At 39.1% G+C, this 72,089-nt stretch overlaps 3 protein-coding genes across 4 annotated transcripts; 1 reads left to right on the top strand and 2 right to left on the bottom strand.

The window, feature by feature from the left end:
* Positions 1 to 22,997: 22,997 nt before the first annotated feature.
* On the top strand, positions 22,998 to 25,262 carry LOC135619362 (transcription factor bHLH94-like). Of its 2 annotated transcripts, XM_065121295.1 has the most exons (4): positions 22,998 to 23,557; positions 23,686 to 24,126; positions 24,307 to 24,417; positions 24,805 to 25,262. In XM_065121295.1, exons 1-3 carry the CDS (start codon positions 23,108 to 23,110, stop codon positions 24,403 to 24,405), a joined length of 990 nt encoding a protein of 329 aa, XP_064977367.1. In that variant the 5' UTR covers positions 22,998 to 23,107; the 3' UTR covers positions 24,406 to 24,417; positions 24,805 to 25,262. The 2 variants fall into 2 exon arrangements, with proteins under 2 accessions (XP_064977367.1, XP_064977366.1); XM_065121294.1 differs by lacking the exon at positions 24,805 to 25,262 and having other exon boundaries at positions 24,307 to 24,700.
* A 144-nt stretch (positions 25,263 to 25,406) lies between these two features.
* LOC103994858 (ATP-dependent RNA helicase DEAH11, chloroplastic) lies at positions 25,407 to 40,164 on the bottom strand. Its single transcript, XM_009415301.3, has 3 exons — positions 39,180 to 40,164; positions 30,556 to 33,682; positions 25,407 to 26,820 (listed from the first exon to the last, which is right to left on the bottom strand). Exons 1-3 carry the CDS (start codon positions 39,999 to 40,001, stop codon positions 25,607 to 25,609), a joined length of 5,163 nt encoding a protein of 1,720 aa, XP_009413576.2. The 5' UTR covers positions 40,002 to 40,164; the 3' UTR covers positions 25,407 to 25,606.
* Positions 40,165 to 42,681: 2,517 nt separating this feature from the next.
* On the bottom strand, positions 42,682 to 48,040 carry LOC135619363 (cytochrome c oxidase subunit 6b-1-like). The gene is made up of 5 exons (XM_065121296.1): positions 47,882 to 48,040; positions 44,435 to 44,701; positions 44,235 to 44,317; positions 44,069 to 44,150; positions 42,682 to 42,986 (listed from the first exon to the last, which is right to left on the bottom strand). Exons 1-5 carry the CDS (start codon positions 47,921 to 47,923, stop codon positions 42,933 to 42,935), a joined length of 528 nt encoding a protein of 175 aa, XP_064977368.1. The 5' UTR covers positions 47,924 to 48,040; the 3' UTR covers positions 42,682 to 42,932.
* Positions 48,041 to 72,089: the final 24,049 nt, after the last annotated feature.

Raw genomic sequence — 72,089 nt, forward strand, 5'->3', positions numbered from 1 at the left:
TTCTCCATCAACCTTGCCGCCTACTCCACTGAGTAGTAAAGGTACAGCACCACGTACTGCCTGCTTCGTTCCTTGGTTATGCACTCTTGCATGACCCGAAGTCCTTCACTTTCGGCTATCTTGATGAGAAGCTCATTGACACTGATCTTACAAAGTTCCTTGTCCTCTGCCATTCAGCCTTGTCTCGGTACTTGGAGTTTGCCTCTACATGCTCCACCTTCTCGGCCCCTTTCATGACCAAGCGCTTTCCCTCCATGAGAGCAAGGGATCAATAACTTTCATGGAAGTCCAGCCTCTACGGTACTATAGCGTTGTCATGCCCATGGCAATACTATCCGTCGCCTTGCATTTGCATCTTTTTTCTTCACAATTAGTAGATATGCCCCTGTGGCACTCCTCCGAGTCCACCTCCATTATAATTGATACATGATTTTGGGTAGTTAGGTCCCTTTGGACTCGTCGTCGCTTCCTCGCCCCTTTCGACTCCCTACTTCAACACCTCTGTATTCTCCAAGCAGCTCCCTTTGGTCGATAGAAAGACAGACTGCAACTCCCATGCATGGCCTCTGCCATCACATTGTAGGGTTTGCACCGATTTTGTTCTCCTTAGCTTCCTTGGTAGCAACGTTCGTTTACTCGACCTTGTCCTCTGACTTGCTGGGCTCCCTTAAGCGAATATGAGCTCTGGAGTAGTCCAACTCTCCAGATGCTTCGATCATACCTCTGCATTGTCAAGTCCCTCCCATGGGACTCACTAGTACTTGCATTCAAACTTTTCCCTTGGTGGAACACAGCCCCCATATGCTGATGACCAAGGTTTTCATCCGATGTAAAATTTGATGCATGCACGGAAGTCCCGCCTCTGCGATACCATGGCCTTCACTCCTTGAATACATAGACCTTCTTGCTATCGTGTTGTTCACCGAAGTGGAGCTTCCAGTAGCTCACGATCATACCTCCGTCTGATCTAGTCCCTCACGGGACTATGTCTTATGTATCGCATTTGCCACAAACTATTCCACCATGATCCGCTACACCATGTCGCCTCCTGGTAAAGTCTCTATTGCATTCTGATCCTTGTGGGATAAACTCGAATTGTGATCCCTCCAGGTGTGGCCTCTGCCAATACATCATAGGGTCTCTTCCACCTTCGATTTTATTCGCTCCTTTGGCAATCGACCTTCATCCACCCACTCTTGGGTCACACCTAGATGAAGCACTGCTCTAGGACAATCCGTTGCCTAGTAGCTCCTAAAGTCCACTGACTTTGCTGTAATTAGTGCACCATTGTCTGGATCCTGGGCCTCTGCCCCTACCAGCATAATCTCCGTTATGCACCACTTCCTTCATGGCAACTTGAATGGCAACACTGTGGCATATTCTTCAAGAGTACCCGCCTCTGAGTCCTCTTGCCCCGTGCTAAGGCCTTCTGAACCCAACTTCGCCTCCGCAAATTGAGTCACCTTAGTTCCTCCATCAAATGCTCCTCCGAGATAAGGTGCATGTACCCAGAAGCTCCCTTCGTCTTTGGCACTATTCGAGATGAGTCTGCTCCATCAGAATGAATGACCCATGGAACAACATGATCCTGCTCTTGCCTCTATAATAGTTCATGTCCTTGACCTTTGTCCATGGAAAGCACTATACCTCCCCTCCATGTTCCATCTTCTATGATGGCTCCCTTCATGGGGCTTGGGTCCTTCGCCAAGTTACACCCAAGTTGCTCTGCTCCTCGTTTTTGCATTGAGTTGATGGTGGCCCTCGTGCCCACCATTCCACGGGTTAGCCCTCCCTTGAGTCCGATCTTCATATTGACTCTAAGTGTGCCTTCATTTATATTGCTTTGGGTCGCTCCCCCACTTGATCTCCCAATGAATCCACCAATGCATTCTCTCGAGTGAGATCATGCGATGACTCCTCGCCGCTTGCTCAGTCCATTGAGCTTTGTGGAGTTGTTATTTGTTGAGGTACTCCTCCTCAACTTGTGAGGTTTGTCCCAGATGATTCTCTCTCTGGAGAGCCGGGACTTATCCCTCTTGGATAACTGTCCCTTTGGAGCAACATCTCTCTTCGTTTCGGAGACCACCATCCCCTCGGACTACTCCGATCTGCTGAACAAACTGTGTATTGTTCTGCCTCCTATAAACACTTGCTAGATTGTGACTCCACGTCAATACAGCCCCCCGCTGCACCACTCAAGGCCTAGCAATATGCTGAACTCATTGCACACTTCAGCCTCCTACGGACGTATCCTTCACATGCTGAAGAGAAAGTTTCAATGCTCCATGGCGCCGAGTTTCGGTCGCCTTGGGATGTCCACGAACATTCCATCGTCAGCATACAAGCCCATGCATGAGTACCAAATTCTTCGAGCTAGCAATTCCCCTCACCTCTATGAGCTTTGCATAACTCTTTTGGTCGTTGAGCAACTCATTCCACCTTGCATAGTCTCATCCTTTACCAAGCTCCACGCTTGCCTTGAGCACCATCAAGTATAGTTGTCAACGTTGAGCCGTAGCTCAAACTTAGCCATCCCAACCTTTGTGCGCTCCGCATTCTTCCAAGCTTGCCTATTCTCGTAGTGCCTCTTGCGCGAAGGGTTGGTCATTCCTCTGAATGCCAATGTTAGATGCCCGCTCCTCCGAGCGACTCCTTTTCCCTACATCTCCATGCCTGTTTTCCCCCCAAACGATCGCGTGTGTATTGATTGCCCTCAACGCAGCCCGGCTAGGTCCCCCACATTTGCATGCTAAGTGTTTCTACGAGTGCTTGTCCCGCTCTGATACCATCTGTCACGGACTTAGCTGGTTTTGCCTAAGTCGTGCAGTACCCTTGCGTGTCCGTCCGCAAAGGTTAGCCTCCCCGAAGCTTCCCATGTCCATTAGGACCCACAAACGAGGGAACGAGTTAGAGAAAATGCCTCATTCAGGATCCATAAGCAAACATTTCCGAAAACACTTCATAGACAAAGCAAATTACAAACAGACTTTACAAACTCTGAATAATTGCACAACAAAAGGTAAAATGGTCTATTATAAACCGAAAATCTCTCACACGTGTCCATATGACACAACCTTTATTTACAAGCCTAAAGAGGCCACCAACCTAACTAAAATGGGACTATTAAGCCTTCGATCGTCCCTCTACATGCTGTACAAGGCATAAACATACCAAAAGACACAAACATACATAAGTATTACACCAAACATCCTGTTTAGAAGTTTGTCCGTGACAACTAGGCTGCGCCTCACATGCACTATGCTAGGGTTTGATCTGGGTTATGTTGGGGCTTGACGAGGACGTCAAGCCTTTAAGTGGGGGTGATTGTAACACCCCTGATTAGTCCCACATCGAAAGTGGGCAAGATTAAGATTGACTTATAAGGGTATGATGAGTGTACTATTATTAACTTCAGCTTAAGCATTTTGGTCAATGGTTTAGACCAAACGAAGTTGATAGGCCAGTTAGCCCATCAGGCTCGGGTCATAACATTTAAGAAAGGTAGGAAACCTATCTCTTGTTTTTATATTGATAAAACACTTACCTAAGTTTCAATTTTTATAAACTACGGCAAGAAAAAATCAATTGACAGAATTAGTTTAGTTCCAATTGAAAATTCTGGATTAAGGGAAATTTATTTTAATTTTTGTATTTATTTAATATAAATTATTTTTATTTAATATACTAACAAATATGATATCATCATATTTGGAATACTTATTAGTTATTTCTTTAATTCATATCAACAAACAAGGAAGTAGATTAAGATTTTCTTTAAAAAAAAATCAATTCCTAACTTAAATATTTGATGTGATTACATCTTGGTACGTGATCCAAGATGTTATTTTACTAGGATGTGACATCTTTTATGTTATCATATTATTTTATTATGTATCATATTATGTATAAAATATCAAACTTGTAAACTTGGTGGGCCCATAACCCATATGGTATTATATTACCATATTATATAGATTTACATCATAAATCTATATAATATTTATACATAATACATAATATAACATCATATAATACATAATATCATATTATGTGTTACTAGGATGTGCCATCGGGTAGGTATATCAAAGTTCCTTAATCAAAATTCTGATACCAATAAAATATGATAATATAAAAGATGTCATATCTTGGATTTTTTTTTTTATATCTTTCCATACATTTAGGCCAAATAGATAAACATCACTTTATTCATCATTCATAAATATTTATTATAATTCATTTATTACAATCCATTTATTCATCGAATCATAAATAAAAAAGTAAACATAGTGATGTTAACTTCAAGAATCATCCAAGTGGCTCTACCTAACGGTAGAGGAAGGTCCGCTCTCTACTGGAATCCGATTTAGTACAAGAGGGAGGTTGCTCTGAAAATCAAAAGCAAAGAAAATTCAGCAACGCTGAGTAGGAACCCCAAAAGTCAACTCAAAATGTATACATGATCAAAATTCAATCAATCATCCCATTGGCGTATATCAAATACCCGAAGGAGCACTCCCCCAATAGCGGATGGAGAGGCTTTATCCTACGGGATGAGTTTGTGTTCTCCCAATAGCGGATAGAGGCAAACTCATATCGCACTCCCAACAGCAAATAGAGTGGTGTCCCACACCTGCCAAAATGGGGACACGTTCCTCCCAACAGCGGATGAAGGAACCGTCTAGCCGCCACGTCTGACGGCCCGCTAATCCCCGAAGGGAATCGCTCTACCTGCTCTAGGTAGGAAATTAATATAATCTCATACTTGTCATGTCCATTTCGGGATGAAATAACATATTTAAAACTTCTCTTTCAAATATCATCAATATCAAATAATATAAATTAGCCTTCAATTGACTTGAACTCTAGTTTAATCGATTCAATTGAACTCAATTTACTAGAGTTTAACTGAACCGATCTCTAATTCTTATTTAACTAGTCTGGAACCACCCTAGACTAGTATAATTTAGACTAGATTAAGTTCAATTTATGTTAAACTAACTTGAATAAGTCAATCAATTCGGAATCACCCTGAATTGATCTAGACTAATCAAGTCTAGTTTAGTTTAATCAATATTTGAGCTCAAGTTCAACAATAATATTGGGCTAGATTAAGCCAGTCCATCTACTGACCATGTGCATTATACATGATTGAGCATGCATTACACAAAACTAGCCCAGCCCTAGCCCATAGACTAGTCATGTGCGTCGCATGTGACTGCCCATAATGGTTGGGTTGGGTAGCCTACGGGCCAAGGCCTGACCCGTGGGTTGGGCATGGCCTGTGAGTAATTTCATTCCAATTAATATCCAATTTCATATCATAGCATATACCCATTAACAATATAAATAAAAACATAATAATGCATTAAAAGATAGATGAGGAGAAAAGCTTTAATACAAAGAAATAACAGTCTAAATTTGACTAGAAATCATAAGACATTAAAAGAGGGACCGGGAGATAAGTTTTAATACAAGGAAATAGCCTTCTAAATTCAAATAAAAATCATGTTTTTAACACATATAAAATTTCAACATATTCTAGTCATATTTTAAATCATTCAGAATAATATATTTTAAATTTCAGATCAAAGAATATCAAAAAGGATTTTAGATAACATATTCTAATCTAACAAGATTTTAATCCAGATAAAATTAAAGATAAACTGTAATACAGGAAATATCATATAAAACAAATATATTTTTAACATATTTAACTCTATAATAAAAACCTTAATCATGGGTCAATATTATGAAAACTTTAACTAATTACTTTAATGTAAAAATTTTGACATTTAAAGAATTGATACATATTTTTCAAACTATAAAACTTTCAACATTTAAATAATCAAAATAAAAGCTAAAACTTTTAAATTTAAGAAAGGTAGGGAAACCTACCTCTTGTCAACAAGGTGTAACTCCTCGTTCCTCCCGCTGCTAGGCTCGACTAGGTGAGGAATGAAAGAGAGAAATCCCTCCCTTTAAATAGGAGGAGGTGAGCCTCTATTAAGGGAAATTCATTTTAATTTTTATATTTATTTAATATAAATTATTTTTCATTTAATATACTAACAAATATGATATCATTGTATTTGGAATACTTAATAGTTATTTCCTTAATTCATATCAACAAACAAGGAAGTAGATTAAGATTTCCTTAAATTATAATAACAAGTAAGGAAAGAAAATCAATTCTTAACTTAAATATTTGATGTGATTACATTTCTCCCCTCCTATACGAAATTTGGTCCCCAAATTTAGCTTTCCTTAATAGAATAGATGAGGATACTACTCTTGCATATCTTCTTCTCTTTCCCACGTTGCCTCTTGGTCTGAATGGTGTTGCCAACAAATATTTACCAAATGTATAATTTTGTACCTTAGAACATGTTCTTTTCTTTCCAAGATCTGGGTTGGTTATTCTCTAAAAATGGCATCATCTCGTAGTTATAGAGGTTGGTAAGATATGACATGTGATGGGTCCCTGATATATCTTCGAAGCATTGACACGTAGAATACATCATGGATGCTAGCCAAAGCCGGGGGTAATGCCAATCTATATGCCACAGGCCCAACCTTTTGTAAGATCTCAAATGGGCCAATAAATCTTGGGGCTAACTTCCCCCTTTGACCAAACCTTATAACTCCCTTAGTTGGCGACACTTTTAAGAAAACGTGCTCACCAACTTCGAACTCTAGATCTCTTCGCCTTTGATCTGCATAACTTTTTTGACGACTTTGAGCTGTTAATAATCTTTGACGTATAATTTGAATATTATCAGTATCTTTTTGAATTAATTGAGGTCCCAATAGCTTTCGTTCTCCTACCTCATCCCAATATACAGGTGATCTGTACTTTCTTCCATAAAGAGCTTCAAATGGAGTCATCTGTATACTAGAGTGGTAACTATTATTATAAGAAAACTCAATTACATATAAGTGCATATCCTAACTCTCACCAAAGTCCAAAGCACATACTCTTAAGAGATCTTCAAGAGTTTGTATTGTCCTTTCATATTGACCATCAGTTTGGGGGTGAAAGGCTGTACTAAACTTTAACTGCATGCCCAAAGACTTTTGTAGACTTCCCCAAAATTTAGAGGTGAATCTTGGATCTCTATCTGAGATAATGCTAACTGGCACCCCATGATATCGAATAATTTTCTTAATATATAAGCTTGCTAGTTTATCCAATGAATACTTCTTGTTAATAGGAAGGAAGTGAGCAGATTTAGTAAGTTTGCCTACTATTACCCAAATTCCGTCATATCCTTTCATAGTCTTAGGTAATCTTGTCACAAAATCCATAGTAACTTGCTCCCACTTCCATTCAGGAATAGAAATCCTTTGCAACTTTCCCGCAGGTACTCGATGTTCTATCTTCACCAATTGACATATCAGACATTTAGAAACAAACTCTGCTAAATCTCTCTTCATACCAAGCCACCAATAGTTTTGGCGTAAATCTCGATACATCTTAGTAGTCCCGAGATGGATGTTAAATTTTGATCTATGTGCCTCCTCCAATAATTGCATCTTTACTGGATGGCTTTTAGGAACACAAAGTCGATCATGGAATGTAATAGAACCATCTTCGGCTTGGAGGAATTCAGGTCTTGAACCTTGAGCTATTTCCTTAACTATCGTTTGAAGATATATATCTTCCTTCTGACCTTCTTTAACCTTTTCTACCAAAAATGATTGTGCCATTAAACACACAAGAAAATCTTTATTTGTCTCCGATAAAAGTTTAAGTTTTAAGTTTGCTAACTCTATCATCATAGAATTCCTTTGAATATTCATATAGGCTACAAGACTGTAGGTATTTCTGCTTAAGGCATCAGCAACTACATTAGCTTTCCCAGGATGATAGTTGATATTAAAATCATAATCCTTTAGAAAGTCCAACCACCTTCTTTGTCTCATATTTAAATCTTTTTGTGTGAAAATATATTTGAGACTCTTATGATCTGTGCAGATTTTGAAAGTTTGTCCATAGAGATAATGCCTCAAAATTTTCAGTACAAAAATGATAGCTACTAGCCTAGATGGTTAAGCAACTACCCTCTCGTTTTGCATTAGAACGCAACCAAGCCCTTGTAGTGAGGCATCACTATACACTACAAAAACTTCTCCCCCTAAAGGAATCACCAAGATAGGAGCACTAGTTAATTTCTTCTTCAATTCTTGAAAACTTTGTTGACATTTATCATCCCACATAAATTTTATGTTCTTTTGTGTCAACTTGGTCAATGGTGCTGCTATTTTTGAAAAACCTTCTACGAATCTTCTATAGTATCCAGCCAAACCCAAGAAGCTTCTAATCTCTGAAACATTAGAATGCTGCTTCCATTTTATCACAGCTTCAATCTTGTGAGGGTCAACAGATATACCAGCGCTTGAAATTACATGACCGAGAAACATAATTTCATTGAGCCAGAAGTTGCACTTGCTTAACTTGGCATATAGTTTCTCTTGCCTTAGGACTTCCAGAACTATCTTAAGATGGTGTTCATGCTCTACTATGCTTTTAGAGTAGATCAGGATATCATCAATGAACACAATTACAAATTTATCAAAATAAGGGTGGAACACCCTATTCATGAGGTCCATGAAGGCAGCTGGTGCATTTGTGAGTCCAAAAGGCATTACTAAGAATTCATAATGACCATATGTTGTTCTAAAGGCAGTTTTCTGTATATCTCCTTCCCTTATCTTCAGTTGATGATACCCGGATGTCAAATCAATCTTTGAGTATACCTAAGTACCTTGAAGTTGATCAAACAAGTCATCTATTCGGGGAAGAGGATATTTATTCTTTATAGTCACTTGGTTGAGCTGTCTATAATCGATGCATAATCGCATATATCTATCTTTCTTCTTCACAAATAGGACAGGGGCACCCCAAGGTGATACACTAGGTCGAATAAAACCCTTGTCCAAAAGCTCTTGGATCTGTTTCTTTAACTCCTCAACTCAATTGGTGCCATTCTATATGGAGGTTTAGAAATAGGTGCAGTACTAAGTAAAAGATCAATTGTAAATTCAATCTGTCTATTTGGTGGCAGTGCAAGTAGATCTTCAGGAAAAACATCTAGAAAATCCCACACAATAGGGATGTCCTTTAATACTGGCTTCTTAGATTCTTCTCCAGAAATGAAGGCCAAGTATCCCTGACATCCCTTCAGTAATAGTTGGGTAGCACTCAAGGCTAAAATAATAGAAGAAACTTTTCTTGAATCCCAATGAACTTGAAAGGTGGTTGATCTAGAGGTGAGAAAGTAACAGTCTTCCGAAAATAATCGACACTTGCATGGTATGGTGAAAGCCAGTCCATACCCAAGATAGCGTCAAAATCTTGAAATTCTAGTAGAATAAGATATACTAGCAAATCGTGACTTTCAATAGTAATAACACAGTTTCTATATATCTGATCAACTATCAAAGAGTTTCCAACTAGTGTTACTACCATTAATGCATTATTCATTGTCTCACGATTCTTATGAAGTTTCATAGCAAAATAGGATGATATAAAAGAATGCGTAGAACCATAATCAATAAGCACAGATGCTGGCATACCACAAAGTGTGATGATACCTTTAATAATAGATCCCGAGGTTTCAGCATCTTAATGAGTCAGTGCGAAGACTCTTGCATGTCCTTCCTCTCTGGGTCGTAGCTGTTGTTGTCCAATTGTTTGGGGTGGAGCTCGGCGTTGATGTTGCTTCCGTGGGCAATCCTTCGACATGTGCCCCGGTTGTTAACAATAAAAACATACGCGTTGTCCCATGGAGCATGAGGTGGAAACATGATCTGTCTTCCCACAAAAATAACATCTTATAACAACTTAATTTCTAGGAGCTCCTGCTTGTTGATGCCCGAACTGTTTGCCTTTTCCTTTCTTTGAGGGTCCAGAATGTGATCCCCCATACGTAAATGGTGTAATACTAAAAGGTCGCTTTCGATCTTTTGCTTGTTGTAATTCATTATCCAATTTCTCTACCACCAAAGCTCGATTTAACACTTGCAACGGACTTTCTAATTGATGATCGAAGTCCCCTCTCAAAATGATGAGCTTTTTGACTTTCATTAAAAGCAATGTCCCCTCTCAAAATGATGAGCTTTTTGACTTTCATTAAAAGCAATATGTCTTTTCCTCCTGACGCTCAAAGTTTCTTTTAGTAAACCAATAGTATTTCGATGTGGGACTAATTAGGGGTGTGACAATAAAATGTCACGACCTGAGTCTGATGAGTTAACTAGCCAATAACTCTCTTTTGGTCCTTCAATCGTGGACCATATAAGCCAATCATACACATTGCCCACTTCCGATGTGGGACTAATGGGATGTTACAATATCCCAGATCGAACCCTAATATAGTGCATCGTGGACCATATAAGCCAATCATACACATTGCCCACTCCATCCATGGGTAACCCTTTCCTACTAGAGCTTTCTCACCCTGCCCAAATGCTAAGTCAGCTTTGATACCAAATATCATGACCCAGGCCTGATGGGCTAATTGGCCTATCAACTTCGTTTGGTCTAAACCACTGACCAAAATGCTTAAGCTGAAGTTAATAATAGTACACTTATCAGACTCTTATAAGTCAATCTTAATCCTGCCCACTTTCGATGTGGGACTAATCAGGGGTGTTACAATTTAAATTTGTCACATCCCGAATTTATAAAAAAAATAATAAATCAATAATTTATTATCGATAATTTACATAATAAACTCCCTCCTTTTCTTTTCATTCGTCTTCAATTCAAATCATTGTCTTTACAGTAGTAAATATTCTATTAGCTAGAAAAATGACATCTTCTTCACAGGATCACAAGTCTCTTCCACCCAAGCTTCAGATCTATTACACAATAGTAGATTACTCTGAAAATAAATATAAAATAAAAACACATTAGTAACCACACATGTTGGTAGGAACCTCAGAAAAATTATAAAAATAATCTTCAATATTCATGAAATATAAATAAATATCAATAATTCAATATGAAAATATATCTATTCATCATAAAACTTATACATCAAAAAAATGATGATAATTTCTTACATAATGAACAAAATCATGCATCAGCTACATGTAACACATACAAAATAACAAAGGCGTACATCACCCAATGGTGCACTCTCCCAACAGCGGATGAAGAGGCATATTCCACAGGATGGATTCCTCCCAACAGCAGATGGAGATAATCCATATCGCACTCCCAACAGCGGATGGAGTAGTATCCCTCACCCACCTAAGTGGGGACACGTTCCTCCCAACAGCGGATGGAGGAACCGTCTAACCATCACGTCTAATGGCCCGCTAATCTCCGAAGGGAATCGCCATACCTGCCCTTGGCAGGGATACATAAACATCCATGATCATTCATTTATACTCATTCAATCACTCATGCATACATCAAGAAATCAATATGATTAAACATTATAAGAGATCATACTTGATGTAAATCTACTAGGCTATGTTCATTGGTGGCTCCGTACTATGATGGGCCCGTAGCTCCTTTCACTAATTGCACTCTCAATGTGAACTACTAGTCTAGTCACATCTACTATATGATACTTATCATATCAATATCATAAACATAGAAAACCAATAATTATTTTCAAACGATATCTTCAAATAAAACCATTAAATTCATCAAATCATAAAAGCATGAAACATCAATATCTCAATAGTCCTCAATCAATCGAAACCCTAATTGGAATAGCTCAATTGACTTAAACCAAACTCAATTCGATTATGATTTAACGGAACCAATATCAAATCATTATAGAATCGGTCTGGAATCACCCTAAACCAGTCTAATTTATATTTGATTGATCTCGATTAGGTCAAATAGGTTTGAACTAGTCAAGTTAGTTTGGAATAACCTAATTAATCAAACCTGTTTGATTTCGTCAATTAATGAGCTCAAACCAATAAAGAGAAAGGAGATTGGACTATGTCGTATAGTGCTAACCCAAACCGAACCAACCCACCTGAGTCTTGGATGGGTCACATACACTGCATATATGTATTCCACATACATTGCATACACCTGTTCCAAGTACTAGGTTGAGTTGAGGTACGATGGGCTATATAGAAAGAGCGACAATATGTCTAATGCCAATCGCATAGCTAGGCAAACTTAGCTTAATGAACTAGGCTAAGCCTTACTTATAAGTTGGGCTGAGCCTTACCATTTGAACTAGGTTTTACTTGGCTCGCGAGTTGGTCCTAGACGTATGAGTTGGGGTCGTATCTAACCACATGGAATGGGTTGTACCTAGCTACATGAGCTAGTCAATGTGTGACCATATAGTTATGTCATACCTTACCATATGAGTTGGGTCATACACGGCCACATATACTGGATCGTACCTACCCACATGAGCTGGCTCATGCCTAGCCACATGGTTGGGTCGTACCTTACCACATGGGCTGAGTCATATATGGCCACATGGACTAGATCGTACCTAGTCACATGGGTTGGGTCATGCCTGGCCACATGGGTTGGGTCGTACCTTCTCATATGGGTTGTCTCTTATCCGGCCACATAGGTTGGGTCATACCGAGTCATATGAGCTAGGTTGTACTTAGTCACATGTGCTAGGTTGTACATGACCACATGGGTTGAGTCAATTCAATCTAATCGATCAACTTGATTCAAGTCAGACCCCAATTAGACTCCTCTTATCAAATTAGATTTTAATATTTAAACTTATTAAAGAATGACTCAAATACATTAATTCAAACTTTAAATTCATGATCTAAAATTTAAAACTAATTACATTACAAAAATTCACACATAATTCTTGAAACATAGATGTATCTAATTAAATAAATTAGAACTATTATAATAATCCAAAAATAAGAATTTTAATAATTAAATCAATATTAAAATTTACTTTAGATTAAAAGTTCAATATAAATCAAATAATCAGTCTAACATCACAAATCAATTATTATTATTTATAAATCATAAAATTTCGAAATTAAAACATCATCATTCATTATAAAATTGTAACAATCTTAACATCCAGATTTTAAAACACAAATCAAAGCTAATTAAAAAGAAAGGATCCTACCTCTCTTCGATTATCTCTTCCTTGATATCATCTCCCCAAAAAATCATCTCCTCAATCATCCTATTGTTAGGCCTAGTAGAAAATGAGGGATGAATAGTCCCTTTATATAGGAGAAGATGAGATCTCCCCGAAAGGTAAGTAATAATTTAATATTTGCTTTCACACACAAAAAAAGTAATATACTATTTATTTCTTATAGTTCACATACAAAAATGGAATGTAAACTATTTACTTCCTAAATATCAAATCACTCATTAGGAAATAAATCAATTAATAATTTAATTGATTAGTAGAATTCCTAACTTATCCATATGATTAAGGAACTTATCCAATCATACATATTTTATATGGTATCAAAATCCAATATAAAGAAACTTTGATATACCCATATAAGCCAATCATACAAATTGCCCATTTTCGATATGGGACCAAAATGCTTAAGTTGAAGTTGATAGTAGTACACTCATCAGACCCTTATAAATCAATTTTAATCCTGCCCATTTTCGATGTGGGACTAATCAAGGGTGTTACAATATACCAAATATCATGATCCGGGCCTGATAGGCTAATTGGCCTATCAACTTCGTTTGGTCTAAACCACTGACCAAAATGCTTAAGCTAAAGTTGATAGTAATACACTCATCAGACCCTTATAAGTCAATCTTAATCCTGCCCACTTTCGATGTGGGACTAATCAGGGGTGTTACAGTTATGGTTTAGTTGAGTTGGATTTAGATTTTGTAAATCATTAAGTGATATGATGGTATGATTATAAATTGCATAGGTTTTATGAATTGTGGATTATGGAATATATGAAAATGACTTGAATGTTTTCTTAGTGTCGTCAAATGTATGTTTGGATTTTGGGGGCGTGATAGCCGGTACTCGGGAAACCCGGGATGAGACATTTTTAGGCTCCAAGTTTGAATCAACTTGAAGCCTATAAATACCCCTCTCATCCATTGTTAAGATACACAAGTATTGAGCGTAAAAAAGGAAAGAAACACTACTGCAATCTTATGTGAACTCCTCTCCTTCTTCTAAGTGTTAGAATAATTTGAGAGAGGAGTAAGTGGGGGTGTAAGTGTTATCTTCTAAACCTGATAAAAGGATAATCGAGTTATAAAAGGTGGTTGGTCTTCGCCTATTGAAGGAAGACCAATAGTAGATGCCGGTGGCCTCGACGGAAGAGGAATGGAGTGGATGTAGGTCACGATGACTGAACCACTATAAAAATCTGGTTTGCATTTTCTTCTTGCAACTTACTTTTATAGCAAACTGTCTTTCCTCCTTACTGTGTTTTTATTGTACAAAACACTTTTAGAACCGATGTAATTTTACCACTGCATTAATTCACCCACCCCTCTTAGTGCTGACTTGTTCCTAACACCTAAATCTCTATAGATCTGTAGGAGTGGATGAAGGAGGTCAAACGTCCTCCTCTCTAACGGTGATCCATACAATAGGGCTAAAACGACGCTCCTCAAATCTCCAGGCCTACTATTTAAGGAGGAGAAGGAGAGAGGAGAATATGAGGTGGCTATTAGGATGCCCCAGCCTATAGGTCTTTAGTTCGCTCCTATTTATAGAGGCCCCCCAGTTAACCTTAATAGATCCTACCCTATTGGGTATTGGATCTCCATCCATTTATCCAAGCATAATAAATTAGTAGGTCTCTACCCAATAATCTCTTGTTAGCTCTTATTGGATCTCATTCATGGGATCCAATAATTCAGGGACTTATTAAATATCTAATAAGATAGGGGCTCTAACGGACATCTCATATCTGAACCTATAGTCGTCTTAACACCTACCATATATGTGTGACCCTCTAGACCCAATATCAAGCTGGTCGTGAGTCATACCTGTTAGAACTCCTTTTGGCTTAGTGAATTATTATCTTTATAATAATTCAATTGATCATCGATTGTAGACATACTAGGCCACTACGTCGTAGTCCCCATACGATACAAGAGAATCCAATCCTTTGGACTTATCTATCCTCAGTTACCGTGTACCTATAGTCTCTCATCCATCTAATATCCCAGAGACCATATAGCGGGTATGGTACTATCAGGCTCATACGGTTTCTCCTCGAGTCTCGCTCTAATCAGATTCTCCCAGAGAACTCTTTCTTTCTCAATCTGAATGACCTTAGCCAAGGATTTATTTGAGCAAAAATACATGAGATATTCCTCTTATGATACCAAGAGCAGATGATTCTCTTTCGATACTCAATAGCCCTCGTAAGGTTGGTCGTCACTCCCAATAACACGTTGTACTAGATTTGAAACTTTCAAACCTATAAGTCTGGTATCAACTAGTAGAGTACTCATATAGGACATCCTTAGTGTCTCAAGTCTAAGGACCAGATACACTACTAGAACTACAGAATCGCCATCTGATAATCAGGCATCATCAACCATCTAGTATTCCGTGAGCGGATCAATCAGTGAACTCATTCTCCAATGAGCACTTGCATTATATCCCTAGTGTCTCTACATGAGCAGCTATGAGACCAGTTGCCTCAATCATTTGGCTGGGTATACAACACACTAGTTTATTCGGTTATCTTGATGTTCCTTTCGGGTAACCTATGACTAGAATTATTTATGATATGTGTTTCAAGGTAAATCGATCTTATTATCGTGATCTCATCATGATCCAATTCTCATTGCACAGATCCATGGACATCACAATATATATGCATATATGTAATATATAATATAAAGTGATAAAATGCCAAAATATAATAAGCAAAAAGAATGTGTATCATGTCACACGTGTCATCACTCACATGATTGGCTTGTAGGGCACTTATGACTAGTAGGTAGTGGCGGTGTAAAGGTTCTCTCCTGAGCCTATCAAAAGGAGAATAAATTTATAAGAAAGTGGTTGGTCTTCGCCTATTGAAGGAAGAACGTTAGTGGATGTCGGTGGCCTTGACGGAAAAGGAATCGGGAGTGGATGTAGGTCACGACGATCGAACCACTATAAAACTCAATTTGCATTTACTTTAAGCTCTTTACTTTCATTGTAAACTGATTTCTTACTTTTACTATACTTCCATACGCTTTCAAGGTTAAGCATTTCCGATATTGGTTTTTATCGAAACGAAGATTTTTCGAACCGACGTCATTTTTACCGAAAGCACTAATTCACCCCCCCCTCTTATTGTTGACTTGATCCTAACAGGAATAATGTCCGATCCTTTGGCCCGATGCCCGATTTCATGGTACAAAGCCTTTTATCGACACGTCGATCGATCCTTCGGCCTGATATCTAATCTTTTGACATGTTCAACTCTGGCCCAACATCCGATTCCTCCTGCTTTAATCAATTTGCCTCTCCTGATCGAAGCTGGTTCTGCATCACTCAAAACACAAATTAGATCATAACATTATCGATTAGTTTCATCATCAAAATTTGAGATTCAATAATCTCCACATTTTTAATGATGACAACCAATTGACGATCGGAGTTAACCTTAACTCCCCCTATCAATATGGCATAATTGAGATGAGCCTTGAATTCAAATTGAACTCAAGTCAAAGCAAATTTAATCATGAAGATTTCATCATTGCATGCATCATTATCATAAGTTGAAGTATCACATGCATAATACCAAATCATCATATATATTTTTAAAATATAAAATCATCATTACATGCATGATTCCAAATCATCATTCATAATTACATCATATCATGCATAATCATTATCATACATTCTCCCCCTTTGTCATCAACAAAAAGGAGAAGTGCAACTATCAATGTTTTAGAGGTATAAGCTTAGCAATTTAGCAAATTTCTCATCACTTTAGAACATGCAAGCTACTGATTTCTTTCTTCTCTTTTGAGAAGTGCAAGCTAGCAATTTTTTGCTTTCTTTGCAATGTTCGAGCTAGCAATTTTTGCTTCCTTTGCAAATTTCAAGCTAGTAAAATTTTACATCATTTTACAACATGTAAGCTAGCAACAATTTTGAGTTTTGTAAGTTTGTAATTTTGCTAGATGTGTAAGTTAGGATGTTTGCTTTTCTTTACGATGTTCAGTCTAGAAAGTTTTTGAAATAGAATACGAGATAGTAAATAGCAAGTTTAGAAGATGCAAGCTAGCAAGTTTTTCACATATGAAAGTTTGTAAAATTTTTGCATCTTTTAAGATGAGCAAGCTAGCAAGTTTTTCTTCCTTTTGCAATGTACAAGTTTTCAAATTTTGCATCTTGAGCTAGTAATTCTTTCTCCCCTTTGTCATTGTAAAAAAGAAGGAAAGGATACAATAGTGCAAAATATTTCAATCAGTACACGAGGCATACAAGCCATAAATGCAAAGGGGTAAACATTAAGAAGTCAAGTGACATATCATGGTGTATTTGGATAAGTCAAATAGTGGAAAGAAATAATTATAGTAAACGATCTTGATTCATAACAAAAATTCTTAAGTTATAATTTCGATAAATCAAGAGAAACCATGATTCATATCGATAATTCTCCTTTTTAGTAAATAGCAAAAAAAAATATAGAAGAATAAAATAGTAGAATATTTTGATTCATATATATGAAATCTCCTGATTTATATAGCAAAGCTCCTCTTAAAAAAATGAGAACACGTAATAAGAGATCTTGATTCATAAAAGATTTCAAGTTTCAAATATCAAGAAATCAAGATGATGATTGAGATAAAATTTATTCAAATTTAAATCACCAAATCATCAAAATTCCTTTCAAGAGATTTAGAATAACATAAATAGATTTATCAATTTCTTATTGAAAAATCGATAAGATAAAGATTGAGAAGTTTTCAAGAAAAATGCTTTCCTCGTTTTAGTTGTTTCAATTTAAGTGATTAGATTTCTTATAAGCATGCCCAAGTTTTTTTTTATGCCAAATCAAAACATACATTATCATTTAAAATGGAAAAATAAGATTTATCACAAAAATCATCAAGATCAAAAGTGTAACACAATTCCAAAACATAAGATTTCAAATCATCATTACTTTAAATTATCATGCATAGTATAAAATCATCAAGCATGGTATCAAACCTTTTAGCATTTTCATTACATCTTATATCATTATGTATCATTAAATCATCAAACATGATTTTATTAAACATAAAGTATTTTTAATCAAAATCAAATTCAAAAAGCAATACGGAAAACATCAAGATACACATTATTGCTTCTTAAACACATATATAGAATTAATCTTATTAGGTGTATAAGCATTAGATTTATATCTAATATTTTGTTCCTTTATCATAAAACATACAATTATCATGATCAATTTTTTAAAATTTTCAAAATCACTATAATGAAAAGCATGATCCCCTTTTTTTTTCTTTTTTGCATTTTGTATACTAATTTAAAAATAACTTATGAAATGCATCAATTAATTTCATAGTAAACTAAGAGGGTTTTGGTTACCTCATCGTCGAAAGTCATTAAGGCGTAGTTCGCTACCTTATCTTTGTTGGTTTGCTTCTCGTCTTCGGCTAAGCTCGATTCATCCCAACCCGCCTTGAATACTTTCTTCTTCTTTGGCAGCTTCTTCTTTTTAAGTTCATTTTTATTCTTTGATTCTTGTTTTAAAAACTTTTTAAGCTTTATTGTGAGAAATTCAAGGTCATTATCATCATCACTTGAGTTATCACTCTAAGTGGTATTCAATTGTTCGAAGTATTAAATCCTTCATGTTCTTTCGAACGTTATTCTCATGTTCATCAAGTTCGTCATGTGCCTTGCATGTCATTTCATAGGTCATTAATGACCCGATAAGTTTTTCAAGTGGAAACTTATTTAAGTCTTTTGTTTTTTATATTGTAGTCACTTTAGGATCCTAATTTTTAGGAAGAGAATGTAAAATTTTATTGACAAGTTTAAGATTTTAAAAACTTTTAAATTATTGAAGACATTTGTAAAACGGGTGTACATGTCAACAATAGTTTCACTTGGCTTCATACAAAACATTTTAAAATCATACATCGAAAGATTAATCTTTGAATCTTTAACTCTACTAGTGCCTTCGTATGTGATTTCAAGTGTATATTGTATCTCATAAGCTGTTTCGCAAATAGAAACTCGATTGAATTCATTTTTATCTAAAGCACAAAATAAAACATTCATAGCTTTGGTGTTCAAAATGAAAGTCTTCTTCTCCAAATCATTCCAATCATTCATTGGAAGAGAAGAGTTTTGAAATCCTTTTTCAATAATATTCCATAAATCAAGATTCAACGAAAGCAAGAAAACTCGCATCCGAGTTTTCCAATAAGTGTAGTTCATCCCATTGAATATAGGAGGATGAATGATAGAGTGACTCTTGTGAAAGTCGAAAAGAGCCATTTCTCTTAAGTGTTAAACCAAATAAGAAAAACGTGGCTCTGATACCAACTGTTATGATCAAGTCGGCACTAAAAGGGGGGGTGAAATTAGTGCGTACGTAAAAATCAAGTTGAGCCAAAAATCTTCATACGATAAAAATTGTTTTGATAATGTTTAACTTTAAAAATGTTTGTAAGAGTATGCAGCTAAAGTAATGAGGAAGTAAAACAGTTGCAAAGTAAGTAAATGTCAACAATAGAAATGCAAATTGAGTTTATAATGGTTCAGTCGTCGTGACCTATGTCCACTCCCTATTCCTCTTCCATCGAGGCCATGGGCATCCATTAATGGTCTTCCTTCAATAGACAAAGACCAACTACCCTTACAACTCTATTCTCCTTTTGATAGGCTTAGGATAGAACCTTTACAACCCCACTCACTCCTCTCTAAATAAAAATTACACTTAGACTAGAGGAGGAGAACTCTCATAAGATTATAATAGAATTTTTCTTGTTTTTGTTCTCAGTTCTTATGTTTGCTGAGCAAGAATGAGAGTGGTATTTATAGGCTTGAAATGTATATAAATTTGGAGCCTAAAAGTGTCTCATATCTGGTTTTCGGGGTACTAGCGGTACCACCACCTGTGTTGGGTGGTATCACCACTTGCAACACTAATACTGGGTGGTACCACTACCTGACATAGTCTGGGAGACTGTGTTTACGTGGTACCACCACCCAGTCTAGTGGTACTACTGCTTGACACTAGGCGATACCACCGTCCAATCTAGTGGTATTTCCGCCTAACATAGTCTTGGAGATTGTGTCTCAGAGATTGAGCCACTAGCGGTGCCACTGCCTAACCCAACTTTTAGGTCATTGAATGGATCTTTCTCTTGGCCCAAAATAGCCCTAATTCGAGCCCAATTGGTCCCTAATTGAGTTGGCTTAATTATATTCTAAACCAATCCAATTACGACCTAAACTAACTCAATCTAGATAAATTATTACAAAGCACGAATCATCTATTGTCCAGATGTCGTTGGTTCTTCTAGCGCTTCATCCGATCCTTCGACGCATCGTCCTCTCCTTCAGCGTATTGCCCAATCGACATATTGACACCCGCAACTTTCGATCTCCTTAGCGCAATGTCTGATCCTTAAGCCCGATGCCCAATTTCATGGCACGAAGCCTTCTGTCGATACGTCGACCGATCCTCCGACCCAACATCCATCTTTTGACATGTTCAACTCCAGCCCAACATCCAATTCCTCCTACTTTAATCAATTCGCCTTTCCAGATCAAAGCTAGTCTTACGTCACTCAAAACGTAGATTAGATCATAACATTATCAATTGGTTTCATCATCAAAATATGAGATTCAATAATGAGAGAAATATCTCATATGTTCTTGCTTAGACAAATCCCTAGCTAGAGTCATTCAGAATAAGAGAGAAAGAGTTCTCTGGGAGAATCCGATTAGAGAGAGACTCGAGGAGAAACCATATGGGCCTAATAGTACCATGCTCGGTATACGATCTCTAGGGTATTAGATGGATGAGAGACTATAGATACACGGTAACCGAAGATAAACAAGTCCAATAGATTATATTCCCTTATATTGTCTGGGTATTGCGGCATAGTGGCCTAGTACATCCGTAGTCGATGAGTTGAGTGAATTATTATGGAGATAATAATTCACTGAGCTAGAAGGAGTTTCGACAAGTATGACTCACGACCAGTTCGATATTGGGCATAGAGGGTCACACACATATGATAGGCATTGCGACAGTCGAAGTTCGAAAAAAAAATAAGATCATAAAATCTGTAACATTTATATTCAATTTCAAACCCTAAAGAAATAATATAATCATGATCGATGTTGCCACGTTTTTTATACTTAGGCTGAAGAAGAACAAACGAGCACACCCAAAAACTTGAGATCAAATAGTTGGGCACAATGAGTATAGTTAATGCAATTAAAAATTAATAAAAATGTGTTGAGAAATATTTAGTTGTGTTTGAGATATATCAGAAGAAAAAATCTTGAATATAAGCAGACGCAAGAGGCAAAGGATAAGTCGTCTTACAAATAGATGAAATAGAATTGATACTTGTTCATCATAGTTGATGGATTGGTGAGAGAGAGAGAGAGAGATGGGACTCAACTTTGAGCATTGTGTGAGTTTGATATCATGAAAAAGAAGGACGATAAAGGTGAAACTTTGTATTAGCTGTATGCATTACAACCCAATTTATAGAATAAAAAATAATTAGATTAATCTCATAAACACTAATCAAGGGATGTCAAATCCTTTTTATATGGTAAGATATAGAGAAAATCTAATCTTCTCATGATAGTCGTGATCAAGAAAAATATGAGATTAAAAAAAAAACGAGATATTCTAATATAGTAGCTTTTACAATTCAACCATCTCTCTTCCCTTGTGCATAATACTATACTGCCTCTGAGCTCCCATGTGCCATATCCACCGACACAGTATCTTGTTGAACAAAGTGCATAAAGGAGTTCTGATGACGAGACAGTGTAAAATTGCAACCTATGACTTGATTCCCTCCTGAAACTGAGGATGGTAGTGAGAGGTACTGTGAGGAACCAATACAATCTAGTAGTTTGCATCAGTAATCAATAATACAGGTATGTCAAGTAACAAAGGGGTATGTGATAAGATAAATCTTGAAGTACGTAACCATCAGCTTTTGTACTGTTTCCTTCAGTACACTTGGACAAAACAATTAATATGTCCAGATACGTTATGGATTCTGCAGTGTCTCACCCTCAATTAGCCACTCGAGAGGACTTGTCTTCCATTCTAATTGGCTTCTTCTATCCACTGCAGGTAGCATCGTCGCCGACCTCTTTTGGACCATCATCCTACATCACCTGTATCAATCGAAACATGTCGTACTTACGGCTGAATTATCAACACCGCACCAAGGAACAATTGTCGATGCAGCCACAGTGAGGGGCCACCGACAAGAGGAGCAGTAGGTTGATTAGAATCTTGTCTTCACCACCGAGTATGAAACAGCAGCTGCTAACTGTTGCTTGTTGCTATCTGAATACTTTTCTCAGTTCCACAGCTAGAATACAAGTTGCAAAGCTCTTTAATTCTAGACAATGGTATCCAAATCTTTCGCCAAATCGCGTGAGCGAGCATATAATTTGATAGCTTAACCTCGGGGACAAGTGGAATTTTCTTCACCACCCTCGAGGCTCATGGACTGTACTTGGTACACCTGCGGTGGAAGCACCATGGTGCAACTACGGTGGATTCAATGTATGCCAGGTCCTGCAGCAAGTGGGCGTTCGTCCCATTGTTTCTCCTGTCAATCCTGTTACACAGCATGGCCAAACACAGAATTACGCAGAGTATGGTCACATTCACACCTATAACTTCAATAGCCACTGGAATCTCTTACCCCTGTTCATTCTTGTCTGCTTCCTCTACATTTCTTGGGTGTCGATACCAACCTACCGTTTGCACATCACAAAGAGAAAAGGACCGGATTGCAGTGTCCCTGTGTTTTTGGTTAATATACTTTTTTTCAGCTTACTAGTAACACAAGAAACACACGATGTCTACATCTCATCCAGCTTCAACAGCTGTTCTCTTCTTCCTTTAAAAGCTCATCATCTCTTCCCTCCCCTCTGTGAAGAGGAAAGTTGAGTACATGTCTATCCGAAAGTTGGTAATGGCATTAGAAGCTGTTGTATTCTCTCAGGGACTGTTCGGTTACGCTTGCAAGGAGAGCTGCACCACTCCTGGCGGAGGGGCATGTAGCTATGACCTTGGAGATGTTAGCATGGAGGCGAAGAGTTCGATGCTTGATGGGGATATGGATGGAACTCGGTACCCATCTTGTTCCGACTTGGTGCAAGACTTGGAGGGCTGGCACGCGAACTATTCGACAGCGGAAGGTCAGGAGGAAGCGCCGGCCGAGGGCAAGGCCACCGAGGTGGTCAGAAGGAGGAAGCGGCCACGCACCAAGGGCATCAAGAACAAGGAGGAGGTGGAGAGCCAGAGGATGGTCCACATCGCTGTGGAGCGCAACCGACGTAAGCAAATGAACGAATACCTCGCCGTGCTCCGATCTCTGATGCCTCCCTCCTATGTCCCAAGGGTAATAATGCGCACTCTGCTTCCTCCTCTCATACCTTACGCTCGCTCCATCTTCATCGGTCTCTAAAACTCTGCAGCAAGCCACGTGAGGTAACACTGTAATATATATAATGTACCAAAACACTACAGGGTGATCAAGCATCGATCGTTGGGGGTGCAATCAATTACGTTAAGGAACTTGAGCAGCTCCTGCAATCGATTCAAGTGCAGAAGCAACTCGAGCAGCGAGCAGACACTGATGGGTTCGCTTCTCCTTTCGCCGACTTCTTCAACACCCCACAGTACTCGTCCTGCTCCTTTAATGGGGGTACCAGCAGCAGGAGCCAGAATGGTGTCGCCAACGTCGACAAGGACTACAGCGGTAACGAAGCTATGGTGGTGAAACGGTCAGCCATGGCGGACATTGAGGTGACGATCGTAGAGAGCCATGTCAACCTCAAGGTGCTCTCTAGGCGGCACCCCAAGCAGCTGTCGAAGCTGTTGACATGGCTGCAGAATCTGCGGCTCACGCCACTGCACCTGAATGTAACCACTGCCAATGAGAGGGTTCTCTACTCCTTCAGTCTCAAGGTACATAAGCCTCTAATTTACTCTCTCTCTCTCTCTCTCTCTCTCTCTCTCTCTCTCTCTCTCTCTCGCTGAGCCGCAATCTTACCGTTCATGTGCTGGTATACACTGTTATTTAGGCAACCTAATGGACTGTGTTCTCTTCAGTTCTCATGAACACTATACTGCACATTTGGTTGGCAGGTGGAGGATGACTGCTCATATGCTTCAGTGACTCAGATTGCAGCTGCTGTATGTGAAATGATAGGGAGGATTCGAGAAGAGAACATTGGACTGTCTTAATCCCTTCCACATGTAATTATATTCCATTGGCCTATCATTTATATATGAATTTCCATAAAGATGTATGATTTCATGCCTTCTCTTTTCTTTTTGTAGAATAATCTTATTTTAGTCTGAGTTTGTAGCGCATGTAACTTTTAATCTAAGGTGAAAATAAAATTTGTAGGCTATGATAATATCACATCCTTCGTGAGCCAAATTTGTAGATTTAAAATATCTTTCTTAGAGTTATAGAGTTTCTTATTTCTGTCTTCTGTTTATAAGAGTCTTGAAGGAACAGGTTGTGATGTAGGAAGCCTGGCATTGTAATTTTGCCATTTTTTAATTGTCTTCAGCTCACACACACACACAAAAAACACAACTTATAATTATTCTTTTTCCTCCTCTTCTTCCTTTCAGATATGCTCTTTTCTCATTTAGAGAAGAAAAGATTGTGCTGTTTTAAGGCTGCTATCTCTTTGTTCTAACAAAAAGACAACTTGGTCATCTAAAATCCAGAGCAATTTCATGACTGATCCATCTTTGCTCAAATAATGCTACGCTGTTTGGGCAAAAAGGCTTCAATTCAGACTCCCGTGTTGCAGATGGATACAGTGATTGATTCTGATCGCTGACTTGCAATGCTACTGTTGATCGCTCGAGGCTACTGTTCCTTTTTCCCTCCCTGGAGACTCACTCGCTCCGGAGAGAGTTGTACGAGTCAGATGAAGTTTCGGATGAAGAAAGAAGAGTGTTAATAGGAGCGAGTGAGTTGCTGTGTTTAATTTACTCTTTTTCTCTTTGGTGCCTCTGCTTGCCATTAAACATAAAAAGAGAGATGATTACCGAGTTAACAATATCAAATATGTTAGTATAATTCTTACATAGCTCCCACCATAACCTATAGAGTTTCTGAACACATTATTAAGGCGCTGATTGATGATGTACACATCAGATCTGCTAATGCAACAGATCCAGTTTCAAGGATGTGATCGCCGCTTGTGTCCGTCCATTCTGCCATGCAAAAATAATAACAACAATAACGAGGAACGCCCCAACTAAGTCTCCGTACATGAAGAATACACGAGTCCACAATCAACTTAGGCTACACTAATAAGTCTTCCTGACCACCACGTACAGATATATATATATATATATATATATATATAGACATATATAGACATATGTAATATGGACATGTATACATCTAGAGTGCATCCAATCAGTAGGATTGGTGGACAGACCTGAGGTGTGAATAGCACTCATCGCTACTTCTGAAGGAACTTATGCATACCCAGCAGATGTGCCTTCCGCACCTGCACTCCACATGGTTGCAACCTTCAGTCTTCTCGATGGTAAGCCCACAGCTAGGGCAGTTGTTCACGTTTTCCTTCCCCCTACACCATTCTGCCAGCGAGAGGTCCGGGTCTTCCTTGTACTCCATGTACCTCTCACAAGATACAAAGGGATGGTACTCGAGATGACACTTCCTGCATGTCTCCGCTAAGCAAGCCCCGCAGATGAAAGGCCCAACCTCCTCTTCCAGGGGCGCAACACGGTATAAGTTGGGGCAGTCAGGTGTCGGACAAAACCGATAGGTCCCATCGCTGGATGCCACGAATGCACTCAACGAACCTCTGAAGAGCTCTTCCAGCTTCTCGAATGATAACAGAGATCTGAGATCTATGAGCAGGATTAGCTTCTGGCACCCCACCTTAGTGCAACAAAGGGGGAAACCATCACGTGATCTTATGGTCGATTCAAGTTGATTTTCCAAGCAAGCTCGACAAAATGTATGCCCACAAGCTTCGAGTTTGTAAGGATCCTCCAGCTCGCATAAGCATATGGGGCAACAGGATTCTGGTGGCCTCTCAATTACCCTATTTTGATTGATGGATAGCGCCACCTCAGAGATCAGGTCTTCGACCCTTTGCTTTAGTTCTCTGTCTCCTCGAACGTAGAGGGTATGGCGTCGAGTACTGAGAGTTACCTCGGCTCCAGGCACATTTTCCTTGAGCCCCTGAAGATCTGACCCAAACCTCTGCACCACCTCTTTCATCAGGTTTGGTGGGAGGCTGCGCCCTTGGAGGGGGATCTCAAGTAGCTTGTTCTCATGGAGAGTTAGCAGTGAATGGACCAAATTCTTCTCAGCCACAGATACTTCCTTTGGGGGACCAAACACTCTGATGTTCAAGTTCTGCCGGTCATACAGAACGTAAGTTCCAGTCTCTCGCTCCACAGTTTTTAAACATGCAACACCATCCCGGGAAAAAAGAAGCTGCAGCACTGCTGGGGTGAGGCTTGAATGAGTTATCGTTTTGCCTTGTGTCAACTGCTCCAGAGGTCTCCTCAAATCTACAATATTTTTAGGGGAATTTGCAGATATCTTTACTCTATAAGAACCATTATCATTTTGCTCTAGGTTGTAGGACACACCTGCAGCATGACACAACCAGCTGAAAGCTTATATATTGCAACTGAACTTTGAAGCTAACTGGATAATACAAGTAACACTAAGCAGTTACAACAAGAGATACAAGTCCATTCCTGAGAGGTTATTATATCCAAACATTAATTTCCAAAAGGTTTTCTTTATCCACAGAAGGAAGAACTCTCAAGAAGATGAAACTTGCCCAGAATGAGAATCCAAAGCAGGAAAAAATTTGAAAACTTATTACTTCACAAAAACAAAAGCTAACCAAGAAATGACAAGTTAAAAACACCAAATTACTAAGGAAATATTTTTAACTTGTGGAACCAGTGATTAAGTAAAGGAGTTCTATTAGCAAGCCATCATGAAGTAATATAGCATGTAGAAATTTAGTGCTATTACACAATGAAGTCTAGAATAATTTGTTATCATTTTGGTAAAGAGAATTGATGTACTGAGACAAGTTAAACAGGACAAAACTACCACGCACTATAAGCTTGAAATGCCATGTTGAAAGAAAAATAAAATCTATATCTCTTCTGAGGCTGGAAGTTGATAAATAAGCCACTTATGCAGCACAAATTAATAGTTCAAAGGATCCCCAAGAGGCTATTGGAAGCTGAATTTAAAAATTAATAGCTAAGGTCAAGTGCTAGTTCTTGACAAAAATAATATACACATATATACTCATCCTCTTTCCATCATCCAGGTATTTCAACACTGCTGATTACCCACTTTCAGTTTTCTTCCCATTTGCTGAAAATTTTCACCACATGAACCAAATCTAACAATGCACCAACACTGTTGCAAATTAGAATATGCAGGTGCCCTCCACTGCTTCTTTTCTCTTTCCATCCCTAAGACTTGTTTCGATCTTTCAGAAAATGGTCATCCAGGGATCTATCATCCAAAGATGCATTCACAAGGAAAAGAACTTGAAGACTTCTTTATGTCCCTTTTACCAATTTGTCATTTACCTTGGCCAACATCATCGTCGACAATAATAGAACTAAACTACCAATGGTTTATAATGCATGGCAAGTTCTTCAAACAGGCATCAAACAGTGATGCTCGACCCTTTCAAAGACATTAAACATATCCTGATTTACTTTACAGTAGCCAAATTATTCTCTTGCATAAGACAATCTTCCAATCATATATTTCTCTGGCCTTCCTTCTCTTTAATGCAAAGCTTTGGGTCCAGAAATTCATATCTGATTGACACACAACATTATCAACTAGACCAAATCCTAACGTCAAGACAATTATGAATTATGTGAATGTGAGTGAAGTATGACTTTTCAGTAATATTTTTCAGATCTCAACGGAGTCCAGATGAATGTCATCCATTAGCACGTACATGTTAGTTGAGATACTCCATGAAAACAACCAGAAAAGTTCATTCTGAACTGTGCCAAACATTATGACCTGTTTTTTTTGCAGCAATCTCAAAACCACCATGTTCTACATCCTAAGAAGCACATTTCAAATAAATTATTCCCATGTTAGCTGGGGGTCTACTCTATTAAAAAGATAACCTACATCAGCAACACAAATTTAAGAAGACCAGAAAAAATATAGTACTTTTCCACCCTCAATGGCATGGTAAAATTGGTTCCAGTCCAGAACTCAAACTAGAAAGCAGCACTCTGAGCAATCCTTTGATTCTAGAAGGCCGCAATAAATATTATAACATGGCAATCATCTCAATAACTTTTGCCACCTATGTACCAAAATCTAGAACTACTACAAATATCTAGAGGTTCTACAGACTCAACTGTCAACAAGAGCAGATTGCATCAGAACTGCTTACTAATCACGGTCTGATACATCATGAGCTAACAGTCCATTCCTACATAGACATCAAAAGTAGGTGCAATAAGGGAGTGAATAAGTGTTTAAAATAATGGATCTGATGATGTTTTTGTCCTCTGATGGCTTATAAGCATTATGGACTATAAAAGACTTCCTAGAATGATTTACTCACTATGGAAATTATAATACATGCCAACCACTTCAAAGATAAAGCATTAATCACAAGAAAATTCTTAAGAGAAATAGTTGGTGTCTAACTCAAAAGCACAGGAAGAATACAATCTTCTAGGCCAACTAATTTATTGATCAACATCAAGTCAAGTACTTCTGGTGCACTTGGGAATTGGGAACGCATTTGAAATATGCATTGATCGCCCATTACACATTTTAAATGTGAATTGATGTTTGATAATTTTTTTTCAAATTGCATTTGGCCTAGATGTTACATTGCAAATGCTCAAATGCTAATGTTACTTTATTTGGCCTGGATGTTGTATTTCAAATGCTTAGATACCAATGCCACCTTAGGGCGCATTTCAGCATTTTGTCAGATATTAGTGAAAATTTTCAAAATTTTCTAAGTACCCTGTGACATTATCGAAAATCATTTCCTCTCCCCTTTTCTCAATTTCTGTCATCGTTAATATGATATTTTATTTATTTATTTTTAAAGGATATTTTATATTAACTGGACCATACAAAATTTTTGTAAAATGACATACATTCATTTATTTATTTTATTTATTTACATAATTTAAATAAAAAATATGTATTCACATTTGAATACATATTAAAAATATTAGAAAGGTAAATTTGTCATATAATATTCAATGAGTTTTTGAAATATAATTTTACTAAACAATACTAACGTCAATGCACATTTAAAATGTAATTTCATATATTATTTACCAAGCACTCAAAGCATTGCACAACTGCACATTCATTCAAATCTCTTTCTCCAAATGCATATTAAAAATACAAATGTGTTTCCAAACACACCCTTCCTCAATTTGCTTTATTGTATTTATTTACAATTACATGCATCATTCAGCAATAGGATTTCAAGCTTCATTTTAATTTAATCATTTATCATTTGTTCCTTGCTCGTATGTGATATAGCTTCCAAATCTAAGTGAATCAGTTAGCAATTTGTTATAATCTTGATAACCAATACTGTCATTGTTCATGTATATAATTTCTTTTTCAAAAAACCAACTACCCAACTAAAAAGTGCTACACAAGTTTTCATCTATAAACTTTTTTCAATTATTAAGTGGATAAGTACAAAGTTGTACATCTATTGCAGATAACTCGAACATAAATAGAGCTAGTTGCTCAAAACCCAATATGAATTGATGAATGTTATCATATTAAGCAATCTATTTAGCAAGCTTCATCTCCAAGACATTATGAATTTAGATACTCTTCCATTTTCCACTATGTTCACTTCCAGAATCTAATTATCAAAACTTTGAAAAATCTTTGAGATTGAGAACCACAAAAATAGTTATTTAGAAGAGCATATTGAAATCGCTTCAATAGACGATAATATGAGAAAAAATCATTTATGATGGTATGGACATGTACGTAGGAAATCTCCATATATGATAATCAGAAGAGATGAAATAATTAATGTTAGTAGTATGAGGAGAGATAGAGGAAGACCTAAAAGGACCTTAATAGAAATTATAAATAATAATTTAAGTACTCTGAACCTAACCAAACATATAACTTTTTACATATCTCAATAGCACCAAAAAATCCATGTAACTGATCCCAAATAGTTGAGACTTACGATTTTGTTATTTTTGTTGTAGAAGAATACATTGAAAAATATTATTTTCTTCCTCCTAAGTCAAAACATGTAGATGGAATAAGAAACATTGATATACAGAGTAAATTATCAAACAGAAGTACATACATACCCCTTTGGCATCTGAAACTTTCTAGTAGTGAATCCAGTTGTTTCCTGATAGCACAATAGACACGTGAAGGAAATGACAAAGAGCTATTAAATACTTGTTGGCATTGTATCTTCTGCCACGTCTCAAAACCAGGCAATACTTTCCCTTGGATGTGATTTAAAGCCTTTTCAGCCTCCAGATGCAGACTTCCATCAAATGTAATCATAGCTTTCATGGTGAAATCCTTTGGTTCAGGTTTGAATACTTCGACCCTGAAATTATTGTCAGAAAAATGCTTGTGAGTCATAAAAGGAGAAATTTCTTTAATAAGTGCTTCTGCACATGTAGCAATTGGTGGGTCAGCAACTGCCATTCCTCGTGCAAGGTGAATGCCAAGGATTCTCCTCTTTGTCAAACCTAGAAGAGCATCACGGAGTTCTTCTTCCGATATGTCTCTGGGAACTCCTGTTAAAAATACACAATTCTGGCGTTTTTGGCTGACCTGAATGTTAATATACCTTCCTCCAATTGTCAAAGCAAAACAGTCCCTAACAATATATTCAGCCTCTCCATCTGCACACGTGACAAGTGCAATTCCCCTGCAAGGCCTCCTTGGCCAAGAGACTTTGACTCTTACTGCAGAAAATGGTGTCACCTTCGGTTCAACTGCTTTGATGGGCAGTGCTCTAATCATGGACCCACAAAACTCCACCTCGTTCAGCTTGGTGACAGCATTTTCAGCAATTTCAGGACTAAGGAACGTTATCCTTCCCCATTTATTCACATATGATCCCTCTTGTCCAGTCCCTCCATATTTTTGAAAATTAGCTATTCCACACGCATACTTCTCAACCATCACCAGAAGTTCCTTGTCATTTAGAGAAGATGAGTTTGGATGCAAAATTTCCACAGTCAAATATCGTTTTTCAAGCTCCAGATGCTTAATTTCAGCACCAGAGCCAAAGAGAGCCAAAGAAGAGGAAATACCAGGTCGGCCTGGAAATAAACGTTTCTCAATACACTCATTTCTCAAGCATTTTTTTTCGTACTCCAGGGCATCCTTAACAATACTAGCCACCTGCTCTATATCTTTTTCTGAAGCATATACATGAACCTCACTTTTACTAAAGTCAATATCTATACTGATTCGGTTATCTGAGCAAACATTTTGAGTGTGCAAAATTAACCTCTGTAAGTTTTGGTTTGACTTTCCACAAAATCTTTTAAGCAAATTATTGCCAACTCCAGATATCACATCCATCAGCATCTTCCGACTTTCCAACTGGTACAAATCAAATAGAGGAGGCTGAATCATGCACAAGTCATCAAAGTCAACAGCAGTTACACAAACCAAATAGTCAGTCAATGATGACAAAATCTCCCCAAACACCACCCAATCTGGCCTTTTCCCGTAGACTAACAATGAGCTTGATGGATGAAGTTGTATGCGTTGACCAGTTAAAGCCACTTCATAACCAAGTTGATTGCGTCCAGAGAACATTGCAACATTCTCTACAAGAGATGAAAGTATGACCTTCTTCAATAATTTATCATAACAACTTGGTTCATCTGGGTTCCATAACCAGTAACTAGGAACAATAATGTTGAGCTCATGCTGGAGACAGCTTTCCAACTCTGATACAGCTTCCTGACATCTCCTCAGTGACTTTGCATTGATGCTATTCCGCCAACACCAATTCCTATTTACAGGCTCACCCTCCCATTTCTTGTAAACAGAGAGAAGAGTGAAAAGGTCTCCATCATGATGGCAAAATGGAACCCTAAGACAGTCAGCTCTATATTTATCCTCTTCGCTACCAACTCTACAAAATATACTGCTAGCATTCGGCATTATAGTGGCAAGGATGATACCCTCCTTCCTCAAACCATGATCAAAACAACCAAGAATTATTTTCCCTAGCCGTGGCTCAATACCCAATTTCACTAAATACCAACCAGTCTCAGTAAGTTCATATGCATCAGTTTTGTGTGTAACAGCACCCAAATGGATTAGATTCTGAATTGCTACTTCAGTAGCCTTTGGACATGGAGCATCAACAAACTCGAAGTCTTGAACGTTCTTAATACCTAAAGCAAGGATTCTCAACACAGCAATTCCAAGGTGCACTTTACGAATTTCAGGTTCCTGATGCATTTTCATTGCCTGAAAATCAGATTCTGAGTAAAGCCTGAAACACTTACCCGATTCTGTTCGACCTGCTCGGCCAGCTCGTTGGTTAGCAGAACTTTGGCTGATCCTACTAACCTTAAGCACATTCATACCAGAGCTAGGTTCAAACCTGCTTTCTTTGACCATGCCAGAATCAACAACATACTTAACACCTCTGATAGTAAGTGATGTCTCAGCTATGTTAGTGCAGAAAATAATTTTTCTCTTGCCAGGGTAATTTTGAAAAACATGTCTTTGTTCAACAAAAGAAAGCTTTCCATGCATTGGCAGCACAATGGCAGTGGGATCAGTGAAGTTTTCACAAGCCCATTCTACTTCCATCTGAGAAGTCAAAAATGCTAGGATACCACCATCTCCCTCTGTCTTATGAATCATGTTCACCATCTTTAAGACATCAGAGGCATATGAAGCACACTTTCCAGAGAAGTCCTTCACAACGGCAGATATATCAGGAATATATTTGATTTCAACAGGAAAGTTTCTTCCCTTGACATATAAGGTGCTGCAACTGTAAAAATAGCCTGAGAGTCTGCTTGCGTCAACTGTGGCAGACATTATTATAAGCCGTAAATCTATATTCTCAAGCAGCTTCCTCTTAATCAATGCCAAAAGCAGATCAGTGTTCAAGCTTCTTTCATGTGCCTCATCTATAATAATGCATGAAATATGGGGCAAACCTGTACCTTTCATAAAATGCTGCAAGAGACAGTGATCTGTCATAAATATCAGGCCCAAGCCAAATTCCTGAAAGGATGAATAGGTAGGATAGGAGTGCACAAAATTGTTGGAATAGCACCCATTGGCTTCCTCTCCAACCCTTTGTGCCAAAGAGTTCACCGCAATTTTACGAGGTTGAGTGCACACGACAGCTCCATCAGCACCTAGTCCTGAATCAGCAAGAAACTGGACCAGTTGAGTACTTTTCCCTGAACCAGTCTCTCCAATCAAGACCATGACCTATGAGAACCAAAGAATAAAATTATAAAAATATTTTTCAGTCCTTAACTAGTTTTGGCCAAAAAAAAAAGGGAAGTCCATGATTCTACTTGAAGTAATCATGAAAGTAGATCTGAAAATGCTATTTATTCAAAAATAAACTATACAAAGTCGAATTTGAATAGGTATTGATATACCAATAACTAGATGAACTACAAAGTAGCTAAGCCAAAATTTACAAGAAAAGCAACATTGTAGCAATCAAACTATTGAAGCTTCCATGAGTGGCAATATTTGTTAAGAATAAGAACACTCTTATCATGCCAACTGCCAAACCCAGCAGCTCCACAAGACATTTTATATACAGCTATGTACCACGAAACTTGAGAACTAGTAATAAGTACCCCAAGAACTAGTATTAATTATCCCGAATGAAGAACTGGATATGGTTGTCTTTATGAATGTTTGTTGGGTTGGACTTATGATGTTGCAGATGTTAGAATTAATGATAAGAGCAGAACCACCAAACTAGTTAAAGAACTTAAAATTTTAGCCGACCCCAAATAGTTGGGACTTATGGCTTTATTGTTGTTGTTGTTGTACATTCTGGAAAAGTCATATGTTGGCAAACCATATGTAAGAACATGCCATATAAATTTTGTTGATAAGAAAGCCATATATCTTAAGTTATAACAAGTCGAACATGGAAAATAATGGAAGCATCTAACATCAGATGGTATTGTCATGTTCTATCTCTACCTTTCTATCAGTAACAACATCCACCCAGTTCACAATAATAATGATGTCATAAGGCTACAGCCACCAATATATAGAAAAATGTAACAATGATGTTATCATGTTATTGCAATTACATAAGTATGATAAAACCCTAGGGTTTTATCATAAAAGAAATGGGAGAAAAGGGAATGATCACTTCGAGGGGATCGGCCTCCTAAGGTTTGTCAAAAGACTGAATAATATTTCATTGATTGATGAAAAGAAACAGATACATCCCTATTTATAAAGTTCCACCCAGAGTCCACCAGGACTTGGACTCTTAATAATAAATAAATATTAAATACACCCCTATCAGACTCTAAGTACGGTCTCCACTTCTTGATAGTGTAAGCAATAGGTCGGCCTTTCAGTGTATTAGTCATTACAATCTTCTAGAGAACCCTCTCTATCCGATGGCTAGTGGTAGTTGTGACCTTACTTCTGCGTCTTCCTTTTAGATCATCTACTTTCCATTAATAAAAAATTTCATGATTTGTTTAGAAAAATTCCAAGAAACATCACCCAGGGTTGATAGTCATAAAATTCCAAGCATCACTTCGAAGTCTTCCAAGGGTAGTAAAAATAAGTCCACAAGCAACTCTTGGCCCTGTATAATCAATTTTATCTTCGAACATTTGCTATTACAAGTTAAAATTCATCCATCAGTGACCTTTACTTAAAATTAGTGATATCTACAGATCAAGCTAATGCACCTCGGTGTCACTTGGCCAAGGAGAGGATAAAGACATCATTTGTGATCTAAGAGTGTTGCTTCATTGAGCATTGCAGAGTGAATTAGTAGAGAGATAGATAGAGAAGTTTTAGAGATGGAAATGTGATGTTGAACTAGAATAATAAGGGAGTATAGGTCTAGAGGATAATTACTAGTTAATGTAGTGAGAGGTGCACTTAAGGGGGTTTGAGGTATATTCATATAAATCAAATTTTAGATTATCATTGTAGTGGCTCGGATTGCTAAAGGATCAAGATTTTAAAAGGGAAAGATAGACTCAATAAAAATAATATGTTATAATACAAAGACATTTTGAGTTTAATGATCATATCACTGAAAAATATTATATTCAAGGGAATATCTAATGAAGATATTACAAGATGCAAGACTTCGATCTTGGTATTAACAGCCTTCAATGTGGTAGGTCAATCGGTCAACAACCTTACTGTCCATAAAATTGTTAGTACTACTAGTATCAATCAAAACTGTAACATGCTGATGTTCCAAAGTTCCTTCAACTTTTATAGTTTGCGGGTTAGAGTAGCTTACTAATGCATGCACTGTATGTATGATAGGTCCAACATCTCCACCAGAATCCATACCTTCATGATCGGAGTCTACATTGTTAGCTTCTGGTTCCTCTCCAATTGGTTCAATCATTAAAAATTGTCCTTGTTTACATCGGTGCTCCCTACTTCACTTTTCATCACAGTGCCAGAACAAATCTTTCATTGATCTTTCCTTGAGTTCTTCTCAGGTTAGTCTTCGGGTGTTAGGGTTTCGGTTGGGAATAAATGGTATAGGTGGCTTGCTGATCATCTGTTTGTTGTCACTTCTGTTTCGACGATTTTTCCTACTGATTTTTTCCTCATGCAAACGTGCAAATAAGATTGCAGCTATCATAGTGCGAGGTTGGCAAGCTTTGACTTCACACCGGATATCTAAATTAAGTCCTTCAATAAATGTTCCCACTAGTTATCATTCGGACCAATCTTTGACTTGATCTGACAATCGTTCAAATCTGCTATGATATTCTAGCACTGTAGAAATCTGATTAAAGCGAATGAGAAGCCATCTCTTGAATGACTCCCACGAGGAGACCCCGTGACAAGTTTCGTACCAATCATATCATTGGATTGCATCTCCATCTAGTTGGATTGAAGTTGTTTCCACCTTGGATTCTTCTGGAGTTCTATGAAAACGAAAAAAAATTTCTGCCCTAGAAATCCAACTGGTCGGATCTCCATTTTCGCATCTTGGAAATTCCACCTTCATGCGGGGGTAGCTTACATCCTGTTCTTGGTTCCTTTTTCTGGTGTCTCCAGGTCGATTCAACATAAGACTTGAACTTTCATCTTGTTGAAGCTTGCTAAAGCTCTCTAGTAGGCTCCTTTTGAAATCATTAAGTGTTTCTTGCATCCAGTTCTCAATTCTAGTTTCCAAAGCTTCTAGTTGAGCTTTCACTGAATTATTGATAGCCATTGTATAGGACTGTAGATATGTAATCCCCAATTGTTGTTTCTGTTGTCTAGTCAAGGGCATCAGCATTGCCCTATTTGGTGCAGTTGTTGTGAAGCTTATGTTGAGGGCGTGAGGAATCGCGACGCTACCGAGGAAGCGGATGCCGAGAGTAGCTTGAGGGCTCGCTGCAGTCGTCATGAGGAGGATGCTGCTGCTAAGGCTGGGAGGCAGCGGTGGTGGCACAGCTGGGAGCAGCGTTGAGGGTGTAAGGGATCATTACGAGGCTACTGAGTAAGCGGATGCTGAGAGCAGCGTGAGGGCTCGTTGCGGTCGCTGCGTGCGCGGCTAAAGGCAAAAGCGTCGTCACAAGCGGTTGTGGCCCAAGGGGAGGCAGCGAGGGTCACGATTGGGAGGCGAGCGATAGTGGTCGCTGGCCGGGAAGCAGCGACGACGACCCTTTCTCGTCGAGCAGGATGGTGAGTTACCCGCCCACGAGGAGGGATGGTCGAGCAGTTATGGCTGCGACCCAAGGGGAGGCAGCGAGGGTCACGATTGGGAGGCGGGCGACAGTGGTCGCTGGCCGGGAAGCGGCGACGGTGGTGGTTGCTGGCCGGGAAGTAACGACGGTGGCCCTTTCTCGCCGAGCAGGATGGTGAGTTGCCCGCCCACGAGGTATGGTTGAGCGGCTGCAACCCAAGAGGCAACGAGGGTCGTGGCTGGGAGGCGAGCGATGGTGGACTCTAGCCGGGAAGCAGCAGCGGCGACGGTCGCTAGCCGGGAAGCAGCGGCGACGACCCTTTCTCGTCAAGCAGGATGGGGCGCACTGCCCTCACGCTGCTCTCGGTTGGGAGGCACGCTGTTGGCAGCGCCATCTCAGGCGAAGGCGCGATTGAGGCGGCTGTAGAGATGTCGAGGACCACGGTTGGAAAACAGAGGCTGGGAAATAAAGGCCGTTGAGGACTGCGGCTGCTTCTTTTTTTTTTTTATGATGGCTGCGGCAAAGTGTTGTGAGAAATTACAGCGAGAATGCCGAGGATCGCTGCTCTGATACCAAATGATAAGACCCTAGAGTTTTATCATAGAAGAAAAGGGAGAAAAGGAGATGATCACTTCAAAGGGATCAGCCTCCTTGATCACTTTGAGGGGATCGGCCTCCTAGGGTTTGTCAAAAGACTGAATAGTATTTCATTGATTGATGAAGAAAAACAGATATATCCCTATTTATAGAGTTCCACCCAGAGTTCACTAGGACATGGACTCTTAATAATAAATAAATATTAAATAAACTCCTATCCGACTTTTACTGAACTAACATTATTCATAAGCTCATAAAATAAAAGGATCCTAACAAAGTCATGATGATGACAATGGCGAGTGAGAGCAAGAAACCAATTGACAAACTGAAGTTCAAGAGCAAAGTCATGACACAGAGTAAGGCAATAGTGTAAAATGTACAAGCAAGATTAACAAAGGCTCGTACGATCAAACTTTTTGGCTACTCAAGGAGAAACCCTGCTATCTGCAACAATCGTTAAAAGGTCTTTGGTTCATGTTGAACATTTCATTTGACAAATGATTGTGACCTTCAAGCATAAGATAAAATAAAAAATGATCCTCTCCTTTTTGGACCGTCCTATATAACAAGTTGCCATAAAGCCCTAATTAATTACTCAATGCCAAGTAGAAATATGAGCCAATTAGACAGAATTTACTTACAAGACCCGCTCATAAAATAAAATGACTTCAAACAGCATAATAGATTCTCATATGATTTATACATATTAGTAAAGTTTATGAGAATGCTTAGTGAAAGAAAGATCATGATTCATGTGATTCACATAAACAAAACAAAAGCTATAAATTAAGCCACAGAGATAGATCATCAGGTAGAAATTTCATAATTATTCCCTTCCCTTGACCAGAAATATGAACCAATTAGACAGACGTTACTTACAGGACCCGCTCAAAAAATAAAATGACTTCAAACAGCATAATAGATTCTCATATGATTTATACATATTAGTAAAGTATATCAGAATGCTTAGTGAAAGAAAGATCATGATTCATGTGATTCACATAAACAAAACAAAAGCTATAAATTAAGCCATAGAGATAGATCATCAGGTAGAAATTTCATAATTATTCCCTTCCCTTGACCAGAAATATGAACCAATTAGACAGACGTTACTTACAGGACCCACTCAAAAAATACAATGACTTCAAACAGCATACTAGATTATCAAATGATTTATACTTAGTAATAAAGTTTATCACAATGTTTCGTGAAACAAAGATCATGATTCACAGAAACCAAGAAAAATCTATAGATTAAGCCACAGAGATAGATCACAGAACTATTACTTTCCCTTCACCAGAAATTTGTGTTACATTAACCAGAACCCTACCCACCCACCGCCCCCCCCCCCCCCCCACCCAACAAAAAACAAAAAAATTATCAACACAGAAAGAGTGGATACAGGTTAATAAGATTCTGTCAAACTCCACTAGGTTACAACTAATAGAACAAAACATAATGAAAATGATAACCTGATTGGAGAAAATGCGTGAAAGAATTTTCCTCCTGCATGAATAGATTGGTAAACCCTCCTCGAGCCTCCTGCATTCCCTCTGCATCAATTGGCAAATCTGGTTCCAATCCAATTTGTCTCCGAGCTTAAAAATTTTGCCATTCACATCTGCATCCACCCCTCCTTCTTCCTCCTCAGCAAAAGCCTTTTCTTGTCGTTCACCAAGTCGAGCGAGAAGGCATTCCATGGCAGCATGGAACTCGGACAACCGGCCCTTCAGCTGTTTCCTTTCTGCCTCCAGCCTCGTCCTCTTATCCCTCAGCTCAGTGAACTTCACCAGCCGATTATGGCGACTTAGCAGCACCGACACATTCTTGATCTCATCCGAGACCTCATCGATTCTCCGCTCACAAAGTCTCACACCTTGATACTCGAGAAGCCCCTGAATGTGGCCACAAAAGAGGGTCTTAAGGCGGCCCTTCTCCTCAGCGTCATTATAGGGCGGGGCATCGGGGGCCGGCTCGATGACGGGGGTGAGGGGGTGGGCTCCGTCAAGACGGCGGCCCCAGAAGAAGAGGGCGGCGTCGACGGCATCGGCGTGGAGATCGTAAAAGAGCCGCCCAGCGACGCGACCGGAGTTGATGGCGAACTGGGCCGGGGGGAATGGGCAGGAGGCGACGAGGTCGTCCACGTCGGCGAAGGCGACGGCCCTGCGCACGGCGGGGGTCGAGCAGAGCAGGAGGACGGCGAAGGCCGGGCGCTGACACCGGGGCAACGGCCGCCGCTCCCGCCAGGGCGGAGGCCCCTCCACGCGGTGATCAGGGAACACGAGCCTCCTCATCTGGCGCCCGGCAACGTCGACGATGACCCGAGAAACCCTAAGAGCGAGAGTTGGTGTGTCAGTAGGCGCGCGAGCGCGAGCGAGAGCGAGAGCGAGAGAGAGAGAGAGAGAAATGGATGCGGGAGCGGAGGAGGCTGGCTTTAGGATTCGGTGGTGCCTCGATTGAGACTCCGTTCCCTGGTTAGTTCGATCAAAAGAGATTCGGATACCCTGTTGGCTTCGCTACAAACAAATGTTTTAACAATCTCCATATTGACCGTGCACTCTGATCTTGAGGTAATCACAACCCTCCGTGATTCAAGCCACAGGATCTCGGAGTTTTGCCGAGCCTGGACCGAATCCCGGGCGGGAACAGAAAACGTTGAACCGGACCGGTTGGCCGCTTGGTGGTCATATTTTTCACAAAAAGCCCTGAGAGTTTCATATTTATAACTGAGACGCTTCATTTTTAATTGCCATTTCAGCAGCTAACAGCAGTTACTCTAATGAGTTGAATGGGAAGGCATTTCTGCTATTGAATATAAAAGAAGAAAAAAGTTCAAAATTTGGGAGTGGAATTAATTCCTCTTTTGATAGGAACTTCAAATCGAGCAGTTTCGAGGGATTGTAAGATCGAAGGATGCATCTCTCGTAATCCATGATTTGCAAACCTTATGACACTGATTATGTACCAAACTATTTATTATGTATACTGCCGATATATGTAAACTTACTTATATAATGTACCAATAAATCCGTTTTTATTCATAACCCAAGAAGAAAAATGTCGTGTAATTATTTATATATACATGAGGTTTTTGCCAACACAATGCCTAGGTTAATTAATGTACATAACCTCATTAAGTAACGTACATAAAAACTTATTAGATGTATCATTACCTATTATATAATTAATTATATGCACCTGCCTCCTACTAATATAAATAATCTTGAGAATGTCAATTAATTATTTCGAAAGAATTTTGTGTCTGGATATTTACAAAACCAAAATTCTTATGTAATTTTGTGAATCAGACTCTTGCCAAATATGGTGCTTAACATCATCTCACTACTAATGTACAAATAAAGATAATGCACTATATATGGACAAATTACTTATTATATTTAAATCTTATACAAACTAACATATTTAGGTACATAAATAAAACTAATGTATCTACTTTCCTACGATAAATTAGCTACCCCAATAAATACATGTCTGATAAATTAGCTACCATAAAAACCAAACTTATTTGGGTTATCATCTGCAAAATATATATATATATATATATATCATTTAACTTAGCTGGTAAAATTTTTGACTGCCTGTTTTCATCACTTATCTTCGAAAAAAAAAAAACATAATTGTCTAAAAGGTTACAGTTAAAGTATTGGGCATCACCCAAGGGAGGGCTATTTGTGATTTGATGCATTATTTTCGCAAGGTGAACAGTGCCCCCCTTTATACCTTTTTGACTAGTGGAGGTACATTTTTGGAGCCAAGTAGCAGAAAGAAGAGGGTGGGTTTGATGAAGCAACAGATTGTGTGGTGGGGAGTTAAACCTATGCTGCTCACCCATCTCTGAGCTCGATTGTTTGTTGTCCGAGCTCAAGTGTCGCCACAGTTCATATAAACTTTGAGATCACATGTGGGAGAATAAACTACGGTTCGCAAAGGCACAGCCTCCTTCGGACCGGAGACGAGTCGGGAAGTGCTATTAGTGCCTTCATAAGTTCAAGCTAATAACATCAGAAGAGACTAATTACCATTCCCCGACTATAAAATCCCTCCACAAATAAATCATCAGATCAAAATGAATACATCATCATCAAATCAAAATTATATGATATGTATCAAAATTAATAATATTTTGCATAACTGTATGAATTTAGAGTCTCATCCAAAAACTCACTTCTTCTAAGCTTTATGAATACTCTGTCTTCGGTTACTCCCAAGTGATGCACTTGAACATCTGCTACAAGTTAGAATGTGTCAAACTAATATTTTTCATGTCCATCTCTTGAGATGGCCATGGCATTAGAGCTATGCTTTCTAGTCGTGTAGATAATCAAATTTTAATGGCAGGTTGTGTCATACCCATAATAATGACACGTAATAATCTAATTACTTTGCCTTCTATGACTATGGACATTTACTCAAATGAGTATATATATATATATATATATATATATATACATAAAATAGAGAAATCTTTCGGAAGAAATGGTCAAGGAAACACAAATATTTATCACTTTGTTTCACCTATTTGCTTCTCTACTTCAAAACTAAACTTCTTGCATTGACTATCAGAGCATTTTTCTTCTTTGACACTGCTCAAATGTTGGAACTTCAACCAATGGCAATGTCGAAGAAGAAATCTGATCTAAAAAGGAAGACAACAAACAAAGCCACTTTAAACGTAGGCCAGTCTAAGTTCACAATTGATTGAAGCCACAAACTAACCGTGTTAGTGATTACGAATTTTTTTTCATATGTAGTGAACAAAAATTTTGGAAGATATTGATTATAACAGATCTAGAAAAGATCAATAGATACCACAAAACATTACCATCAAGTACTCAATAGATTTTGTAATGTACTGGTGAGTGGGCTGTTTGTAGTGAAACTCATAACAAAAATATCAAAAATAATGTGCTTTTGTATACCCAAAAAAAGACATTTGTTTTCCCAAACCAAAAGTAGTGGATAACAATTATTTGATTTTGAAGAAAATGCTGTTATAACATGCACAATCCTGAAACATAAAAAGTTTGACCTCATGGTAAAGAATGACACTGCCTTTGTGAGGAAAGACAGTTTATCAATCAGTTAGAAACTCGACTTGGAACAAGCCAAATACATTATTCAGTAACATTTGCAGAAATAAAAGCCTCTTCATCTCTCAATCCAGATAAGCTTACTTTTCTGTAAATCTGGAAAATAACACCCATTTATAAAGGACCAGGAAAGGTCCCATTTTCTCGTTGCTCGTTCCATCGCTCTACCTGCAAATGATGTACTTATCACTGGATTGATCTTTATCATTTCAATATCTGTCAGAATCATACAACAACAGAAGTAAATTGTTTCTAAGAGAGTGATGAAAGCTGATAATGCAATCACACTAAAACAATGGTCATGATGCTCTCTTAATATCATATAGTCCTGGTATTCCACAGAGCAATTTAGTTGGGCATAGTTGTTTCAACTATGAGAGGATCCAATTAATCAATTAACACATGGAACCATCAGGTCCATGCAACTCATGGTTAACTGTGTTTTTCTTTTCCCCTCTGAACATTCTAACTAGTTGCAGAGGAACACTTTAATGAATGCTCTAATAAGAAAAAATAAGATAGAAACTGTATCAGCAAAAAATTAGTACAAGGCTGTACCCAAGAGATGTACCTTTGGATGTGCAGTGGAACGCTTTCATGAATGTTCTAATAAGAAATAAATATATGCAACTATTTGGATAGAAAATAAAGTATAAGGATGTTATCCGTAAGATGTACCTTTGGATGTGCAATTATACATTATTAACCCCAGACCTACTAGAAAATAATTTACATACAGACATATCTCCCCACATGGGCTTATCCTCTTCTAATTATGCTTATGATGCTATTGTGAATCACATAATCTTCCCCATCTAAATGCTCTGTTCCTACAACTCTATAAATCAAAAACTCCACCTCAATGGTTTGACGGCAGGACTATGCAGAGAACCCCCATATTGCTATGTACAATTCACTCCCAAACATGCGACTGTCAAACCACATGGAAAGGCATACAAGGCTCTCTGATATCATTTCTCACTAACCCATGCAATCTGCTCCAACAAAAATGAAGATGACCTTAACCCCTAGAACTATTGCATCATTTTTCAATTTTCAGCCAGCTATGCAAATTAGACTAACTTTCACACTGAGTGGACATTTTAGGAAAGTATAATATGAGACTTTAATGTAGAAAACTAAGAGCCTCAAAGATCTTTTGACTAGAATTCTATTTTTAACAGTCACAAAAAAATAGTGAAAAAGAAAAACGAAAGATAATATTATCAAAGGAAGAAAAGCGCACACACCCATTCCCCTGGGCACAATGAGCGATAGTACTTTGCAAATTTATTACACTCAGAAGCATCTTCTCCCTTTGCAGCTATGCACCTGTCAAACACCAATTTTGATCACCAATAATATTTATACACCTACAGATCCATAGCTACAGGCCAATAGGTTGTCTCATCCTACCTGTGATATTCAATGTAGCGAGTAAAGCAATGCCTTGTTTGATTTGTTGTTGGGAAACGGAAATCAGCAGGGGCTGTCTCAATCTATAAATTCAACCACAGAGATTCTTTACCAAAACCTTCCATGGATGATTTTTTTTTTTTTGTTTATCGAATATGTAAACCATAATTGCAGATGTTTTAGATATTGGGAAACCAAACCTTTATTTCTGGTTTCTCTTCAACTTGTGGTACTTCTGTCTCCTGTTCTTCAGGAGCTTCACCATTCATCTCTTCAACAGCACTGGTTTCCTCTGCAGAAGGAGTTTGATCACTTTTCTCTGTGACAGCATCTGAAGCAAAACTTTCACCATTCTTCTCTGCAGTTACTTCTTCAGAACTGACATCAGCTGGATTCTCATCCCCATTAGTTTGTTTAACAGAAGCTTCAGTCTGATCTGTCTTCTCTATGTCTTGAAGTGACCATTGCTGCATTTAGTGAGGCATATTAAAGTGGAAAATATAGCCCTTAAACAATGAACGAAAAATAGAGAAAAGAAGCAAAAAACAGATACATCCCGCCTCCCATTCTCAGGACAGACCACAAAATGCAGGATGAGATCACTTCTTTACTCAGTTATCTTAATGACTGATCTAGTGAACATTCAAGCATCATGGTCATCATTTATGTTAACTTATCAAGAAACTACAACCAATCGCAACATCTTATGCTTGACCATTTAGTATAGACACAAACCATTTTAGGAAGACCACCTCTTGAATAGTGCAACAATGCTAATCGGTACGATATGAGATTACAAGATTGGCTTGTCTACTCAAATTCAAGTACCCAGTGCAACACAATGATATATATAAATAAATAAATATATATATATATTTATTTATTTATATGTATATGTATATGTATATGTATATGTATATGTATATGTATATGTATATGCATATGTATATATATCCATATGTATGTGTATATGTATATATATATGTATATATATGTGTATATGTATATATGTATGTATCTGGTAATTGAAATATTAAAAAAAACCTAAATGAGAACATCTGAATCCAAACTGGGTCCATATTTAAGAAATATGTTAATCTCAATGCTCTTGTTCTATATTAATAAAGATGGCACCATGGCGACCAAAGGTACATACAAAACATAAGGCTGATTGTCTCAAACAACATTGAAAATGAACTAGCTTCAAACAAGGTCTAAAATTTGCATTTGTAATGTGATTAACACGTGTGACACGGGTAATAAGACTCTTGAATCAATCATGCAAAAATAAGGAAAATATGATACATATTTGATCATTAACCTGCATCGTTAGAATGAATAAACTAGAACTAATAATATAAAGGACTTCGACCTAACCTGCAATGATATGAATGGATAAATTAAAATTAATAGTACAAAGGACGAGAAAGTCTAAGTGTTTGCAATCGTAACACAGTATCATCCATGTAATAATGAGAATCAAGCAAGTAAACAAACGATACACAAAAGTCATCATTAATCTGCATCATTATTTTTCTTTTATTTCCTGGTGTGATAGGGATTCCAAAGTCCCAGTTTGGTGCCATATGTGTAGCTCTCAACAAATATGTTCTTTGTAGAGTAACAGAAAGCATAAACACTCTCTCTCCATGTTCATATGTAAAATACTAAGGCACACAAAGGTTCCTATATAGACCTCAACATAGACTAATGCAACTTTGTCAAAGGATATCTTGGTTACTGAGTCTATGCAAAATCATGGGTATATAGCTTCCACCCTACTTAATTTTCTGTTTATCATATTCGCCCAGTAGTATAAAGTTCTTGGAATAGAAAAAAGTTAGTGGAATCTTACTCCCATGCATAAACCATGCATCTAAATCCATTAGTCACAAAGAGCAATGTATTATTTATGTACCTAATCGTACACCACATAAACAAAACCTTTTCACAACTAACACATCTTAGAAAGGTTTCTCAGTCATATTATAATGGCATTTAACAATAGTTTGAACCATTGCAAGTACCAATCTTGTTAAAGTCAATGGTCTTCGTCTCTGTATTGTCTAATGCTAGTCCTTAATCTTAATGGTGTTGACTCACTTAGATAAGAAGAATTTTTAACAATAAAAAATATGGTACTAAGCAAGAAATTTAAACATCATTAATACAAAGCTGAAGAAATTACACTAGCATAAAATACAAAGTGAATATAAATTCCCATAATATAATTGTACTTTTTTGGAGCTATCCGGGTTTTTTGAGTTCAAAGTCTTTCTGAGCAGCCTGAGAGCTTATAGCAGATTTTTCAGGAATAATATGAGAGACTGATCGATCTAACAACAATAAAAATCACAAAATGTTGTAAAATATGGTGCTAAGCAAGAAATTTTAAACATCATCAATACAAAATTTAAAAAGGACACTAGCATACTATATGAGTGAACAAATTCCCCTAATACAATTGTACATTTATAGTGTTTCCTGGTATTTTAAGTTCAAAGTCTTTCTAAGTAGCCCAAAAGTTTATAGCAGATTTTCAGGAAGAATATGAGAGCTTGATCCATCTAACAATAAAAATTACAAAAAAATGAGAAAACAGTAAAAGTGAACCAGCTATTGTGAAACATCTTGCAGAAAGTTTAGCCCATCAATGTGGGAAGAAATATAAAAAATGGAGCTATATTGGAGAAGAAAGAAAATAAATATCAAGGAGATTTATTTTCTTTCAGCATTTATTATCTGATCAAAACCAATCCCTAAAGGTACAGCTCAATGGAGCTTTGTTTTACTTGAATGTAAAAATATTGGTTAAAGCAACAAGAGTTTACAACTTTCCAAAGGATTCTTCAGAGAGAGGGTAGCCAAAAATCAGTGCCTCAACATTCATAGCTAAATTGTTATCTCTTAACGTAGGATGTTAAATCCAAATCTGGCCATGGGAACTTCCTATATAAATATACAGGATATTTAGGAAATTGTAAGATTGAGCAAACAAATTAAACAGGAAACGACAACACAGAACTTATTTTAGAAAAAAAACAAGCCATACAATTGATTAACATAAAAAAGTGGCATCTTTATGCATCAATCAATTTGCAATCACCATAGCTCTTCATGCTTCTTTTTTTTTCCATAAATTACTCTTCTCCAACCTTCTTCATCTAAATACTCTCTCAACAATCTCTCCAATTCATGCAGATAAATTAATATAAAGCATCTGCATAACCAGCTCTAGAAATCCACCAAGAAAAAGATCCGCTTTTTTAATACAACTTAACCCTCTCAAACCGTCTTTTGCATGAACCTCGGTTCCCATTTCATATAATCAGGGCATTTCTGACCAACACATTATCAGTATCTATCAAATGATTATTAATCTCTTTGCGAGCCCAGAAACAAGTCTATCTGAATTAGATCATTTTATCTCCACTAATTCTTCGCTGAGATCCAAACGACCAAAAAGGAAAAAGCAAAAAACATTAACAAAAGTCATCAGATCCGAGGACGACGAAGCATATATCAACGATAAAGAAACAGAACAAGCCCAGATCATGGAAATCCCAATATGTAAGAGGAATAAGTGCCGCACAAACTGAAGAAGTCAACAAACAGACAAGGATCCACAGGAACAAGAGGAGACGTACCTCGGCCAGAGATGGGGGTTCCTCCGTGGCGCTTTCGGCCATGGCAGGTGACTTCGGGAGGCTATCGGAGATTCTACAAAGGCGGCGCCTTTGCGTCTCTACAGAGTAGTAGGAAGAGCAAAAAAGGAAGCGAGGAGGAGGCAATAGGTACGAGAGAAAGCTTTTAAGAGATTGGAGAAGCGTTAACCAACCCACTTAACTGGGCCTTTTGAGTCTAATCAGGCCCATTAAAGGCTTCCAGAGAGGCCGATAAAGTCGGTTCTTTTGATCCATGAAGAAGCACCTGGGACACGTGGGGAAAGACAAACCCCATTGCACCAGCTTCGAGTACAACTCTATCTTGCACCCAATCAACAAAAGGTCCATGCCGGTCTTCGCCGACAAATACGGAATCACAACCCATATGTGACGATCGGACGTTCCTCATTGAAGCTGAGAGATCCTTTGGCCGGGATGCTGAGGGAAAATAACTTTGTATATATTATGCCCATACGAGGGATTCTTCTGCAACGCCAAATCAAAGGCGGCCGCCAATATATAGCTGCAACACCAAACAAGTATTCCAAACGCTTTTTAAGTTGCGAGACTTGTGTAAACACTTTATACAGTTTGTGTATAAATACTTTTGTATAATTCTAAATAATATATATATGATATGCTTTAAACATTTGGCAAATAGAATAATGATTTATTCTGAATATTTATTGCTAATCTTCCTATTATATGCAAATTCAATCTCTGCCTTTTCTTTTTCTTTTCTTTAAACAGGAGATAAGATGGTTCTGTTGTCTTTACGTTGAATTCAATATTACTTAATTCTTGTCGGAAATATTTTTTTCATTTATATATATTCTTATAATTTTTAATTTAAAAAATAATTTTCACAACACATATATGGATCAAGTTTTTATACAATATAATCACAATGGCATAAGAGCATGAGATTCTAAATATATCAAATTGACCATATTATTATTATTATTATTATTATTATTATTATTATTATTATTATTATTATTTGCTTATGTTCACTATAATTATCTGTTTGTATTTGTATTTGTAATTTATTATTTGTATAAAAAAGAACATTTAAGAACATAGACTTTTCATTTGCCGTACTGATTTGTCATTTTAATTAAAACATCAATCGGTAAGCCATGAACAATCTTAATCAAACAATTTATGATCCATTCATTTTTATCATTGAAAAATAATGTCTGGGAAAAAAAGTATCATCTCATTTCTCTTTCTTAAATTGATAAATCTAGTAATTAACTTTTGATATGATGATCTCTCATTCTTTGTATAAAATTATTATTATTATTATTATTATTATTATTATTATTATTATTATTATTATTATTATTATATATATATATATATATTCTCTAACAACAATCTTATCAAACATGCACAACACTAATAAGATCTTTTAATAGATTACCATGCAATCTCCATAACCTGCTTAAGAAAAGAACTCTTGTACAATCGAATAAATTCTAAATGAATAAAAGAATTATGATCGTTAGTGAGAACTAAAGATTCAAATACCTCAATACATCTTCTTAGTTCAAATAGGAACCACACCAACCCCAAGAATCTTGATATTTAATTTTAGTCACAACAAATAGCTACCTTAAATCCTTCTTTTTTATCTTCCCATTATGCACAGATTCAATCCCTTTTTTACTCTGACAATTATAGAAGATAAAAATGGTTTCGGTCATCCTTAGGTTGAATCCAACATCATTCGATTCTTATAGCAAATATTTTTTCACTATATGTTTATATAGTTTTCAACTGAAAAATAACTATCATAAAGCATATGTTTACATCAAATAACTGCAATGTCATGAGAGTGTGGGATTCCAAACATAACAAATCGATCGTATGAATTTTTTTTTTGGGTATATGTTGACTATAGTTGTCGTGAAGGAGGTTTGTACTTGTAATTCATTATTTATAAATAGGTTTGTACTTGTAATTCATTATTTATTATTTCTACGAGGAAGAACTACCAAGAATCTAGTCTTTCTTTTGTCTTACTGATTTCATCATATATAACTTGTCAATTCCTCAGCCATTTGATGATGAGTATAAAATCATTTGATAAGTTTCCTTATCATCTCAATTATAAAAAATTGATAATAAAAAACTTATGCTTTTTGATTCATTTATTATCAACACTAAATAATGATGTTCGGAAATTAAAAAAAAAGCCTATTTCTCTTCCTCAAGTTGACAAATCCAATGATAACTTTTGATATGATGATCTCTCATCATTCATATATATTCATTGAACTTTACATAGTTATTGCTCTGGCACTAGTGTTTATGTGATAATCTAAAGTTTACATAGTTGTTGCTCTCGGCATAAAAATAACTTCGCTACTTCGTATATATTTATATTTTATATGCATTCTAACTTTCTTGCTCGTAATATTCTTTTATACTATAGTGTTTATGTGATAATCTAAACTTTTGCTTACATGCTTTACCGGCCCCGATAACTTCATCCAAACATGGGTGATTGAAGCTCTCAAACATAACAGACTAATGTTAGTGGTCATCCAGAAATGGATGAATCATGTTATGTTATGATCTCACATCACCTTCTATATTCTTTAACATGTTTTCCAATATACATATTTATGTGTTCCTATACGCTTCTTGGATATAATTGAAATAAATAAAATGTCAAATATGATACTTGAACCTATGTTTTGTATTTATTTCTTGATATGCTCCTATAATACTCTTTACTCTATTGTCATGAATAAGTCAAAAAAATTATCAAATATGACTTTGCTCTTAAGCTAATGACTTATATCTAAATATTGAGTAGCTTATATATTGTTATTTGCTTCCTTGTTAAGTATGCTTCCAAAATGATATATATGACTCTTGTTTCCAGGCTTTGTATCTTGAGTCTTATGTCATATGATATGTTCTCTTTGTCATAGATATATTAATCACTTGCTAAGCATTGTAGCTCATCTTGTTGCTATATAATTTTTTTTTTTAAATTAGCTTGTCACTTATCTTAATGTTAGGTTTAGGTTGAGAAGATGAAATGCTAGAAGATTTTGATAAGTTTTTGATAGTTTGATATGATGTTGTTGTAAAAGTATACTTTGCTTGTAATGTTGTTCAAATAAATCTGAATCGATATGTATTATAAATGTTAAATAATCTCTTGGAAGTTTAGAATATTAAGTTTGAAGTTTTATATTGATATGAACTTATGATAAATGGTTAGTTTTTTATAATAATAATTCTTAATATTGTAGGTTTATAAGTGGTTGTTAATGATTTTTGAGTTGATCTTGGGTTTAATGGAGTTATCGAGTGATGAGTTGAATAATTAAGAACTATACAAATTTTATAGATGTGAATGATAATGTTGTTGGGCTGATAGCCCAAAGTGGGTTCAGCCCATGGTGGGCTTTATCAATCCACAGCCCACACCCCTTTAACCTAACCCTAGATCAATATAAGGGGGTGTGGTGGCTGCATTTTGAGGTGAAGGTGACTACGTTTTTGGGGCAGAAAAGGGCAGAAACGTGAAGAGCTTTGCAGTAGCAAAGAGGAGAAGAAAAAGACGAAAAAATAAGAGAAAGAAAGGGAAGAAAACAAGTACAACATAGAGAGACTGTTCTCAATCATCTAGTAGCTTTCTCATCTTAGGTTAGATCAAATCTATAGTAGACTCTTGTTGTGATTACTTGGGGATGTTTTAGATATTGTGGACAGTGACGTGATCCTTGTATCCTAGTTATTCTCTTGTGATTGTTGCTAGGGTTTAGGGCAAGAGATTGAGATTTGTATATTCATTATTCTCATAATGGATTATCTCTAGTTTGCCCCATGGTTTTTACCCTTCACATTGGAGAGGTTTTCCACGTATATCTTGGTGTTCTATTTGATTGTGATTTCATTTAATTCCGCTGCATATCATGGTATACTAGTATTTGTTCATATACAAAAGTTATTCCACTTTATATCCCATCAATTGGTATCGATTTTTGGTGATTTAATTTTGTATTTGAATATGAAGGCTAATAATATTTCTCGCATGATTAGTTTAAATGAAAATAATTGGATGATATAGAAATCAAGAATGAAAGATCTCTTATATTGTAAAGATTTGTATGGACCTTTGCAAGGGATAGTACAAAACCCACAACTATGATAGATGATGAGTGGAAGAGGTTAGACCGAAAAATAATTGGGTTTATTCGATAGTGGTTTGATGATAATGTCTTTCACCATGTTTCTATTGAAATTTTTGTATATTCTCTTTGGAAAAAGTTGGAAAGTCTCTATGAAAGAAAAATAACTGGCAACAAAGTTTTTTTTATCAAAAAACTTGTGAACCTAAAATATAGAGAGAGTGCTTCTACTTCTCAGTTCATTACCAGAAAGTTGGGAGACACTAGTGGTTTCCCTTAGTAATTCTACGCTAGATGGTGTTGTCACTATGAGTCAAGTAATAAGCAATTTGTTGAATGGGGAGTTAAGAAGAAAGAGTTTAATAACATCTCAGAATGATTCACATGCACTTATCTTAGAGAACAAAGGAAGGTCAAAGTCTAGAAGCAGTTCAGGTATGAGTAGGAGCAAATCAAGATCAAGAAAAGATATTGTCTGTTGTAACTATGGTGAGAAAGGACATTATAATAACCAATGTAAGCAACCTAAGAAGAGCAAGAAAAAGGGAAAAGAAGTGGAGTCTATAGAATCAAAAGATAATATCACAACTATAGTGCAGGGTGGTGATTATTTGATTTTGTGTCCTTCTGATGATATTTTTTCTTGTGTGTGTCAGGATCTTGAGTGGGTGATTGACATAGGTGCTTCTTATCATGCTACACCACGGAGGGAGTTTTTTGCTACATACCGGTCTAAAAATTTTGGTATCGTCAAGATGGGCAACTATGGCACAACAAACATCATAGGTATGGGTGATATCCATTTAAAGACCAACCTTGACCGCAAGTTGGTGCTTAAGGATGTGAGGCATGTGGTTGACTTAAGGCTGAATTTAATTTTAATTGGAAGGCTAGATGATGAAGACTATGATAGCAGATTTCACAGAGGGTAATGGAAGCTCAGTAAGGGTTCTCTTGTTATAGCTAATGGAAAGAAATGTCATACTTTGTACAGGTTGCAGGCTAAAGCTTATGGTAAGCAGTTAAATGCTACAGAAAAAGACTTCAGTATGGAGTTATGACATAGGCGATTGGGACACATAAGCGAGAAGGGGCTGCAAGCTCTTTCCAAGATAGATGTATTACCAAACCTCAGAGGTATACATCTGAACCCTTGTATCGATTATTTGGCTGGTAAACAATATAAAGTTTCATTTGCTAGTCTGGCTTTGTCTAGAAAAATACATGCCTTAGACCATGTTTATACAGATATATGTGGTCTTTGAGGACAAAAACTCCTAGTGGATTTGTTGATGTTCTTGGTATAAGTGGTGCACTTTATTTTATCACTTTTTTAGATGATTTTTCTACGAAAGTTTGGGCCTATGCTTTGAAGACCAAAGATCAGGGTATTAATGTCTTTAAAGAGTTTCATGCCAGGGTTGAAAGGGACACAGAAAGACAATTGAAATGCATAAGATCAGATAATGGTGGTGAGTATATAAGATTATTTAATAATTATTGTAAGTCACATAGGATCCAACATGAGATGACAGTTTCTGGTATACCTCGGCATAATACAACTGTAGAGAGGATGAACTGCACCATCATGAAAAAGATCAGATGTATGCTTTCACAAGCCAAGCTATCCAAAAGGATTTGGGATGAGACTTTGAGGACTACAGTTGATGTGATCAACTTATCACCATGTACAGCCCTAGATGGTGATGTTGCAGAGCATATATGATCAAGGAAAGATGTTTCCTACAAGCATTTGAGAGTGTTTGGTTATCGTGCATTTGCACATATTCCAGACAATGAGAGGTCCAAGCTGGATGATAAGTCTAAAGAATGTATTTTTCTCGGCTACTCACATGATCATTTTGGTTACAAACTTTGATATTCAGAAAAGTAGAAGGTGTTTAGAAGCAGTGACGTAGTCTTCTTTGAGGATCAAACTTTTGAAGATTTGAAGAAGAAGGCACCAGCCAATACTTCTACAGAAGGATTAACAGATTGTGACCCAATTACTCCTCCAGTATATCAGGGTGATAGGGGAGATATGTAGGAAGATAGTATAGAGTTTGATGTTGATCTACCTACAAGACATGTTGTGTAAGAAGAAGTTGGAGAGCAACTTCCTACAGAACCTCAATTGAGAAGATCTTTTAGACAACGTCAACCTTCCAGAAGGTACTCTATAGATAAGTATGTGATGCTTACTAATATAGGTGAACCAGAGAGTTATCAAGAAGCAGTTGAAAGTGAGTAGAAAGAGAAGCAGTAGCAGCTTCAGAAAATTCACACAGATGACAACGGAGCAGACATGTTGACAAAGACTTTACCAATAGAAAGATAGGAGATATGTCGACAACTGATCAACATGGCTTCACATTGAGGAGTCATGTGATAGCCTCCCTTATGAGCTGAAGGGGGAGGTTGTTGGGCTGATAGCCCAAAGTGGGTTCAGCCCATGGTGGGCTTTATCAATATAAGGGGGGTGTGGTGGCTGTGTTTTGAGGTGAAGGTGGCTGCGTTTTTTGGGCAGAAAAGGGCAGCAACATGGAGAGCTTTGCAACAGCAAAGAGGAGAAGAAAAAGATAGAAAAACAAGAGAAAGAGAGGGAAGAAAACAAGGACAACACAGAGAGACTGTTCTCAATCATCTAGCAACGTTCTCATATCAAGTTAGATCAAATTTACAATAGACTCTTGTTGTGATTACTTAGGGATATTTTAGATATTGTGGATAGTGACATGATCCTTATATCCGAGTTATTCTCTTGTGATTGTTGCTAGGGTTTAGGACAAGAGATTGAGATTTGTATATTCATTATTCTCATAGTGGATTATCTCTAGTTTGTCCCATGGTTTTTACCCTTTACATTGGAGGATTTTTCCATGTATATCTTGGTGTTATATTTGATTATGATTTTATTTAATTCCACTGTATATATAACTACTTTATATTCATCAAATGTAATATTTTTTTGTGTCCTTAAATTTAATATCTTACATTTTTAGATTGGATCGTGGATGATTGATTTTTTTTTAATTTAAGATATATTCACATTTCTTGAATATTATTTTGGGAGTGTAACAACTATGACAATTAATAAACTACTAAGATATTTGTTAGACAAGTGTGATGCACCTATACCTACTAAAGGTAGGTCATATATTTTGCCTAAAATTTTGATAACCTCCTATTAATATCCAAAGTAATTTACAAAAGTGGTTTTCAAATATTATCATTAATTGAATGGTAATCCCATGGCCATAAAGTTTGAGTTTTCTTAAAAAATAATTAGATCCATATAAGACTCTATAAAATCAACATAGACCTGATTAAGTGTTATCTTGCATGCTTCATATGTTTTTTATAAGATACAACAACATCGAATATCTATAGTACATCCACAATAATCAGCAATGTGTAATCCTCATTCATTAAAAATTGATCTTTCATTTGATTGGCAATGAAGAAACTAGACTATTCATTACGATATCTATTCTATCTAAGCAAATTATATTGGTCTTTATTGTAAAAGTATGTTATTAAAAAACATTCAACTCCATGAGCAATTATCCTCCATATATACTTTTTAATTACATATCAAATCTTCATCTTTTAACCTCATATCACTATATAGTTGACATCAAAACTCTTTCATATATTCTTTCAAAACTTTTTTAAATTCCTCCTTGAAACACCTATGATGTAACACACCTAATTAATCCCACATCGAAAGTGGGTAATATTAATATTGACTTATAAGGGTCTGATGAGTGTATTACTATCAACTTCAACTTAAACATTTTGGTCAGTAGTTTGGACTAAATAAATTTAATAAGCTAGTTAGCCCATCAAGCTCGGGTCATGATATTTAGTATCAGAGCTGACCTAGCATTTGGGTATAGTGAAGGGGCTATCAATTAGGAAAAGATTATCCGTAGATGAAATTCGAGCACTCATCACGACCTAGAGCCATAAGGCTTTATTATCAAACGGTCTCGATAAAAGCTAACACTCTGGATTGTCATAAATATCATCATCTAAATTGATTAGCTGTCTATCATTTGCTTGGCCAAACTTCAATTTCTACATTACAGATCCCGAATTCTTTTGAGCTGCTCAATGGCCCCTTTATTTAATTCTTTCAAATTTCCAATAGTACCAAAAATCTTTTATTTTTGATAATCTAATAAATCATTTAATACAAATATCTCATCTTACTATTAATTTCAAAACTTTCGTGATCTCTTGTTGAACCAAACGTCAATTATTTATTTTATTTATTGTATGTGTATTTTAATATCTTTTTTAATAATCATTTTTTCATTATCATTTAAATTTGGAGAATTTGACATTACTTGAAAAATAAAAATCAATTGGATTTTAATTTCAAATACATCACCACCTTCATCATTGTCATGTTAAAAAAATGAGTTATTTAAGTCAAATTTATGTAGCTTAAAGTAGCTAAATATTGTCGTATTTGAAATGAGTTACCTTTTTTTTAATCAATTCGTTACACTTCTACTTACATTATTAATCTCATCGATCATCGAGAATCATCCCTATTGATGAGGGCAATAATTACGATAAGACTTGCGTGACACCCGCTGACGTCCCGCTCCCCTGTTAGTCTGACACCGCGTGACTGACATGGGCCGTAATGCCAACCGAGGCCCATTAACGACCACTCGGGTTCGACTCCGCACACTACGCCGATAGCAATGTCAGACGTCATTAGAAGGTACGATCCTACCCCCTGCGGGCAGGCACATCAGGTAACACCGAACTCCCCTATAAATACCCTAGCATTCTAAACGAAAAGGGGAGGAGAGCAACATAGATAACAACCCCACTATGATTATTCGCCTGACTTGATCGTCGGAGGGGTCGGGTCGAGCTCTCTCGTCCCGACCTATGTGCAGGGACGAAGGCGAGGCGTTTCTCTCCGGACGCGTTGGCTAGGAACCCCCTCCCGAAGGAATCGACGACCCGTCATCCGGACCCGAACCAAGCCGCGTCGGCCCCGAGGTCACGGCTAAAAAGTTGTTTACACTAACATAATGGCACTAGAAGGAGGGCCGATGTCAAGGGATCACCAGGCCGACTCGGTCGAAACCGCAGTCGAGGGGGCACATCCGGTCGGGGTTCCAAGGGAACATCCCCCGCGGACAGGTCTCCGTAGCGAACACCCCGCCGCAACTTCAGAGCGCTATTGGCGAATCTTTAACGACCAGGGCTTGTTACCGCCCGACGCCCCCTCCACCGAACCACCGCCCGTCTCGTCCGAAGCCTTTCTCGACCTCACCCATCAGGTCCAAGTTCTAACCGGTATGTTACAGTCCATTATTCCACTTGTCTCAGGAACGCTGCACCCCTCGGCCGCCGAACCGGTGCGACAGTAGGAGCCACCTGCTCAGGCTCAGGCGCAGCCCCTGGAGCTTCCCACTTCGCCTCGGGTCCCGTCATCCCCGCTCACGGATCGAGTCACGACGGACCGAAGGGGCCACACCCAACCCGAGGCCTTTCTTTCGGCCTCGACGGACTCCCTACGAGCCTAGTTGCTCCTCGTCAATCAACGGCTTGACGAGGTACAGAAAGAGGTCCGTGTTGAATCTCGGATTTTGATGATGAAGTCAATTGTCATTTGTTATCTAATCTATGTGTTGAGATAAGTGTGCAAGATTAACTACGATGAGAGTAAGACAAGCAGCAGGAGTTGCGCCGGAGTCAAGATCATGATCACGTTGGGAGTTCGAGAGTTCGACGGAAGTTCGGACGGTCGTCGGAGGTTCAGAGAGAACAGATCCGAGAAGTCCAGAAGCTTGCCAAGCGAAGCTCGTCGGAACTCGCCAAGTGGATCGTCGCAAAGTCCAGGAGTATGCCGGATGTCCGCAGAAGGATCACCAAGGGTTATCGGTTGATCGACGGAAGTTGGCAGGAAACTCGCCGGAAGAAGCGATTGACGCATCGGAGCAAAGCTGCAGAAGTTGTCTTAGAGTTAATCGTAGTTAGCATGATGATTAAGCATGAAAATGGGAGGTGATCCCATTAGCTTAATCTTGGGGCAATTGGGCCCCTGAAAAGATTCAAAGTGGGCCGAATGGAGTGAACCATTCGGACCCTGATTGCACCAGGAGGTGCAACCGCCCCAGCCAGGAGGTGCAACCGCCTGGGCTGTGGGGTTGAGAGGTGCAACCGCCCCAGCCAGGAGGTGCAACCGCCTGGGCTGTGGGGTTGAGAGGTGCAACCGCCCCAGCCAGGAGGTGCAACCGCCTGGGCTGCGAGGCTGGGAGGTGCAACCGCCCCAGCCAAGAGGTTGCACCGCCAGAGCTCAAGTTCCGAGCTCTGCCAGGCGATGCAACCACCAAGCTCAGTCTTCGAGCTCTGGCAGATAGGTGCATCAGCCTGAGCTCAGTCTCGAGCTCTGCCAGGTGATGCATTCACCAAGCTCAGTCTTCGAGCTCTGGCAGAGAGGTGCATCAGCCTGAGCTCAGTTTCGAGCTCTGCCAGGTGATGCAACCACCGAGCTCAGATTTCGAGCTTTGCCAGGTGATGCAACCACCAAGCTCAGTCTTCGAGCTCTGCCAGGTGATGCAACCATCGAGCTCAGTCTTCGAGCTCTGGCAGAGAGAAGCAATCGGCAGAGCTCAGTCGTCGAGCTCTGCCAGGCGGTGCCACCTCTCCAGTCGAGAGGTGCAACCGCCTGATCCCAGAATTCTGGGATTTGATCGATTTGATCGTTTTGAGCTCGAATTTTGAATTGGGTTGAGGCCTATAAATACCCCACCCATTCAGCACTGAAAAGATACAGACCTATACCGAAATCGTGATATTTTCTGTGATTCTAAAGAGCTCAAAAGTGTTGTAAAGCCTTTAAGTCTCCTCCTTCTGTTCTTCAAGTTTTCAATTGTAAAGTGAGGAGAGAAAGGTCTGTAAAGGTTGTCTCCTAAGCCTGTCAAAAGGAGAGAAATTGTAAGAGGGAAGTTTGGCCTTCGCCCATTGAAGGAAGGCACCTAGTTGACGTCGGCAACCTCATCGGTGGAGGAAGCCAAAAGTGGAGTAGGTCAAGGCTGACCGAACCACTCTAAATCTCTGGTTTGCGTTTATTTTCGAGCACTTTATCATTACTGCAAACCTCCCTCATCACTACTGCTCTCTGCACTTTCACGAACAAGTTTCAAGTGCTGTTCTTCCAAATCTGCATTCAGACGTAAACTCGTATTTTCATACATTACAGTTTACGTTTTCATGTGATTCTGCAGAACTGTTTTCCGTGCTTTTACGAACGAGCTTCTTTGCAGTTTACGCTTACATTTTAATCCTATTAATAACTGCAATCTGTCCTCTACGATTTTACGAACGAGTTTCAACATTTAGACGTAAAACTGCATTCAGACGTAAATCGGCTTTCCTCGCTCAATCATCAGATTTCAGTTCACGTTTACGTCTTGATTTCAACTGCATACTGCCTTCTGCGAGTATACAAACGAGTTTCAAAGTTTAGACGTAAATCTGCGTCTAGACGTAAAACTGCGTTTAGACGTAAATCTGCGTTTAGACGTAAAACTGCGTTTAGACGTAAAACTGCGTTTAGACGTAAATCTGCGTTTAGACGTAAAACTGCGTTTAGACGTAAAACTGCGTTTAGACGTAAAACTGCGTTTAGACGTAAATCTGCGTTTAGACGTAAATCTGCATTTAGACGTAAATCTGAGTTTAGACGCAAAACTGCGCTTAGACGCAAAACTGCGCTTAGACGCAATCTGCGCTTAGACGCAAACTGCACTTAGATATAAACTGAGAATTTGCTTTTGCATCATAATAGTTTTTGAACGAACGCAGCTTTTGGTTTTTAAATTATTATAAGATTTCCGCTGCACTAATTCACCCCCCCCCTCTTAGTGCTCTTGATCCTAACAATTGGTATTAGAGCAAGGTTAACTCTCTAAAGGATTAAAACCCAAGAGAGATGGCATACGCCGGAAACCAAGAGGGGCATTCGATTACACGTCCACCCATGTTCAGTGGAACGGACTACACTTACTGGAAGACCCGAATGAGGATCTTTCTTATTTCTATGGATTTTGAACTGTGGAACCTTGTTGAAAATGGATTTTCAAAATCTTCTCTTCCAATGATCGATTGGAACGATTTGGAGAAGAAGGCTTTCGCTCTTAATGCAAAGGCTATGAATGCCTTATTTTGCGCTCTTGATAAAAACGAGTTTAATCGTGTTTCAACTTGCGAAACTGCTTTTGATATTTGGCACACACTTGAAGTGACCCACGAGGGCACAAGTAGAGTGAAAGAGTCAAAAATCAATCTGTTGCTGCATTCTTTTGAACTTTTCCGAATGAAACCGAGTGAAACCATTGGCGACATGTTTACCCGTTTCACGGATGTCGTCAACGGTCTAAAAGGACTCGGAAAGAGCTTTTCGGATTTTGAGCTTGTTAATAAGATACTAAGATCCCTTCCTAAGAGTTGAGATCCTAAAGTCACCGCCATTCAAGAGGCAAAAGATCTGCAAAATTTCCCTCTTGAAGAACTAATCGGGTCATTAATGACCTACGAAATGACCTGCAAAGCTCATGAAGAGCAAGAAGACATCCTTCCAAAGAACAGGAAGGATATGACACTTAAAACTTCTGAATGCCACTTGAGAGAAAACTCAAGTGATGAGGATTGTGACGATGACTTGGCACTTTTGACAAGAAAGTTTAAGAAATTCTTCAAAAGAAACAAGTTTAAAAACGATGTGAAAAATAAACTTGAATCAAAGAAGGACCAAGTGATCTGCTACGAGTGTAAAAAGCCGGGACACTACAAAAGTGATTGTCCCCAAGTCAAGAAAAGAACAACAAAGAAGAAGGCGCTCCAAGCAACATGGGATGATTCGAGCGCATCTGAGGAAGAGGAGTCCAACACCGAGCAAGTTGCTCATTACGCCTTTATGGCCATCGAAGAGGAGGTAACGGATTTATTAGATGCTGATTTATCTTTCGATGAATTACTAAATGCCTTCCATGATTTATTTGATGAATGCAAAGTTATAAATAGAAAATACAAGTTGCTAAAAAAGGTACATGATAATCTTACTTGTGAGTTTGATAAATTAAAAGTCGAACATCATGATAGTTTAAAGTCATGTATCAAATGTCATGATTTAGAAACTATACAAAAAGAAAACTTGCTACTTAAGGACACCTTGAAGAAATTCGAGGTTGGTAGCAAGTCATTAAACATGATCCTTACAAACAAGGGTCATGCTCCCAAAAGAAGTGGGATTGGATTTGTGAGGAGTCCTCACCGAAATCCAACTACCTTTGTAAAAGGCCCCATCTTACACGTTCAACACCAAACCAAGTGCAACTTTTGTTGCAAATCTGGACACAAGACACATTGTTGTCCATTCAAGAAAATAAGTCCAAACAAATTAATTTGGGTTCCTAAAGGAACCATGATAAACTCTATGCAACATGATAGAAAATGTAGATCTATTTATGAGGCACCCAAAAACAAATGGGTACCTAAACGTCATCCTTTCTTGTAGAAAACTAAACAATCGCAAGCTAGGAGCAAGAAATGGTACCTTGATAGTGGATGCTCAAGGCATATGACCGGAGATCCATCTCAATTCTCTAAGCTCTCTAGCATAGACGAAGGATATGTCACCTTCGGAGACAACAACAAGGGTAAAATCATTGGCAAAGGAACCATAGGTAACAAATCCAACCTCTCTATTGAAGATGTTTTACTAGTTGATGGTTTAAAACATAACCTCTTGAGCATTAGTCAATTATGTGATAAAGGATATATTATAAGATTTGAATCTAATGCCTGCATCATTGAAAAACCACACAAAAATGTATCTATGATTGCATTAAAACAAAACAACGTATACACTATTGACATCAATGACTTATGTGATGAAATGTGCTTTGCCGTTATGAATGAGGATGCTTGGCTATGGCATAGAAGATTAGGTCATGCTAGCATGAAACTAATCAATCAAGTATCATCTAGAGAACTTGTAAGAGGAATTCCTCATATCAAGTTCATCAAAGATAATGTATGTGATGCTTGCCAATTAGGTAAGCAAATTAGGGGTAGCTTCAAAGCTAAGAATCAAATAAGCACCTCTAGGCCCTTACAATTGATCCATATGGACTTGTTCGGACCAATCTCTACATCGAGTCTAGGAGGTAGCAAATACGCCTTTGTCATTATTGATGACTACAGCAGATATACATGGACCTACTTCTTAAAACAAAAAAATGAATGCTTTAGACATTTTACCAAGTTTTGTAAACTTGTTCAAAATGAGAAGGAATCTATGATTTCGTCAATTAGAAGTGATCACGGTGGAGAATTTCAAAACCATGACTTCCAAGAATTCTGTGAACTCAACGGATACAACCATAACTTCTCTACTCCAAGAAATCCTCAACAAAATGGGGTAGTAGAAAGAAAAAATCGAAATTTGCAAGAAATGGCAAGAACCATGTTGAATGAACATAGCCTACCCAAATATTTTTGGGCCGAAGCTGTAAACACTGCATGTTATATTTTAAATAGAGTCCTAGTAAGACCCTTACTCACCAAAACTCCTTATGAGTTATGGAATAACAAAAAACCCAATGTCTCATATTTTAAAGTCTTTGGGTGTAAGTGTTTTATCTTGAATGAAAAGGATAACTTAGGAAAATTCGATGCTAAATCTGATGAAGGAATCTTTCTTGGTTATTCTTCGGTTTCTAAAGCTTTTCGCATCTTCAATAAAAGAACCTTAATTATTGAAGAATCCATCCATGTTGTTTTCAATGAGATTTCAGAAAATAAGAAAAATGATCTTGATGATGATGTTAATTTTGATTCCTTGAATTTAAACGAAACCCCGTCTCCAACTAGCAACTTGGTTGCATCCACTTCCAAAACATCCTTACCCAAGGATTGGAAGTATATAGATGCTCATCCTAAGGAGCTAATCCTAGGAGACACATCAAAGGGGGTTCAAACACGATCTTCTTTTAAAAACTTTTGTGCCAACGCCGCTTTTCTCTCCCAAATTGAACCCAAATGTGTTGATGAAGCCATGAAAGATGATTCATGGATTATCGCAATGCAAGATGAATTAAATCAATTTGAGAGAAATGAGGTGTGGACGCTTGTTCCTAGGCCAAATGACCATTTAGTAATTGGTACTAAATGGGTCTTTAGAAACAAGCAAGATGAAAATGGTATCGTGGTTAGAAACAAGGCTAGATTAGTGGCCAAAGGTTTCAACCAAGAAGAAGGTATCGATTACGAAGAAACCTTCGCACCTGTGGCTCGATTGGAAGCCATAAGGATGCTCCTTGCCTACGCTAGTTGCAATAATTTTAAGTTATTTCAAATGGATGTTAAAAGCGCTTTTCTAAATGGTTTCATTTCCGAAGAAGTTTATGTTGAACAACCTCCTGGATTTGAAAATAATGGCTACCCTAATCATGTGTTTAGATTAACTAAAGCTCTCTATGGTTTAAAACAAGCCCCAAGGGCTTGGTATGAGAGACTTAGCTCTTTTCTCATTGAAAATAATTTCATAAAAGGCAAGGTTGATACTACATTGTTTATCAAGAATTTTGAAAATGATTTTCTCATTGTTCAGATTTATGTTGATGATATTATATTTGGTTCTACAAATGAATCTCTTTGTGAATCCTTTGCGAAAACTATGAGTCATGAATTCGAAATGAGTCTAATGGGAGAGTTAACATTCTTCTTAGGCCTACAAATCAAACAACTAAGCAATGGCATCTTTATTAGTCAAACCAAATATGCTGTGAGTTTGCTAAAGAAGTTCAAAATGAATAATTCAAAAGCCATTGACACCCCTATGAGCACCTCCACTAAGTTAGAAATTGATGAGAATGGAGAAAGCTTCGATCAAAAAGCCTATAGGGGTATGATAGGAAGTTTACTTTACCTCACTGCCACTAGACCAGACATCATGTTCAGTGTAGGACTTTGTGCTAGATTTCAATCAGACCCTAAGATATCTCATCTCAAAGCAGTCAAAAGAATACTCAGATATCTTAATGGAACTACCAATCTAGGATTATGGTACCCAAAATCAGAAAATTTTGAATTAACAGCCTATGCTGATGCGGACTTCGCTGGCTGTAAACTAGACAGAAAAAGCACATCAGGATCATGCCAATTTTTAGGACATGCCCTTATATCCTGGTCATCTAAGAAACAAAACTCGGTTGCCCTATCAACAACCGAAGCTGAATACATTGCAGCAAGTGCATGCTGTGCACAAGTTGTATGGATGAAAAACACTTTAGAAGATTACAAAGTGAATCTTAAAGATATTCCCATTAAATGTGATAACACGAGTGCAATATGCTTAACTAAAAATCCTATACAACACTCAAGAACAAAACACATTGATATTAGACATCACTTTATACGAGATCATGTCACTAATCATGATGTAACCATAGAGTTTATTGATACCAAACATCAACTAGCTGATATCTTCACAAAACCCCTATGTGAAGAACAATTTGATTACATAAGAAGAGAATTAGGATTGTTGATGTGTCCGAATACTTAAAATTATTTTTCAAATGTTATTACTATTACATGCCTTGACAACGCTTGATCAAATAACATGTTGAAAATTATGTGACAAATATTTTTAACCAAATGCATGTAAGAAGTTCATTTTTCGGGTTGTATGCTAAAAATGGGATGTTCCCGTACACTCTTATGAAAACTCTTTGGAAAATGACTTTCCTTCGTCAAGCAAAAACAATAAAGAAATATATGTGTCATGACTTCCTTTATATGCTTGATAATGCTATCATGCTTTTTGTTGATGACAAAGGGGGAGAAAAATATGAATTGATAAACACTATGTCATAGCTGAACTGCCATAATCATATCTATGTCATAGTTGCAAATACTTGAGTGATGCTATAAACAATGTTATGCCATCCTTGCATCACCAAGAGATATGTGAACATGTACTATAGTTTGCATCATATCTTGATTTGATATTGTGAAGAAAATGCAAACGTACTAGAAAATCTCAAATGTGAGCATCATGTAAAAAGTCCTTCGTAGCTTTATATGATTACATGATGATTGGTTACAAACACTATCATACAAACTTGATGATGTATGTCATGCCTTGACATAATTCTTGAAGAGATACATCATGATAGGCATCATGATGGGAACATTGATAAGTTTAACTGATCTAACTTATCAATACATCACTTGAATTCTTAGGTCTTGAATTCAAGGTTGACTTATCTCAACTATGGCATATAGATAGGGGGAGTTAAGGACAACTCCTTTATCAATTGATTGTCATCATCAAAAAGGGGGAGATTGTTGAATCTCGGATTTTGATGATGAAGTCAATTGTCATTTGTTATCTAATCTATGTGTTGAGATAAGTGTGCAGGATTAACTACGATGAGAGTAAGACAAGCAGCAGGAGTTGCGCCGGAGTCAAGATCATGATCACGTTGGGAGTTCGAGAGTTCGACGGAAGTTCGGACGGTCGTCGGAGGTTCAGAGAGAACAGATCCGAGAAGTCCAGAAGCTTGCCAAGCGAAGCTCGTCGGAACTCGCCAAGTGGATCGTCGCAAAGTCCAGGAGTATGCCGGATGTCCGCAGAAGGATCACCGAGGGTTATCGGTTGATCGACGGAAGTTGGCAGGAAACTCGCTGGAAGAAGCGATTGACGCATCGGAGCAAAGCTGCAGAAGTTGTCTTAGAGTTAATCGTAGTTAGCATGATGATTAAGCATGAAAATGGGAGGTGATCCCATTAGCTTAATCTTGGGGCAATTGGGCCCCTGAAAAGATTCAAAGTGGGCCGAATGGAGTGAACCATTCGGACCCTGATTGCACCAGGAGGTGCAACCGCCCCAGCCAGGAGGTGCAACCGCCTGGGCTGTGGGGTTGAGAGGTGCAACCGCCCCAGCCAGGAGGTGCAACCGCCTGGGCTGCGAGGCTGGGAGGTGCAACCGCCCCAGCCAAGAGGTTGCACCGCCAGAGCTCAAGTTCCGAGCTCTGCTAGGCGATGCAACCACCAAGCTCAGTCTTCGAGCTCTGGCAGATAGGTGCATCAGCCTGAGCTCAGTCTCGAGCTCTGCCAGGTGATGCATTCACCAAGCTCAGTCTTCGAGCTTTGGCAGAGAGGTGCATCAGCCTGAGCTCAGTTTCGAGCTCTGCCAGGTGATGCAACCACCGAGCTCAGATTTCGAGCTTTGCCAGGTGATGCAACCACCAAGCTCAGTCTTCGAGCTCTGCCAGGTGATGCAACCATCGAGCTCAGTCTTCGAGCTCTGGCAGAGAGAAGCAATCGGCAGAGCTCAGTCGTCGAGCTCTGCCAGGCGGTGCCACCTCTCCAGTCGAGAGGTGCAACCGCCTGATCCCAGAATTCTGGGATTTGATCGATTTGATCGTTTTGAGCTCGAATTTTGAATTGGGTTGAGGCCTATAAATACCCCACCCATTCAGCACTGAAAAGATACAGACCTATACCGAAATCGTGATCTTTTCTGTGATTCTAAAGAGCTCAAAAGTGTTGTAAAGCCTTTAAGTCTCCTCCTTCTGTTCTTCAAGTTTTCAATTGTAAAGTGAGGAGAGAAAGGTCTGTAAAGGTTGTCTCCTAAGCCTGTCAAAAGGAGAGAAATTGTAAGAGGGAAGTTTGGCCTTCGCCCATTGAAGGAAGGCACCTAGTTGACGTCGGCAACCTCATCGGTGGAGGAAGCCAAAAGTGGAGTAGGTCAAGGCTGACCGAACCACTCTAAATCTCTGGTTTGCGTTTATTTTCGAGCACTTTATCATTACTGCAAACCTCCCTCATCACTACTGCTCTCTGCGCTTTCACGAACAAGTTTCAAGTGCTGTTCTTCCAAATCTGCATTCAGACGTAAACTCGTATTTTCATACATTACAGTTTACGTTTTCATGTGATTCTGCAGAACTGTTTTCCGTGCTTTTACGAACGAGCTTCTTTGCAGTTTACGCTTACATTTTAATCCTATTAATAACTGCAATCTGTCCTCTACGATTTTACGAACGAGTTTCAACATTTAGACGTAAAACTGCATTCAGAAGTAAATCGGCTTTCCTCGCTCAATCATCAGATTTCAGTTCACGTTTACGTCTTGATTTCAACTGCATACTGCCTTCTGCGAGTATACAAACGAGTTTCAAAGTTTAGACGTAAATCTGCGTCTAGACGTAAAACTGCGTTTAGACGTAAATCTGCGTTTAGACGTAAAACTGCGTTTAGACGTAAAACTGCGTTTAGACGTAAATCTGCGTTTAGACGTAAAACTGCGTTTAGACGTAAAACTGCGTTTAGACGTAAATCTGCGTTTAGACGTAAATCTGCATTTAGACGTAAATCTGAGTTTAGACGCAAAACTGCGCTTAGACGCAAAACTGCGCTTAGACGCAATCTGCGCTTAGACGCAAACTGCACTTAGATATAAACTGAGAATTTGCTTTTGCATCATAATAGTTTTTGAACGAACGCAGCTTTTGGTTTTTAAATTATTATAAGATTTCCGCTGCACTAATTCACCCCCCCCCTCTTAGTGCTCTTGATCCTAACAGTCCGCAGGTCGAGAGGAGAGCTCGGGGAGGACATACATTAGGGATCCCCATTCGTCCCCAAAATATGGGATCAGACGGTCCCACAGAACTTTCGGCTCCCCTCTCTCGACATGTACGACGGCTCCACCGACCCAGCGGACCACGTAGCCGCCTTCCGCACCCAAATGGCACTGTATGGAACTTCTGACGCTCTGATGTGCAGGGCGTTCCCCACAACATTAAGGGGACCAGCCCGCACGTGGTACGGCGGCCTGAGGACCAGGACCGTCGCCTCATTCAACCAGCTCGCTAGAGACTTCGAGCTCAACTTCCTAGCTAGCGCACGACCGAAGCCGTCCATTGCCTTGCTTCTCAGACTACACCAGAGGGAGGACGAGTCCCTCTCCCACTTTGTGAATCATTTTGCCATGCAGATCCGGGGATTATCCGATGCTCACCCCTCTCTGTTGATGCAGGCGTTCATGACAGGACTACGACCTTCCCGATTCTTCTGGTCCCTCATTGAGAGACCCCCCTCCGCGATACCGGAGATGCTTCAGCGGGCAAACCAGTTCATCGCGGTTGAGGCTTGGATGGCCGGAAAGCAGGAAAAGCACACGAGGGTTAGACCAGAACCGACTCGTGGGAAATAGCCTGCCGCGACTAGGCGCAGGCTGGACCAATCCAACCTACCCGCTCTGAGGCCTCCTCTGCCCCCCTAGGCGCATCTCGAACGGAGATATTTCTCCAGATAAAGGAGAGAGGGTTACTCAGGGCTCCCGTTCCGATGAAAAACCCGCGAGAGCTCGCCGACCAATCCAAGCATTACCGCTTCACAGGCAAAATGGGCACGACACCGAAGACTGCCGCGAACTGAAGCGGCAGATCGAGGAGCTCGTCCGCGAGGGACACCTCAGTCGATACATCTGACGTAACGGGGAGTCCTTGCCTCTCCCGGAGGGCCCCGTGGAGTGCCACATCGATGTCATCATCGGAGGACCGGCGGCTGGGGGAACCAGTATGTCGGGGAGAAAGGCATACGTCCGTTCCGCCTGGATCGACGCTCCCCAACGTGGTCCTGACCCCAAGGTCACATTCCCTCCCAAGGAAATCAAGCCACCGGAGCACGACGATGTGCTTGTGATAATGGCTCGAATCGCTAACGCCCAGGTGAGGAGAATCATGATCGACACCGGGAGCTCGGCCAACGTGCTCTATTTGGACGCCTTCCAGAAGTTGGGGTTAACAAAAGAATCCCTAAAGCCTATTTGCTCGGCGCTCACGGGGTTCACCGGCGACTCTGTCTCGCCATTGGGGACTATCACCTTGCCCCTCACCTTGGGAGCGCCGCCCCGAACAAAGACGGTTATGTCTACCTTCTTGGTGGTAGATCTTCCTGCTGCCTACAACGCCATCCTCGGCCGCCCCACCCTCAACAAAATCAGAGCTGTAGTCTCCACCTATCATCAAACGGTGAAGTTTCCTACCCCCGTCGGGACAGGCGAAGTTTGGGGAAGCCCCCGAGAGTCCAAACGATGCTACTTGACGGCGGTCTCATTGCACAAAAAGGCGAGGACCGACCAGCCTCTTGAAGACCCGAGAGAAGAGAAGCGGTCGATGCCACACCCGGAGCCGATGGCGCCCACTTACGACGTGCCATTGATGGAGGATCGCCCGGATCGGACGGTCCGGGTTGGGTTGAAACTCCTCGGGCAAGAGCAAGAGCAGCTCGTCGGTTTCTTACAGGAGAACGTCGATGTCTTCGCTTGGTCGCCACCGACATGACCGGCGTCGACCTTGAGACCGCCCAGCATCACCTGAATATATCACCTGACGCCCGGTTGGTAAAACAGAAACCACGACGATAAGCCCCCGATAGGCAGCTCACCGTCCGTGAAGAGGTGGAGCGTCTGTTAGTGGCTGGCTTCATCGAGGAAATCAAGTACCCGCGATGGCTATCTAATGTAGTGCTGGTAAAAAAATCTAATGGGAACTGGAGGATGTGCGTTGACTATACGAGTCTCAATCGGGCATGCCCGAAAGACTGCTATCCCCTCCCAAGAATCGATCAGCTGGTCGACACGATAGCCGGGCATGCCCGCCTATTATTCATGGATGCCTTCTCCGGCTACAACCAGATCAGAATAGCGCTTGAAGACCAAGAACACACGGCTTTCATCATCGATTTGGGGGTGTATTTCTACAAAGTCATACCGTTTGGGCTCAAGAACGCAGGCGCCACCTACCAGAGGGCCATGAACAAAATGTTCACCGCTCAAATCGGGTGGAACATCGAAGTCTATGTCGATGACATGATCGTCAAAAGTCGCTTGGCACTAGACCACCTGACCGACTTGGCCGAAACATTCTCTACACTCCGGAAGTATGGCCTACGGCTAAACCCGACAAAGTGCGCATTCGGCGTCAGTTCGGGAAGGTTCCTCGGATTCATCGTGCACGAAAGAGGAATCGACGTGAATCCAGAAAAGGTTCAGGCGATCATCAATATGTAGGCCCCTCGAATAGTCAAGGACCTGCAGTGACTAAACGGACGGCTTGCTGCCTTATCCCGATTTCTGTCTCGGTCCGGTGATCGTTGCCTCCCCTTCTTCCAGGCGTTAAAAAACGCCAAGGACTTCCGGTGGACGGTGCAGTGTGAAGAGGCTTTTGGACAAGTCAAGCGGCACCTGGCCAACCTTCCCTGCCTTGCTTCGGTCATTCTCGGGGAAAAGCTTAGCATTTACTTGGCCGCCTCCCAGCACGCGGTCAGCTCTGTCCTAACCAAAGAAGTTTCCGGGGAGCAACTACCGGTCTACTACGTCAGCCACGTCCTGAACAGACCCGAGGAGCGGTATCCGCCACTCGAAAAGCTCGCTTTGGCGCTCATGCTGGCATCCCGAAAATTACGCCCTTACTTCCAGGCTCACACGATTGAGGTAATCACTGACCAGCCACTCCGATAGGTTTTATCTAAGTTTGATGTCGCAGGTCGACTCCTCAAGTGGTCGGTAGAACTCGGAGAGTTCGACATACATTACGTTCCAAGGACTACCATCAAGACTTAGTCTGTAGCCGACTTCATCGCGGAACTGGCCGATGGCGGGAATGGAAGCCCCGAGCAGACAGAGGAGGCGTGGGACTTGCACGTGGATGGCTCGGCTACCTCCAGCAGCCGGCGGTCCCCCTATCCCCCATCGACTGCGCATGGCCATTCGTTCATTGGGGATTGGACCTCCTCGGCCCTTTTCCACCGGCCTCGGGGCAACGACGACACATCGTCGTGGGCGTGGATTACTTCACAAAATGGACCGAAGCCGAGCCACTAGCAACGATCACGGAACGGCAAGTGGAGAAATTCGTTTGGAAAAACATCGTGACTCGATTTGGCTTGCCAGAGGCCATCATCGTGGATAATGGATCCCAGTTCACCAGTGCTCGGTTCCAGGAGTTCTACGCGAGCTACGGGATTCAGCTGAGGTTTAGCTCTGTGGCCCATCCCCAGACAAACGGGTTAGCCGAAGTCACTAACTGATCCATTCTAAATGGACTCAAGAGGAGAGTGTCAACGGCCCAGTCAGCTTGGGTCGACGAGCTCCCTAGTATTCTATAGTCCTTGCGGACCACCCCCAAGGCCGCGACCGGAGAATCCCCCTACAGCCTCTCATTTGGGACCGAGGCTATCTTGCCTCCCGAGATGGTTTTCCCCACCCTGAGGACGACAAGCTATGACGAACGAGTTTCGACCCAGGGACTGCGAACCGATCTCGATCTGCTCGTCGCTAGAATTTATAACCGCACGGTGCGACCTCGGCCAATTAAGTTGGATGACCTGGTCTTACGCAGGGCCAAGGTTAGCGACCCGACCCGAGCACGTGGGAAGTTAGCTCCCAATTGGGAAGGCCCTTATCGGGTGATCGAAGACGTTAGGGTCGGAGCGTACCGACTCGCGACGATGCAAGGCCATGCTTTGCTGAAGACTTGGAACTCACAAAACCTCAAAAGGTTTTTTCCGTAATATAATGAGTTGGGACGTAACAAAAGCGGGTGTTACGTTAACAAAAGTTAGTACAAACACAACGTGTTAGGCAGACCATAAGACAAACGAGCACGATGAGAATGAAAAGTCATATCATTTCAGGAAGTGCATTACATTTCACACCCAAACAACAAAAGGGAAAAACATGTACAGACGAGTCTACATATATTCCTCTGGAGCATCGGGGCTATCGTCAAAAGGGACTTTGTCTGGCATGTCGACATCCATGCCCTCGGGGAAGGAGTCGAAAGGATCATCCGTGACCTCCAGGTCGAGGTGGCATGCCTTAAAGCAGGCGAGGGCAATCCGGTACCCATACTCGTATGAAACCCACTCGATCCGAACAAGGCCAAGCTGAAAGCCCGAGGATGCTTTGTAGTCCTCGATCAATT

This window comes from Musa acuminata, chromosome BXJ2-8 (genome assembly GCF_036884655.1).
Source record: "Musa acuminata AAA Group cultivar baxijiao chromosome BXJ2-8, Cavendish_Baxijiao_AAA, whole genome shotgun sequence".
NCBI classification, from domain to species: Eukaryota; Viridiplantae; Streptophyta; class Magnoliopsida; order Zingiberales; family Musaceae; genus Musa; species Musa acuminata.

Coding starts and splice junctions, on each gene's coding strand:
- LOC135619362 (XM_065121295.1), top strand. CDS start 23,108: ATGTCTATCCGAAAGTTGGTAATGGCATTAGAAGCTGTTGTATTCTCT. Junction 23,558..23,685: donor CTCCCTCCTATGTCCCAAGG/GTAATAATGCGC, acceptor AAAACACTACAG/GGTGATCAAGCATCGATCGT. Junction 24,127..24,306: donor TCTACTCCTTCAGTCTCAAG/GTACATAAGCCT, acceptor TTTGGTTGGCAG/GTGGAGGATGACTGCTCATA.
- LOC103994858 (XM_009415301.3), bottom strand. CDS start 40,001: ATGAGGAGGCTCGTGTTCCCTGATCACCGCGTGGAGGGGCCTCCGCCC. Junction 33,683..39,179: donor CACGCATTTTCTCCAATCAG/GTTATCATTTTC, acceptor TGGTTCTCATAG/GTCATGGTCTTGATTGGAGA. Junction 26,821..30,555: donor AAGTTTCAGATGCCAAAGGG/GTATGTATGTAC, acceptor GTCATGCTGCAG/GTGTGTCCTACAACCTAGAG.
- LOC135619363 (XM_065121296.1), bottom strand. CDS start 47,923: ATGGCCGAAAGCGCCACGGAGGAACCCCCATCTCTGGCCGAG. Junction 44,702..47,881: donor AACCCCCATCTCTGGCCGAG/GTACGTCTCCTC, acceptor CACTAAATGCAG/CAATGGTCACTTCAAGACAT. Junction 42,987..44,068: donor CATTGTGCCCAGGGGAATGG/GTGTGTGCGCTT, acceptor CATCATTTGCAG/GTAGAGCGATGGAACGAGCA.